We start from the raw sequence: 72,089 nt of genomic DNA, 5'->3' as shown, positions 1-72,089 counted from the left end.
CTCTTTCGTTGGACAGACCTAGTGATTTCCAAGGGCGTCACATTAGATTATTGAAAGTAAACATGGTATTCTTGTCCCTTGGCTGACTCACTTGTCATCCTGAACTGAAACTCATTTTCAGTGTCAACAAAGCACTACTTCACTGAGAACAGAAATACGTCCATTCCCTCTGGTTTTGAGTTGTCCTATCGTACCCAGGTTCTTCAGCAATTTTCTTGAAATATCCCAGGTAAGAATAATTATGGGTCAATGCCCTTTCCAAAATAATACGTAAATGTAAAAAAAAAGTAAATTCTACATACATCATTTATATTAGTCAATAACTGTTCTAGGAATGATTGACAAGCTCAGATTTAAATAATTTCTATTAAGCCCTGGCTGGTGTAGCTCAGTGGATTGAGCGCAGGCCTGTGAACCAGGCGATCGCAGTTCGATTCCCAGTCAGAGCACATGCCTGGGTTGCAGGCCAGTTCCCAGCAGGGGGCACACGAGAGGCAACCATACATTGATATTTCTCTCCTTCTCTTCCCCTCTAAAGATAAATAAATAAAATCTTTAAAATAAATAAATAATTTCTATTAAAACAAATAGTTATTAGATCCATATGGTAACTCGTCTTTGGTGGAAGCACAGAGATATAACAATCCACTCAGGAAAATGACTAATTCATTCTTTCACGTTGAGAAAATGACTGATGCAATCTGATGTGTCACTGAGGGAACTGGGTAAAGCTTTAAGTCAAAGGGAAAAGTCTGTCAAATGGTGGAGTCCCAAACTTCGACTCGGCAGTGTGGGCAGGGTCCTGGGATGCAGAGGAACTTCCTTCCCCTTTAGAAGCAAACTCTTGTGCGTCAGCTGGGCAGGGCAGTGGTGAGCACACTGTTGACTCTTCTTCAGTATGCACGGGAGGGGGATGGGAGGAGGGGAGGTGCATCTCACAGGTGAGAACACTTGCTCCCAGAATGCTGGAATTTGTCTCCTAGACCTACCCCTTCCCGACCCTGGACAAGGGACTTCTCTCTGAACCTGATTTTCCTCATCAATAAAATGGAAATAATAATAGTATCTCTTCATGGGTTACTGCAAGGATCAGTGAGACTATAGGTGGATTTAGTCCAGGGCCTAGCACAGCATGCCCACAATCTGTCAGTTGCTCTTGCTTTTTCTTTCTTGCCTGTCAGCATGTCTGAAATCGACGGAGCAGTAAGTTGGCACGCAGATGGACAATGTTTCAGCTTCTGATCATAGCTTTCTCCAGATAGAATGATGTATATCCTATTAAGAAGGAGAAGAGATTTACATAGAGAGGGAGAGATGGCAGGGACTCAGGATTTCAAATGTGTCTTTTCCCCCACTGTCCTCCTGGCCCCCTTTCCATCTGGACTTCTTAAGGGAAACAGAAACGAAAGCACAAAAGACAAGGCCAAGCAAATGCTTATTGTGAAACTTTGCTTCCCACCCCCCCACCCTGACTGTAGCAGCTAGACTGGCCTTTGTGGAGGATCCCTTCTACATGGCTAGAGGCAAGCCTGGGGCTTCGGAGCAAAGGAGCTCCTGCAGCCCTTTCCTTCCAAAGCCTACACTCAGGTTGCTCTAGATCTGACCATCATAACAGCACAAAAGAGGGAGACCAGAAAGAACTAGCAAGTCAGCAAAGAAGCAATGTATATAAGAAAACATGTGTTCTTCACCTAGTGTTCACGCCAGCCTTTCTCAGGAGGTGCATGTGAGCCCTGATATTGCTGGCCCATCAGAGAGAGAGAAAAAGGTAGAAGAGAGTCAAAAGCAACCACCATACCTGGCTCATAGCTGTAACTCATTCAATTCATTCAACATTTATTTTGTTTGGCCCCTATTATGTGCCCAGACCTTGTTCCAGATACTAAAACCCCACTCACATCAGCTTAGAAGTCAATTAGTCACAACCATAAAGAGGATTCAAGCCCTTGACCTGGGCGCCTCAAACCTGCCCTCTACTCTCTCAGAGCTTAATTCCTTCGCTTCATGTTCATGGCTTTGCCCTTTATTCTCACCCATTGTGAGGGCAGGGTGTCAGAAGGGAAGAGGGGAAGCAGATGAGTGATTTTCTCTTCCAGAGCTAGCAAATGACAGAGGGTGTCAAGACAGGAGATGGATTTGGCTGCTTTCCCTCATTTCTCTTACATCAGAACTGGAGTCAGAAAGCAGAGGTCCTGCTGACGCAGGTGGGGACTGTTCTCACAAAAAGCCTCTTTAGATTTTAACTCGAGGAACAAACGCCTCAGTCCTTCTGCCTCAGTTCTAAGTCATTATGAACCTCATATTTCGGTCACTGGTCTGTTACTGGCCCCACATAGAAAATTACCATTTTATCTGGATCGGGGGAAAAACCGGCTTGCAGAAGACTGAAGAGGTACAGGGAGATAAGCTGTATTTGTTTGCTTTGGGAAATGTTTTCCTGCCTTATATGAAAAATAGAAGATTTTAGCCTAGGGTTTGGCTGAGACCAATAACGATCCACTCAAGTGTCACGAGCTGAGGTGAGGCCAGCTGCTAGAGACAATAGATGCTCCATCAGATACTTCCTGTCCAGGCCAATGCAGACCCTCGGTTAGGCCAACACAGGTCCCAAAAGGAAACTGGAGGTACAGCGAAGAGAGAGCTCAGCATAGGCTCTTGTAAATCATGGTAGGGCTTGATTTTTTGAGCTGTTACTTTAAATTCCCACTAACCTACCCCCGTGATCTTTAAAAGTTAATTTATGTTAACCTGCTTATATTTTTTCTTTGGGGCTTTGAAATTGAATTAATTCAATCAACCAGGACCCTTTGTATTTAAAAACAAAGGATACAATTCAAAGAGAAAAAAAACGAAAACAAAAAAAAACCACTCCAGACTTCATGATACAAGTGTTTTCTTGCTTGTTCTATCAAAAACGTACTCTCCATGGAACTCTCCTCATTTTCCAGATGAGAATAAAAAGGTGAGATGCAAAGAAGGTAAGTCGCCCTCCTCAAGCCATATAGTTGCAGATGTCACAACAGATCCCAGGTTTGTTTGTTGTCAGTTGTTGAACACAGTGTAGCCTTCCCATTGTCCATGGATTGGTGTCTTGGGCTAGTCTAAGATGTTAGCATGTCAGAGCAGTGGCTTGGATTTCTCTGATTGGCTGAAAGGTTGTTATTAGTTTTCTGACTGGGCATTGGGCAGTTTCAGGTTTTGCGGCTTATAAAAAAACATCTCTTTGGTTGGTTTAGTTAGTAAATGAGAAATAACAGGGATGCGCCCTCCTTGCAGCATGCCTGTGCCCTTCTGTCAGGCACATAACTTGTTTTAGAACTCTGGGGACCCTGACGGGACTTGCAACCAGGGAAACAGAGGGCTGCAAAACCCTCTGCAAAACCAGAGGGCTGCAAGCCTGTCTCCAAAGCACCTTTTCTGTGACTTTTCAGCGAGCCAATAGCAGCCCTGCCCTGGCTCATTTCTTTCCTATAACATTTTTAGAGAGCCAAAGCAGCTCCATCCAGGCTCTCTCCTGTTTCTTCTTCTAACTTAAGCCCTTCCTTGTTTCAGTGTCCCTAGTTTAATAAATGTACTCTCAAAATCACCTGGGCTAGTGTTGTGAAATCTTCCTGCATGATGTCAAGAACCCACATACTACAGCTGGCCCTGGGCAGACCTGCTCTGGCCTGGTCCCAATCCAGTAAGTTTGGCAACCCAGATGGAGCCTGGGGTTATCTTCTCTTCTTGACTCTCTAATTCATCTGTCCTATTGTTTATATTGCCTGGTGTAGGGGAAACCTATCTGTCAGCAGTGGAGTAAATTCTTCATCAAAACATACCTCGTCAAAGCCAAGATGGAAGGTGTCATCTTAAAAAGCCATGGAAAGAAACATTTGAAAATGGGTGAATGGATTTGTCAGTCCTTCACCAACATTTGGGTGGCAACCCAATTCTTGAGGACATACATTTAATCTGGATGAAGATATAGAGAACTCTAAATAGTAGTTGAATTGACACTTCGTCCCAAGACACACATCCTGACTGGAGGTCCCATAATTGGTCACCAGCTGTATTGACCAGGTGAAAAAGATGAAATAGGTAGCACCAAAAGCATTCCCTGAGATCCCTTCAGGTGTCTCCTTAGCAATTAGGCCACCTTTAAGGGCGAGGAGCAAAATTAAAAATGCCTCATTCTTTTCTTTTGTAATGTTGCCTGGCCTCAGTACAAACTAGGGGACAAGGAAATCTGGTCTGTAAATAGATCTCTGAATTCTCTGAATTATAACACTATTTTCTGGTAAAAAAAAAAAGCAACAGGTTTTTTTTTTGGTGAGTTGCAGGGCAGGTTGTACTTCCTTGATGATGTGGTGATTGTTGTCATGATCTAAGAACCATCTCACAATGGTCATTTCTTCCTGTTTGCATCAGGTGTATTGCTTACACTGACTATTCCTCCCAGTTTTCTGAGATTGTGGTAATCATGCTGAAATGCTTCTTCCTCAATTGCCACCCTTTGCTCTTTGCTTAAGAATTAACTTGTGTGTCAGAGAAGTTCTGCTTTTGAAATCTCATCTAATCTTTGTTTCAAATGCCCTGAAAGTGGTATAAGAGCCAGCTCTGCCTGGAAGAAAAACTGGAGAAAACTCCAACATTCTAGTAAGAAGACTGGATTGGTGGATATGGCATACTATGGATTTGATTTCTTGATTCCTCGCTGTGTTTACAATGATAGCTATGAGGTACCCCAAAACAGCTCTTGAGTGGAAAAACATAAAACACGTGTTCCGAGTCCCCTACAGCACAAACTAGCTGAGGGAGCACGGACACAAAAATAGGCTGTAGGTTACATAAACTATAGAATTTAGAATTGCAATAACTTTAAGGACCTTAGGCCAACAGTGTTGTCTTATAGTTGCATAAACTGAGGTTCAGAGTAGTTCAATAATTATCCTCAGATTTAGAAGTAGCTACCAATAACAAAAATATATAGTTGGATTTCTGGTCAAGACAACTCAGTAAGCCCACATTTCACATATCACTTCTGTTCAAATAGAGATAAAATATAAAGATCAAAATAAAGAAAGGGCATGAAGGGCCTCAAAAAGAGGCTACACATTCCATGAAAGAGATATTTTCACGGGTGAATTCTACCAGATATTCACAGAAGATTTAATATGTATCCTACTCTTAAAAAAAACAACCAAAAAACAAACAAACAGGAAACTGAAGAGGAGGGAGGAATGCTTCCAATCTCATTCTGTGAGGCCATTACCCTGATACCAAAACTGGAAAAGGACATCACAGAAAAATTATAGGTCAATATCCCTGATAAACATAGATGCAAAAATCCATACTAACATATTAGCAAAGTGAATTCAACAACAAATTAAAAGGATTATACACCATGATCAAGTGGGACTTATTCCAGAGATGCAAGAATGATTCAACACTCACAAATCAATCAACATGATACACCATATGAACAAAATGAAAGATAAAAATTAGATGATTATCTCAATAGATGCAGAAAAGCATTTGACAAAATTCAACATCCATTTATGATAAAAACTCTCAACAAAGTGCATACAGAAGGAATGCACCTCGACACAATAAAGGCTGTCTATGACAAACCCACAGTTGTTTTCACACTCCGTGGTAAAAAGCTGTAAGTATTTCTTCTAAGGTCAGGAACAATACAAGGATGCCCACTTTCACCACTTCTGTCTACATAGTAGTTGAAGTCCTATCCATAGCAACCAAACAAGAAAAAGAAATAGAAGTCATTCAAGTCAGAAAGGAAGAAATAAAACTCTCACTATTTGCAGATGACTTAATAATACATGCAGAAAACCCTAAAGACCCTACCAAAGCACTGTTAGGACTAACAACATTTGTAAAGTTCCATGATACAAAATCAATATAAAGAAATCTGTTGTGTTTCTACACACTAATAACAAAGTATCAGAAAAATGTATCAAGAAAACAATCACATTTTCAATTGCATCAATAAAAATAAAACCTAGAATAAATTTAACCAATGGGATAAAAGACTTATAGATTGAAAACTATAAGACACTGATGGATGAAATTGAAAATGACAAAAATAAATGGGAAGATATTCTGTGTTCATGGACTGACACAATAATTATTATTAAAATGTCTGCATTACTTAAAACAATCTACAGATCAAATGATATCCCTATCAAAATTCCAATGGTATCTTTCTCAGAATTAGAATGAAGAGCTCTAAAATTTGTATGAAACCACAAAAGACCTCAAATAGCAAAAGCCGTCTTGAGAAAGAACAAAGTTGGAGTTATCATATTCTCAGATTCCAAAATACACTACAAAGTTATAGCAATCAAAGCAATATGGTGGTTCTGGTACAAAACAGATACATAGTAAACACACAGATATATGGTTAATTATTTTATAACAAAAGAGCCAAGGTGTCTCTTCAATAAATGTTGCTGGGAGGACAGAACAGCCATGTGCAAAGTATGAAACTAGACTTCTATCTTACACCACACACAAAAATTAACTCAAAATGGATTAAAGATCCAAATGTAAAACCTGAAACCATAAAACTCCTGGGAAAAAACATAGGTAGTAAGCTCCTCGACATTGGTCTTGGCTCTGAATTTTTCGATCTGACTCCAAAAGCGAAGGTAACTAAAGCAAAAACAAACATCTTGGACTACATCAAACTGAAGAGCTCTGCACAGCAAAGGAAACCATCAACCCCATGAAAAGGCAACCTACTGAATGGCAGAAAATATGTGCAAATCATATCTGATAAGGGGTTATTAGGCAAAATATATAAAAACTCAAACAACCTAATAGTAGTAAAACAATCTGATTTTATAATAGGCAGAGGACCTAAATAGTCATTTTTCCAAAGAAGACACGCAGATGGCCAAGACGCACACAAAAAGGTGTTTAATATCACTAATTGCCAGAGAAATGCAAATAAAAACCACAGTGACACATCATTGTACATCTGTTAAATGGCTATTATCAAAAGGACAAGAAGTAACAAATGCTGGCGAGGACATGGTGAAAAGGTAACTCTCACTGCTGGTGGGAATACAAATTGGTGCAGCCAGTATGGAAAACAATAAGGAGGTTCCTCAAAAAATTAAAAATAGAACCGCCAATGAACCAGCTATTCTGCTTCTGGGTATTTATCTGAAGAAAATGCAAACATTAATTGGACAAGATATGTGCACCCTTGTGTTCATTGCTGCATTCGTTACAACAGCCAAAATATATAACAACCTAAGTGTCCATCATGGGTGAATAGATAAATGAGATGTGGGACCCCCCAAAACAGGAATTTACTTATAAAAATAGTGTATTTATTCTTATATGTTTAAATTAGTCACCTTCAAAATACTCTCCATTTAATGTAATACACGCATCAAGACATTTTTTTTTCCACTGCTCAAAACAGTTTTCGAATTTGTTGATTTTGATGCTTTTTAGTGCTTCTGCCAATTTTTGTTTCACCTCTTCCACACCAGCAAAACATTTCCCTTTGTGGACTTTGTTTCCCTTGGGGACACACGCACACAAAAATTACTTGGGGTGAGATTGGGTTAATAGAAGGGTGGGGCATAGGGGTCATGCTATTTTTGGTCAAAAACTGCTGAACACAGCGTGACATGGGCAGGTGTGTTCGTAAATCACCCATCATGAAATGGGCAAATGGGTTGAAACAGTCTTAAAAAATTTTTGCTGAAGCCAAACTCAGCCTCTCATAACAATGCCAGTTGGCTCCTAGAACTCTCCTCCAGTACTACAAGAGGACTGTACACAAGGGGCCCACCCTCTAGAGGATAATTCCATTCTTGGGGGGGGTCCCCCTTTGTATATACAGTGAACTACTACTTAGCAGTAAAAAGAAGGAAATGTTGCCACTTGCAACAACATAAATGGACCTGAGGGTAATACACTAAATAAAATAACAGGCACAGGAAGTGTGGAATCTAAAAGGAAATTCTTAGATACAGAAATATATTGGTGGTTACCAGAGGGCAAGGGCATGGGGTGAGCAAATGGGTAAAGGGGGTCAATTATACAGTGACAGACAGTAATTCGATTTATTATGATAATTTTATAGTGTATACAAAGATTGAAATATGATGTTGTATACCTAAAACTAATATAATGTTACATACCAATTTTACTTCAAAACAAACCCCCCTAAAATGAAAAAGAGCCAAACTCTTGGGTGTTCATGTGGTGCTTGCTGTTACTCACACTCCTCTTGCAATGAGGGTCAAGGTGGCACACTCAATTTACACGATGGAACGGGCCAGCGGTCACCCATGTGGCTACCATAGGCAACACGCAGCAAATCTCTCCTTTTTCATCCCTTAGCATTCTGCATCATCGATACATGGTGAAGCAGCTGCCTGCTGTGTGCTCAGTGAACTTGGCTGTGTGGACTCAACGGGTGAGTTATGTGAGTGAGGGTATGAGGGCTGACATAAGTAGCTGCTTCACTGAATGAAGCAATGGAAGGGAAAATAATTATACAATATATTTCCCATTATTCTGAAACTTAAACAATCTGGAATCTCCAATAAGGTCTAAATTGTGCTTTGCTTTGGATTACAAATATGGATTCTAAGAGATGGCTTATAAAGCAACAGTCAATCGACCTGCGCCACCCTCCTGGTTAACTCCAAAAGCCTTCTGCAACAGGTGCATGGTGTAGTCAGCTGAGCCTGGGGAGACAGAAGAAACTGGTTTGTCTCGGAAAATGTCATATACGAGACCATGATTTACTTTGGTTTCCCTTATATTTCCTGCTGAGTGTGCAAGTTCTTGGCTTCAGCGATTACAGTCAATGGCTAAAGAGGACAAAGAGTGGCAGCAACATTAAAAAGCATTTTAATTGCAGTGGTGAGCAGAATCAAGAGATGTAAATAGTTTATAGTGTGCATTGCTCAATCTGCACACCAAAGTGCCCAAATGACCCAGGTCCCAATTCCACTTTTTATATCTGACCTAACAAATCTAAATAAAGCTGACAGTACAAAAAATGCATTTTCATTCTCAAATTCAGTTTTCTCATCAGCCAAATGGGTTTCCTATTATCAACTTCATAGTCTAATAATGAAGAAAAAGTAAGTGGAATAACAGGTAAAGCACCTTCTACAGTATTTGACAGGTTGAAGATATTTCCTTTACCCAGTGGCAACTATCATTTCATACACGAGTATATTACAGATAACCTAGTTAACACCAGGTACATTGCTGAGTATTGAGAACTGTAACGTACCTGTTACATTATGGCTCTGTAACATGAGATGATCTTTCTCTCAACAGTAGACCTCACACATCTGTGTTGAGTAAATGCTGGCAAATACATGTACCCACATCTACAATACTGCTTATAAAATACCTGGTAACCAGTTTTTAGACTTGTCAAAGAAAGCAGTTCTTCGCAGTGCCTAGGGGCCTATGGGTTGGAGGAAACTTCCAGTCAGGCTTCTGTTTTTTGAAGAACTAGGCTGGTAGCAGCTAGACTTGAAAAGCAAGTACAGTAGGCCCCCTTTTCTGGTTTCACTTTTTATGGTTTCAGTCACCTCCCGTTAACCGAAGTTTAAAACTATTAAATATTTCAGAAATAAAAAATTCATAAAGTGTTAAATTGGATACCATTCTGAGTATCCTGGTAAGATCTCATGTGACCCCCCTACTGTCCCACCTGGTGAATCAGGTGAATCATCCTTTTGCACAGTGCATCCATGTTGTACGTGCTCCCTGCCTGCTAACCACTCAATACCCACCTTAGCTATCAGATCAACTTATTGCCGTTATCCCAGGGCTTGTGTGCAAGTAACTTATTTTATTGAATAATGACCCCTAAGTACAATAGTAGCAATGCTGACCATTTAGATATGCCAAAGAGAAGGCATAATGTGCTTCCTGTAAATGAAAAGGTATGTACGTATGTTNGCTGGTAGCAGCTAGACTTGAAAAGCAAGTACAGTAGGCCCCCTTTTCTGGTTTCACTTTTTATGGTTTCGGTCACCTCCCATTAACCGAAGTTTAAAACTATTAAATATTTCAGAAATAAAAAATTCATAAAGTGTTAAATTGGATACCATTCTGAGTATCCTGGTAAGATCTCATGCGACCCCCCTTCTGTCCCACCTGGTGAATCAGGTGAATCATCCTTTTGTACAGTGCATCCATGTTGTACGTGCTCCCTGCCTGCTAACCACTCAATACCCACCTTAGCTATCAGATCAACTTATTGCCGTTATCCCAGGGCTTGTGTGCAAGTAACTTATTTTATTGAATAATGACCCCTAAGTACAATAGTAGCAATGCTGACCATTTAGATATGCCAAAGAGAAGGCATAATGTGCTTCCTGTAAATGAAAAGGTATGTACGTATGTTTGGGAGAAAACATAGTATATATATATATATATATATATATATATATATATATATATATATATATATATATATAGCAGCTTGCAACTAAAGTGCATGTAAAGCCCCAGCTATTTTTGATTCCGTCTACATCTGGGAGTTTCGTATTTTATCTCTCAGCAAGGAAAAGGTAGGGAATTGCTCCTATCTCATTTCTTCAGTCTTCTGCCCCCTAAATCTCAGTATCTATCCTCAGACTTTCAGTGATTTAGTACTAGAAAATAGCAAAAGCTGTGAAACTCAATTATATTTTTCCCAGCACAGATAGCACTCCATAAGGGGACTACGAAACTGTAGGAGTCAAATTGGAAAACCAGGCTCCCATCCTAATCTCCATATTGCCGAGCTGACAAAGTTTGAGGGAGCAACACTGAAAACAGAAGGGAAAAAAGGACCAGGACTACTATGTCTCGTGAAGACTAGTCTTCTCACTTTCTCAGGAAGGCAAAGAAAAAGAAAAAAAAAAAGTAAGACACTAATGGTTTCCCAAAGGAAGAGCAACTACAGCTGGAGCAAAATTACTGTTCTATCTCCTGGTAAGAATGTTTATTACATATAATTTCTCACCTATATGTATCCAAAGATATACCTTACCAGTATATTTTTATTTTTACATCAAAACTGGACTTTTTCCTCCAGAATGAGAATATTTGTTGAAAAGGTTTCCAAAAGCACCCAAACTGTTAATGTTTGGTCAAAAGGCAGTGAGAATAAAGAGCAGACAGGAATCTCTACATTGTCATCTCAACTTCACTTTTAATATTAGCTATTTCTGAAATAATGTAGAGTATTCTAACAAAACTTTTCTCATTATACTAGGAATACTATTCAATTTGGAAGGCTACCATTTCAATGAACAAATAGTTTTCCCAGTATAACAAAACTGTGAACATGAACTGCTTAAATCTAAACAGTGGTTTAAAATCTGGGAATAGTACAAGGGAGATACTAAATTATGCATCAGTTTTAGAAAAAAATAGAATCCTATCTTAAAATGTATTACTTCAGCAATGATAGTGAAACAAAGTTTTCAAGTTAACCTCCTCCTAGATTGCCAGGCCTGAAGCTCAAACTACACATCCTTGAACTGGAAGGATATGTCTGTTTTCTTGCTGTGAAATTTTCTCAAAAACACCCAAACACACCAATTAAAAATAGCTGAATAGAGTAATGTGAAGGTGCTTAAAAGTGAGCTGAGCTGCTTAAGGAAAATGCTTAAGAGAGAAGGATTAGGCGAGAATTAAGCGATCTGTGAAGTGTTTCAAGAGTTAGGCAGAGGCAAATTATATGGCAATGCAAATATTTATTTTCAGCTTATATTTGGCAGAACACAGTCAAAATTCCAAGGATAATGAATGAATCACATGAAACACCATCTTAGAGAAATACATTCCAAAAATTTATATTTAAATATTCTGGTATAGCTGTTTATAACTTCCAAAAATTTAAGGGCCTGCATCAGTTTTGTTTACAGAAGAAAAGCATTCAAGTAAAGATATCATAAAAGTTGAGTTCTGCTGTCAGTGTTAAAATTAACATCAAGATTACAAACAAAAACAGTAACAAGGGAATGATTATGTGCTGGAGAGCAGAAACTTCAAAATTATAACTATAAAACCAGCAAGTACAATACAATGCACACATCAAGGTGGAGATTAGACAGAAAAATAGCTAATGTCAATAGGCTATTTATTAATTGACTACAGTGTCAGATCAAACAGTACTTAAACTTTGGCTTAATTGGGTAATATGGTCACCTACTGTGAACGAACTATTTACCCAAAGATTATTTTTGATGTTCAACTTTTTACATATCCTATCCTAAATAAGACCTTTAATTTTCATCATGACATTCTTTTGTTTCAGGCATTTCCAAAATGAGAATAGCACCAGAATATATCACAACTTCTGTAACATTAGCAAAAATGAACCACATCTTCCATCCTGAATTATTTTATTTACCAATGACTATAAAGATGTGGTTCTATTTAACAATGTAATTAAAGAACTCCTATAAAACTTTCACATTCTATAAAAAGTATATGAATCAAAATTATTTAATGCATCAGACATCGAGCACATTTGTTCCAAGGTTTCTTTTTTTTAAGAAAACCCTCTTGAAAGAACTAGGTTCACTCAACGTTATAGGCACGAAGACTGAGTCTAGTGCTTGAAAAGTACTCAACAGGCATTGATGAATTGATAGCATTCATTCATGACAATCAGAATCAAGAGATCCTGAAAAACAAATACAGCATCTAAAATAAATCACTCATTCAAGAAGGATATGCAGGGTATGTCCTTTTACAGAGTATTTTAAAATTCCCACAATACTACTACAAGTTTTAAGTCAAGCTAGCAATGGAATGGTGATTACCGACTGTTGCGCTGTTGGTTACCTCTAGGTAGAGAGTGAGGGCAATAGCATCCGGCAAGCATACAAAAGTCCTCAAATGTTCTAATTGGGATCTAAACCAAATATTATGTTAATTTTGATAAAACAGGACAATGGGCATGGATGTTCATTATAGTATTTTCTTCTTATCTGCCTGTTTATAAATTTCTTTGAAAAAGCAACCATCAGGCTTTTTTTTGCAGAAACAATCAACAGTATATTCATGAATCAACAGGATTTACCAGTTAATCACCTACTTTATGGACATTATTTATTTGAAGATCAATGATCTATGCATCTTCCTTTATTTCAATATGCAGTTGTGATACTTTCTAGATTGGCTTTCTATTTTTTAAGAAGTTAAAACTTCAGAATATTTCCATTAGAAGAAAATTGCATTATATTGCCTGATTTAGTCAAAGCTGCTTAAAATTCCAACCCTTTATCATCAATTACTGATTGTTTACCAACACAAGGAATAGAAAAGACCAAGAATTCTGTTTACTATTATAGCAATCATTTCCATGGTATTTGACAGAACTCAGTACTATTTTTAAAAAGATGTTAATTATTTATTTTTGAGAAAGGGGTGGGGAGGGAGAAAGAGAGTAAGAGAAGCATCCATCCTCTGCCTCTTGCACACCCCAACCTAGGACCAGGCCAGCAACCCAAACATGTGCTTTGACTGGCAATCCAACAGGCGACCTTTCAGTTTGCAGGACCACGCCAGGTTGACTGAGCCACATCAGTCAAGGCAGAACTGTTTTTTTGAAATGAGTTCATATTTGTGAAACTAAGCCAGCCAGAATAAAATCTTTATTTAAAAAACAATAGAATTAAAAAGAAATTCAGCAACCAAAAATATTTCACACAATCACAAAATAGAAAAACAGAAGCAAAGTAACAGAATGTTAAAAACTGTTAAGAAAGGGGTTGAAGCAACTTTGATTCCATCTATCCGACATTGTTTATGGTCCTCTTTGTCCTTCCATCATTATATATGTAAAACAGGTATAATAATAATTAAAGAATGGCCTTGCAGAACTTAGTAGGTTAAAAGGAATTACTGAAAAGGTGTTGAAATACTTTATAAACACTATTAACAAACTATTTATTTTATTATACGTTATTTCTTCCTTCAGTGAAAACGTCCTTTTAAATCAGACTTTCTTAATATTGTTTCAAATTCTCAAGCAGTGAGATGTTAGCTTTCTTCCAAAATGGTACGCCCAGTGTATCACAATACTTCTGATTAAGAAAGAAAATACCAAAAATGTGCTACTTGAGGAAAAAAGAGAGAATTGCCAACACAACTGGTAAAGTTCCTAGACTCAGTTCAGTCAAGTTGTGGATCATCCAACTGATATATTTTTGTTATTCCAGCACTTTAAAGCATTATTTTGAAAACATATTCTCAGTGTGAGATTTCTTATATAAATAGGAAGTATTTAATTTCTGTAAACATTTGCAGTACCAGCTACTTCTTTGAATAGATTTTTCCCCTTAAGAAGAATGTTCCAGTGAAGAATTGTTTCTTATATTTCCGCATCCAGACTCAAAAAGAAACTCAATGTTTTTCTATGAAAACACAGAAATGTAATGTAAAAGCTTTCTGTATCCAGGCACTGCCCACTTATTCCAAGCATGTAATCACTCCCTATACAATCCTGATGAATTAAAAGTGTTCTCCAGTCTTCATAGCTCATCAGATGTGTTGTTCACCTTTGGTAATTCACATTCTTCACTGGTATGACAACTCTGAAGGATGTCCTTATAATGGTTCTTCAGATCATCATACAAAGAAACAGTTTCTTGAGAGTGAGCCAATGGTAACACCTTTTCATTCAATAACATCTGCACTTGGAATTCTTCTTTAGGAGTCTTGGCATTTTTACAATGGTAAAGCACAAATATCAGGTTTGAGGCATAGGGTACAATGTGACCACTTCGGAACTTCCGATGCATTTGTTCCTTGTAATTGTAAGCTGTTAGGGGTTCCTTGTCTTTGAAGTAGCCCATGAGAGAAAGCAGTGGAAGAAGGGTCTCTGCATGACCAAACTGAAGGATGACTGGAGAGGTAACTGGCTGAGACCTTAAATGAGAAATAAAGAAAAAAATGTATTTATGTCATAGAACATATTATCTATATGTAGAAGCAGTTTACAACTTTCTAAACAACAGGTGACTATAAGCCTCTCTTCTTAACTGGTATAAATTAATTAGGTGATCTAAAGTATCTAACACCTCTACTTACTTCCAAGGAGCATCTCCTTCAGTCTGACGTTACAAAGCAGTACCATTCAGACCATAGCTTTATTTGATTTGACCTGCATAAACATTTTTCAATTTTATATTATTTGTCAGTATTTAAATATTGGGAGACTTCAGATCCTTAAAAATCCAGATTTTGGCTTCTCTTGAGAAACTGAGACATCTGACAACATATATTCCCGTAAGGCAATAATCATCGCAACAGGAATAAAGGTTACCCTCCATAGAAGATATGTACCTCTTACACAGGACATATGTCACTCCACATTGTCCAACATAGGATGAGTCATTTATTACCTGCATGATCCATTTATGCACTGAATACATGCAAGTCAAAGCCAATACCACTGCAACAATGTAAATATAATAGAATTTAATAATGATACAAGTTGAAGAAAAACAAGTAGTAAAAAAAAATACTGGTTTGCAGTTCAAGTCCTCTGGCCATGAGACAGTAACATTAAAGCTAGGAACCACCCTAAAAATCAATGTTTTATACAATTAAGAAAAACTTCCCTCTTCTTAATTTTTGCATTTCACGAAAAAATTCAGAATTCACTGAATGTGTAGGTTGGGTTTTAAGTGTAAAAAGCAGAATTTAGCATTCTTTTAAATAAATTACAAGATCTAAAAGAATATTAAGTATTTTTTGCATTAACTCAAAAGTATTTCCATTAACTAACAGCTCTGACTATAAATCACTTGTCTCAAACAACTGTTTTTCTTCACTATTCTATTTTACAAGCTGAAATTCAACTTAGTAATCCTTAGTGGTTCAAGTGTTACAACTAGAATATAATAAAGCAATCTTCTTTAAGGCTCCTTAAGAAAGTAGGAGTGAAGCATCTAACTCATAATTATGACACAGAGGCAATGGCAATACAGGAGTGATAGAGCAAAGAGTGTTTACCAAATGATGCTGGACCACTAGACATGCCAAAAAAAGAATTTAGACATAGATCTTAGACTTTCCACAAAAATTAACTCAGAAAGGATCATAGTCCTAACTGTAAAACTCAATGCAATGAAACTCCTAGAAGGTAACAAAGAAGAAAACCTAGATAGCCTTAGGTATGTATAGCAATGACTTTTAGGACAACACCAAATGCATGATCAATAACATAAGTAATTGGTAAGCTAATCTTCATCAGTGTCAAGAGAAGACAAGTCACAAAATGTGAGAAAATATTTGCAAAAGACACAACTGTCAAAAGACTATTATTTAAAATATGTTAAAAAAAACCTCTTAAGACTCAACAATAAGAAACAACCCAATTAAACAATGAGTAAAAGACCTGGAAAGCTCACCAAGGAAGACATACAGATAGCAAATAAGTATATGAAAAGCTGCTCCACATCCGACATCATTAGAGAATTGCAAACATCACCACATATTAAACTCTGGACCGCTAACAACAGGATTTCACTGCTGGTGTGAATGCAAAATGATACAGCCACTCTGAAAGTCAGTATGATGGTTTCTTACAAAACTAGACATACTCTTACCACATGATCAGCAATTGCACTCCTTGATATTTATGCAAAGGAATTAAAAACTTATGTCTACACAAAAACCTGAATATGGATGTTTATAGAAGCTTCTTCCCGTAATTGTCAAAACCTAGATGCAACCAAGATGCCCTTTAGTAGGTGAATGGGTAAATAAATGGTGGTATATTCAGACAATAAAATATTATTCAGTGCTAAAAAGAAATGAGCTATCAAGCACAAAAAGATATGGAGGAAACTTCAATGCATGTTACTATGTAAAAAATGCCAACCTGAAAAGGCTACATAGTGTATGATTCCAACTATATGACATCCTGAAATGGCAAAACTATGAAGACAGTAGAAAGATCAGTGGTTGCCAGGGTTTAGGGGAGAGGGAAGGCTGAATAGACAGAGAATAGAGGATTTTTAGGGCAGTGAAACTATTCTGCACAATACTACAAAGGTGGATACATGCCATTATACATTTGTCCAAACCCAGAGAATGTACAACACCAAAAGTGAACCCTAATGCAACTATGGACTTTGGTGATAATGATGCTTTGGTGCAGGATTATCAATTACAACAAATGTACTACTGTGGTGTAGATGTCATCAGTAAGAGGGGGGTGAAAGGAAATTATGGGACCTCTTTGTACTTTCTGCTCAATTTTGCTAGAACCTAAAACTGATGTAAAGAAGAGTTTATTAAATAAACAAAAACCAAAAAAACTACTGCCATGGGAGTATATGTGACCAAAAAGAGCATATTTTTATTCCAAAGAGTTAATAATAATTCCTCTTAAACAGCTGCTGGTGCCTACACCTGTTTTCCCTTTTTACATGACTTACATTTCAATTTTCCTTTACAAAGTTAAGCAGCATGGAAGTTTAAATGGAAGAAAACCATTTCTATTCTAAATTATACCTGGACACCAAAACTGTGGACTTCGATACCTTCAATTAGTGGGGGCTAAAAGGTTGAGGATTTCTTGTTTGTTTTTGTTAACTCTAAAGATGTCGAAGCAAATATGTAAGAGTATTTATTGATAGTCCAATTTTCATCAAAGATCATTAAAGATATGTGCCAGGTTTCTGTAAAGTAAATCAGTAATTTCTGTTGAGTTGGTTCCATTTCACAACAGAGAGTGAATCTTTGAAGTTGTTATACACCTGCTAGGCACTGATTTCCAATAGTCAGTGTAAACCCAATTGCTATTTGAAAGAACCTAACCCCCTGATTGTCCTTGATTAACTATACCCAAGTCTCAAGGATGGCATGAGTACTTTTCTAGGTTTCATTCACAAGCTTCTTCAAAGCAAAGCTGTTCTATGATTAAGCCCAAAATACTGGTAATACCTAATGGGTAAGGATATGTGTAAGTCTGAATGAGGGAGCAGGAAGGGATTTGGGGTAAAAATGAAAGAAAACACAATGTATGGGAGGACAAGGGCAAAGAATGTAAAAAGTTACTTTATTTGATTCCAACATAAGGCCACTGCACATACTTTTGTCAGAAGATTGTTGAGAGGATACGATTGCTATATTCCCTCCTATCCATGGTCCCCTGTGGCTCTGTCATGACTATTTAATAAACAGAGTTGTGAGGTTCAAGATGCCGTACAGAAAGGACCAAGTGTTTTATTTTTAACAAAGGAACACAGTCTCTTGGCAGGAAGATGTAAATACATTTTAAAGGAGGAGCTGCCAAGACAATCAATAATGAGGCATATTCAATACCTACAGCAACTGTAGTTTTTAATGTTGGGGGACAGAAAGCCATTTGAAAATATGACTAAAGGAATGGGACTTCATCCAAGAGAAATATATACCCATAAACACTTGAATACAGTTTTGGGAATTCAGACTCTCTACATCCCAAGAATCCCTGTGCTCTGTATTACATTACAATCTGACATCCTAAGGTACAGTACACCCACAATTATGTCCCACGTTGGTTGACATCTCCTGCACCACATGTATTTCAGAGAATTCTAATAATTTTATCCTAATCAGTCCTATATATAAAATGTTTAAAAAGATTAATGAAATTTACATTTTATATTTATATAGTTAACATCAAATTAAGAATAAATCAGACGCTCTACAAATCTACTTTGAACTTCCCTATTTTCCTTCAATCTTCCTGTTTCTTCTGTATTCTGACTCCATATTTTGATCCATCAATAAATATGGACTTCTACTGGTCACATTTCTCAAATTAACTGATATCCCCCACTTGCAATGATCATTCTTTTTGTAAAACTCTTAGCAGAATAATCTCCCAAAGAACAAGAAATACAAAGGTGAGGAATGGGACACCTTTAACTCTGCTCTCTCCCTCTGCTAAAAATGCCTTATAAGCCCTGGCTGGTGCAGCTCAGTGGATTGAGCACGGGCCTGCAAACCACACAATCGCGGTTCGATTCCCAGTCGGGGCACAAGCCTGGGTTGCAGGCCAGTTCCCAGCAGGGGACTCATGAGAGGCAACCATACATTGATGTTTCTCTCCTTCTCTTCCCCTCTAAAGATAAATAAAATAAAATCTTTAAAAAATGCCTTATAAATAACTTGGTATGTCACATTGTCTGAGAAGTGACAAAGCCACTTTTAAAAAGGCATAATTTAGCTTTAAAAAACAAACAAAAAACAATGAACAATTACATGTCATAAGCATTTTGGGGTCATCTTGTACAAAACTCTAAGATTCTAGAAAATTTAAAGTATTAATATAAATATAAGAAAACAAATAATCTATATGAATATACATATAGAAATACACAGTTGGAATCAATGTGTTAGGGCTGTGATCTGGTCAAACCCTTTCATTTTATTTTTTTAAGATTCTATCTATCTATCTATCTATCTATCTATCTATATCAGAGAAAGGAGAATGGAGGGAAAAAGAGTGGGAGAAAAATATTGATGTGGAAAAGTAACATTGACTGGTTGCCTCTTGTAAACCCTTAATCCAGGCATGTGCCCTGACTGGGAATCAAACCAACGACCTTTTGCTTTGCGAAATGACACCCAACCATCTAAGCCACATGGATCAGGGTAAACCCTTTCATTTCATTTTTCTAAAAAAGTAAGACAAGTTAATTGCCTAACTGCATCCAGCAAGATAAGAATGCAGTTCTCCAAATTACAGCCCTCTTTTACTTATGTAAGTTGGTAAGGAAATTTTGTTAAATCTTTAATTAAAAATGAAATTTAATTTGAAGTCTAAAATTATGTTGTTATATAAGGGTTGATGACTACGTGTATATTCAAAATAGGTAAAACACCCCCAAAAAGTACTTCATAAAGCTCAACCAGAAAACAACCAATTATTGCATGTTTCTCCCTTTAATGTACTCACCTTTCTAAGCTCTTAATTCCTGTATTCACACTCAACTAATGTTACATAAAGTGTGTTTTTAAACAAGATCCATATAATCCCCATACTTATGTAAGTACACAAATAAGTAACACAAATTGCCAAAGATCTGAGATGCCCTGGGAAGAAAATTACCAGGAAAAAAAATTTAATCTTATATATCTGACTGAAATATCAGCTTCAATGAGGCATCTGGAAAAGCATGTTTGACAGCTTGACACAAATGTAGAACTCGAGTGATTCAAGCATAAAGTTTTTTTCTCAAGCAAACATACACAGAAATAACTTCTGCTTCCATTCAAGATGGAATAACTGGGACCAGATTTACCTTCCTGTCTTGAACTACTGTAACGCCAGACAAAATATATGAAACAGAAATTTTCACACATTTAACAATGGTCAGAGTAAGAGCCAGGGAAGGCAAATGAGGTGACCCCACAAGTGCCCCAGACTGCTGCCTAGAGTTTCCAGACCGCAGCACAGGGAAGGGAGCCCAAACAGAGCACGGCAATTTTCCATGAGCAGATGAGATAGGACCGAGGATTCATGTAGCTGGAATTCTCAGGATAGGGTACTAGAGAAGACAGATCTCCAGGGATTTCCCTCAAGTCTTCAGCTAGTAACCATCAGCACATGCATGGGAGAAAACTAGCCCTACCCAGGGAAAAAAAAACATTAAAAAGAAACAGCTGAAAAATTTCCCAAAGCTAACATGGGTCCAGGAATAGTTTGTGTTCCCACAAGACAAACTTAGGAAAACTTCAAAATAGGTTGTATACCAAATAGATGCTCAGGAAAAAATTGCCTCAATAGTGGGGCAAGATCATCCCATAAAAGACATTCCAAACACAAAAGAGCAAATCACCAAACTAGGTGAATATATTTGTAGAGCATAAATCTTACAAAGGACTTGTACCTACAAAACATATATGACTCTTACGACAAGAAAAATGATAAACAACCCGATTTTAAAAATGGCAAAAGATTTGAATGGGAACATCAAAGTAAACATACAGATGGTAAGTAAATACATGAAAAGATGCTTAATATCACTATCTTTAGGGAAATGCAAACTAAAACCAAACGAGGTAATACTAAACATCCCTTATAATGGCTAAAATTAAAAAAGACCTACTGTACCAAGGGTTGGCTAGGATGGAGAATAACTAGAACTCTCATACACTGATGGGAAGAGTTTGACAGTTTCTTAAAAAGTTAAACATATACCTACTTATGAGTCAGCGAATCCATCTCTCCAGGTATTATTTAAGAGAAATGATATGCATATGTCCATATAAAGGTGAAATATGTCCTGTTTAGATCAGTCATAAGTCAATAAAGCTATTTTTTAAAAAGTCAAAACAAGTACTAAGGGCTGATACTCTGAGGTTACTGAAAGAAGTTTTCACTTACCAATCTCGAAGAGTCCTCTCTCCCATGAAACCTTTACCAAATTCCACAGTTCAAATTAATTGTCCTTCAGCACTTTTTTGTTTTAGCGCTGTTTCACAAACATCCTCCACACTAGACATGTGTTTTCTGAGACAATACATTAAATGTATTCACCTTCTGTACACCCTTTATTGCCTGCATAAGTTGTCCTGGAGTGGAATGGGAGCAACATTGAAATCAGGAAAGCACTTAGGCAGGTGCTAATCTAGGAGAGAGAAGATACTAGCTAATGTGAATTGAGGTGGTAGCAGTGGTGGGTGAAGAAAAGTGGAAGAAATTGACATAAAACTGGAAACTGAACAAAAAACCACAATATGATAAGTAGATGTATACAATGAAGGAGACGATAAAAATGATGCAAAGGTTTGTGGCTTCGATGCCTGGAAGGATGATGGGGGTATTGACTAAAATAAGGACTACAAAAATAAAGATGGTGGATGTTCCTTCAGTATACATTGAGCACCCCCTGCACCCCATGCTTGTTCTTAGGTACTGAGAGGGAGAGCAGTGACATAAACAAACTTCCAGGTCTCAGAGACCTACAGTCTACTGAGAGGCAAAAAGTTCTTTCCAAAGGTAGCTGGACATTTGAATCTGAATTAGGAGTACAAACTCTAGTTATATGAACTTTTACTTCATTTTGCCAGTTACCTTTCAATAACTAGCACTAAAAGAGACTCCTGGTACGAGTTAAAACTCTGTGGAACACTGACTTCAGAAAATTAACAAAAAAATGAGCAAGAATAGGTTCTGAGGACTTAGAATCTGCATACGTTTCTAGGAACTTTAAGAGACAAAGCTCTCCCATTACGATGGGCTAATTAACCAAAATATTGCTATTGTATGGATTTATTTCAATGCTGCCACCTTATGTTAAAATATGGAACTACATAACCTTAAAAAGCCATACCCTTATTCAGTGGAATCTGGAAATACCATATTTGACAGCCAATGAAAAGGTAGAAAAAGATAATGAATTATTTCATGACAATAACACATATTTATGGCAATTAATTTTGGTGTCTGAGAGTATCCCCCCAAAACAGAAGATCTCATGAGATCTTCTGCAATTATATTCCAGAATATAAAACTTACTTTGAAAAAGCAGGATAAACATATATTAACAGAGATAATGAGGAAGAGAAAGTGGAGTAAAGTCCAGATATATCTTATTTCTCTATTAAATTCTGTTTTTCTAATCACAGCTGCTTAAGTAGCAATAGGTGGTTAAATACAAGTGTACTTGTTTTAAGCTTAATGCCATCACTGTAATGATGGTTTAAGAAGGAAAATAAAAGACTAGTAAGAGAGAAGGACCCCAAATCTGGAGGGCTAGTTATATTTAACCAAAATGTTGATACTTGTAAATTAACATTATTTGCAATCTTCACTTTTTCTGTGAAGTAAATCATGCCTTTAAAATTAAGTTGAAAAGTATTCAGAAATACTGAAGATAATCTCCGATTTAATGTTGATATAAAGAGATAACAGCCCTGGCTGGTGTGGCTCAGTGGACTGAGTGCTGGCCTGTGAACCAAAGGGTCACTGGTTCAATTCTCAGACAGGGCACATGCCTGGGTTGTGGGCCAGGTCTTCAGTAGGGGGTGCTCTAGAGGCACCCACACATTGATGTTTCTCTCCCATTCCCTTCCCCTCTCTAAAAATAAATAAAATCTTTAAAACAAAAACCAAAAAACAACCTGTGTATTTGTATAACCTCAACATAGAGTGGAGAGATGAAGAAGACAAAACGTGGCCTGGCAACTCTAGAATTAAGTAAAAAATATTTCCTTAAACAACATTAATGACAAAATATTGTTGATATACACACAGGTATAAACATACTTATAAACTCTAAATCCAAATTTAAAAAAAGATTTTAAGAGTGATGACAAAAAGTTAACATTTTGATGAATAGATCTGATAAAATACAAAGATAAAATACTCTATTAAAATATTATTCTATCACACTGGTGGGTGATATTAATGTGGGAGGGCTGTGCATGTGGAAGAGGGGGTGGTATCTGGGACTCTGTAACTTCCACCCAATTTTGTTCTGAACCTACCACTCTAGAAAACAAAGTCTTTTAATTTTTTTAAAACCCTAGTATTCTCTCCTTGCCAAGCATATGTTGGTTTTCTTCAGAAGTACTCTTAATTTTGGTACTGCTCATAAAACTGGCTTCAATCTGTTTTTTGGAGAGAAATCTGGTAGAAGTCTCTAAGTATACTTTCTTCCCTTTATCTATTTAATAAGATTTAATTTTGATTCAACTAAATACATTTTTTAAAAACCCTAATCAGCCTTTTAGTACAGAGATAAGCAGACCCGGAAAAGCACCTGCCAGTTTCTCCAAAATCACTGCTAACTCTCCTCCCTCAGGAAAGGAGGATGTGCCCCAAATGATTTCCTGTCTTACAAGGTCAAACTCTCTGTTCTTCAACGTTTTATATTGCTTCATAATCTTACATAAACAGTTAAACCATGACCCATAGCTTTTATACATATTTCTATTTTCTGTAGATTGTAGGAGTCACAAGTGCAACGGCTTTTTCTTACTTATCACTGTATCCAGCTCCTAAAAACATTGCCTGACATGTATAATAGTAGGTTTTTAAAATATTGTTGAAGGAATCTTATTTTTAATTCACAACAAATGAGTAGTCTTCAAAAGGAATAAAGATTTTCTCCATCTTGGGAATGAAAAGGCAATTAGTTTAATAAATGAGCCATAGACCATGAAAATTTGAAGAGAGGATGTCCTACAAATTACTTGTTTCTATTCACAGTACTTGTTTCTGTAAGTTGAATAATTATGGGGGGAGGTGTACAAATGTCTTGAGACATTAAGAAAATGTTTCAGCCAAAGAACTCATATATTGAGTTGACCAAAAAGTCCATATGTTTTTTCCATAAAAGACACATTTTTCATTTTTACCAATAACTTTATTAATCTGGATATTTTAGGTATGTCCATTATTTCCCTCTATTGGCTTCTAGTGGGTAGAGGCCAGGATGCTGCTAAACATCTTCCAATGCATAAGACAGCCCCACAGCAAAGAATTATTTGGCCAAAATGTCAATAGTATCAAGAAATTTCGCAAACCACTTTTGACACGTTTGATCAGTCACAGCACCTTCTCCATATACTGAAAAAATTATTTTTCATTTCAGCTGCATTTTCACCTTTCTTGAAATAATAAAGCATAATGCACTGCAAATGTTGCATATCTTTTTCCATCTTCAATATTAAAATGGCTGCACAAAAATTCACCAATTTTGGTAGTTTTTTAAAAAATGCATGCTGAAATAAATGACAGATGTCACAATATAATCTAACAAAATTGTTTTGTGTGGAGTTAAAAACAACTAAGCACAACTAGAGCCACTGTATGGAAAAAATAAATGAACTTTTTGGCCAACCCAATACAAGAACAATACCATATTTGTATATCACTTTATACTAAGTCGGCTTTAGCAGACTTAAACTCTCTTCATTATCACGACCTGTGAGGCAGATGAGACAGTCCCCTTTTTAGAAGTGAGGAATCTGCAGCATCAATAAAGAACTAGGACTGAACCCAAATCCAAGCATCTGCCAAGTACATTACATTGCATCTGATTCCATAAGCCATGCATGACATTTACTCTATTACTAACTTCTAAGTCTATAAAAAAAGAATCAGTTACTACCTAACACAATGAAGTACTCAATCAGTTGCATTTTCCCTTCTACTTCACTTGTAGGTAAGATAAGCAAATTATAAGAAAATAAGCTAAAAAATGAAATTTAATTTTAACATAGAAACAAGTAACCCCTCCCAGCAGGTAATCTACTACATTACTGTAAACAGGCTAACCTCAACTTGGTATGTTTCATCTTAAGATCACATCCAGGAACCAGCACACATCTGGGACTACCTGCCTGTTTAATACTCTTTAACAATTCCTCATAGTCAAAATTAATGACTCCCTAGAAATTCCATTCTTAAGCATATACCTAAGCAAACTGAAAACATGTCCACACAAAAATCTATAAACAGAGATTCGCAGTAGCATTACTCACAACAGACAAGAAGTGGATATAATCCTAATGTCCATCAAATAATGAATGGATAAACAAAATATGGAATATTTATATAATGGATCATTATTCAGCCATAAAAAATGAAATACTGATATATGCTACAAGATGGAGGAACCTCGAAAACCTTATGCTAAGGCAAAGAAGACAGTCACAAAGAACCATGCATTATATGAACGCATTTATATGAAATATCCACAAAAGGCAAATCCGTAGAGAAACAACACAGACTAGTCACTGCCTAGTGCTGAGAGAGCTTAGGATAAATGGAAAGGGACTAATGGGCAGGGGGTTTCTTTTTAAAGTAATGAAAATGTTCTAAAATTAAATAGTGATGATGTTTACACACTCTGCATATTTAGTATATTCACTTGTGAATATACTAAAAACCATTGAATTATACACTTTAAATGGGTGAACTATTTCTTAATAAAACTGCTTTTAAAAATTAATTCTGGTATGGGATTTTGATAGTGTGGAGGGATGTGGGGTAAGGGAGTATACTGATATCTCTTTACCTTCCACTCAATTTTGCTGTGAACCCAAAAGTGCTCTAAAAAAGTGCTCTATTTTTTTTTTTAAGTAATGGCTCTATGGGACTACAAGAGCCCTATTTTTTAAAGAAAACATTTTTAACAATTACATGTCATAAGCATTTTGGGGTCATCTTGTACAAAACTCTAAAATTCTATTTTTTTGAATTAGTAAATTTCTTAAAAATTATCTCTACTTTTATCATACCACTATTTCATTCTTTTCTTCCCCCCTTTTCCTTTTATTAAATACTCATACTGTTTTCAAAGTTTTTAATGACCATAAAATTCATCTGTTTTAATTGTTGTTAGGTTAATATTATTTAGAAAATCTAACAGCTGTGCATGGAATCTTTACAATCCAGTTTGGGATTCTGCTCTTACCACCCTAAAAAATGTCCTTGGACCCTTTTCAGTCAATTTCTACTCCTATGTCCAGATTCAGGCTCCACTTTCATATGTAAAGTCCTGCCTTTTCTAGATATTTCAAATAAACAGAATCATCCAATACATAATCTTATGTCAGTCAGTTAGAAGAATGTTTTTGAAGTCATTCATTTCGTTGCACCTAACAGTAGTTAATTCTTTTTTATTGCTGGGTAGTATTCCATTACACACACTATCATAATGTGTATACACATTTACCAGTTGATGGATATTTGAACTGTTTACAGTTTTTAGCTATCATGATTAATACTGCTGTAAACATTCCCAGAGAAGTCTGTATAGATATATAAGACTTCCAGTTTCCCCAAATCTCATCAACACTTAGGGCAATCCTTTTTAAAAATTTTAGCTAGTCTACATAAAAACACCTAGTCTTTTCCTCTTGCTTCTCCTTTCACATTACCATACAACATTTCTGAATTTTTTCCCCACACCAAGCAATTCTCTATGATGCCACCTACAACTTAACTCAGTTCTGATACTGGAGATAGAGTCAAATTCCACGGGTTAAAGGGCTCAGTCCCATGAGTCTCCCCCTACATCAAGTGCCAACTGCAAGAAGTAGGTCCCTAAGCTGCCCACAACTTCTGTCCAATTTGGCTACCAACTGAAGTTCCACAGCCCCATTCTCGGGATCAATTAATTTGCTAAAGCAGCTCACAGAAATCAAGAAAATACTTATTTACATTTTGCAATTTATTATGAAATATGATAAAGGGTACAGATGGACATCCAGATGTGAGATATACATAGGGTAAGGTATGTGGGAAGGGGCACAGAACTTCCAGCCCTCTCCAGGCATACCACTCTCCCAACAATTCAGCACCGGATACTTTTTGAATTTTTATCGTGGCTTCATTATCGAGTCATGATTGCTCATAAACTCCATTTTCAGCTCTTCTCCCTTCTCAAGAGAATGAGGGTGAGGGTGAGGCTAAAAATTCCAAATTTCTAATCATGACTTATTCCTTCCTGCAACCAGCCCTCACTCAACCTGGGGCCATCCATGAATTATTAACCGATAGTTGAGTTATTAGAATGAAAAACACTTTTATCACCCAGGAAACAAAGGCTTCTGGAGGCCTATGTCAGGAATCTGGGGCAGAGAGCAATATATATCTTTTCTATTATTTTACAGCCAGCTCAGAAGATATATTAGAGGTATTTCACTGTGGTTTTAATAGCTAATGGTGCTGAGCATATCTTTTCACATGCTCATTTCACATCCATATATCTTAAGTGAACTATCTGTTCAAATGTTTTGCCCTTTTTTTCAAATGCAATGTCTATTAGTGAGAAGTAACTTGTCTGTACGCTCTAGATTAAAATCCTTAATCATATATATGTATGCCTTACAAGTATTTTCTCCAAGTCTATTGCTTGTCTTCTCACTTTTCAGACAGTACCTTTTGAAGCACAAAGATTTTACATTTTGATGAAGTCTACTTTATCAATTTTTTTCATAGACAATGCTTTTGGTGTTGTACCTAAGAAATCTTGGCCTAATCCAAGATCAAAAAGATTTACTTATATTTTCTTTTAAGAGCTTCATAATTTTAGCTCATATTTAGGTCATTGGTCCTACATTTTCTTCTAGAAGTTCTCCAATTTTACACTTTACATTTAAATCTATGATTCATTTTTGTGTATTGTATGAAGTAAGGACCTATAGGTCATTTTCTAACATATGAATATCCAATTGTTTCAGCACCCTTTGTTGAAAAGACTATCCTTTTCTCCAATGCATTTACCTTGATATCTTTGTCAACAATTGACTTAAGAGTTTATTTCTTGACTTCATCCTAGTCCACTAATCAATTTGTCTCTAGCTACAGCTTTATAGTATGTTTTGAAGTCAGGTATTTGTAAGTTTTTTTTCAAAATTGCTTTAGCTCTTCTAGGTCCTTTGCATTTCTGTATCAATTTTAGAATAAGCTTCTAATTTCTATAGAGACCTACTGGACGGTGATAGAGATTGCACTCAGTCAATATATAATCAATCTGAGTTGTCCAATCCATAATGACTGTATATTTCTGCATTTATTTGGATCATCTTTAATTTCTCTCTGTGATGTCTTCTAGTTTTCAGTGTAGAGAAATATACTTATTTCAAAACACCAGTAACAAACCTCTTACTTAAGCTTTAAGTCTGGTATCAAATTGTAATGGCAGACCTTGCAAAAGTTAATTGAGAGCCTTTCTGGCACAATTCTAAGTTTGCCACATCTCATTCAAAAAATGGGATGAACAGAACAGATAGTAAAGATCTGTTATCTCATAAAGCCTAAGAGTTTAAAACCATTCATAAACTAAGAAGCAAAGAAGTCAATGCCTACCTCAGAAACAAAAGTTACCTTGACTATTTTCTCCCACAAAGGTCATAACAGAAAACTAAGTAATTGAGTTTTCTTTCCAACCTCCCATTGAACCTAAGAAAATTCTATAAACTAGTCATAATGACACAAGAAAATCTCCTCTTTCTATATACATACACACATGTATATACATATATGTATAGGAAATTAATACTGCAAACACAACAAATATACCATCTTCAGTCTTTCTGATTCAATATAGCATGACTTTTGTCTCCAACTGTAAATGTATAAGCTTTCATGGAAGCATATTTGTCAAATGGGATTTAGATTCTATCAAAGATTCAATTTATTGAAAGTTTTAAAAAATCTTGAAAGGTATAAATGTTAAAAAAAGCTTTTCAGTGAGAAACTCTTTTTTAAAATAAAAATATTTTGCAATTCATACTAGGAGCCATGTACGATAACATAATTTATAACAGCAAAGGCAGAAACTACCCAAATCCACACTGACAAAAGAAGATGTTATAAACTGTGGTATTTATTTACTGAATATTGCACATTATTGAATACTATACTACAGAAAAAAATGAATAAACTATAGTATATGCAGAAACATGATGAATATTATAAATGTAATATTGAGGGGGGGGGGAAATGAGTCCCAGAGGACTTATCGTTTGGGCACACATACATTCATATGAAAAACTACTTTTTAAAGAGGCAAAGAGATGATAAACACACTAAATCAGAAAAATAGTTACAGGGGATAGTAATAAATAAAAATGCAAATTATGAATATTGTTCTAGTTCTTGGGTTAAATGGAAGGTTTATATGCTTTATTACTTATATGTCATCTAAATTTTTCTAAGTACAGTTATATTATCAAAATATTTTTAAATATACAAGCAAAATCTATTTTTAAAAATCACCTATTATAAAACATTTTCCAGGAGCTCAACTAGACAGAATATACATTCAAAAATTTTTTCTTTAAGTTTTTACCTTTTTTTCTGTTCAACTGCTTTGTCCAAATGCTGAAAAATATCCTGAAACAGGGTACAGCTGGATCGACTATTAATAGTATATCCATATCCTCTTTTCCAATATTGTTTCAGATCATTCAAATATTCTAATACCTAAAATTAAAAATTTCAAAAATCATTACTATTACACCTTTATTCATATTACACATTTCCTAATTTACATTTGCCATTTAAAGTATTTACTAATTGGACCCAAGATCCATGACACATAGACATATATGTTGATACACAAATTTCAATTGTGGGAATGTAGAGGATGGCATGCAAAAAGCATGTTAGTACTCTCAGCCAAAAATCCAGCATCCACCCTGGCTGGTGTGGCTCGGCTGGAGTGTTTTCCCGTAAACCCAAAGACTTCAATTCCCAGTCAAAGCACATACCTAGGTTGTAGGTTCAGTCCCCATGTGGGGGGCATACAAGAGGCAACCAACTGATTGATGAATGTTTCTCTCCTTCTCTCTCTCCCTCCCCTCCCCTCTCTCTAAAATTAATAAGCATGCCCTTGAGTAAGGATTAAAAATTAAACAAACACACACCAAAAACCCAGCATCCATGACAGTTCAGAACAATGGGTTATTAAAGACATGAGCTCACCTCCCCTTTCTTCTAAAATTGTATTAGGAAGGTAGAGATCAGATAGAAAATGAGTTGCTTTGACTTATATATCAGTTCGGCAAAAATATAAAAAATAAAAGTACACCAAAGACATGGAAAATTGATGCTGCTGAAAAAAATGTATATTGGTGTAGATATTCTAAAGGGCAAATTGGCAAAACCCATAAAAACACATACCTCTAAGGCCCATTTAATTCCATTTCTAATAAAGTAAAATTTTCACAGAGGAACACAAGAGAATGTACAAGAATGTCTTATAGCAGCACTGCTTACAGGAGTAAAAGAAAAATATTACTGAAAATACCTAAATATCATTAATAGGTATGTGGTTAAATAAACTACAGTATATACATACTATGGAATACCATTCAGTTATTAAAAATTATATTGTAGATCTATAAGTATTCACACATAGACTGAAAGCAGTGATGAATCTCTGTAGAGTGGTCTTGAAATGGAGTTGGTGATTATGGCAGCCTTTACCTAAATGTTAAACTTTTTACCCAAGTATCACTTGATCAGATAAACACCAAAACTAGATAACTAAAACCTACAACCCAATAGAGGTAATGAGAAGCCTATGCAGTAGTTATGAGCCATTCTTCCCAAAAGAGCCCCTAGAAATACTAAATGTAAGCCAAAGTTTAAGAACACTTAGAGAGGCAACTAAATCAAGAAGTTGGCACAAAGTCCAAAGTAAACATTTTTTAAAAGTTAAAAAAAAAAAAGAAATTAGCCCTGGCTGGTATAACTCAGTGGATTGAGCATGGGCCTGCAGACCAAAGTCTTTAAAAAGACTTCTTTTAAAAAAAGAAATTAAAATAAAAACAATTAAAGTTCTATCAAATCTATTTAAGAAATAAAAATGGTATCAGAAATGAAAAAGTAACTATAACTGGAGATTTAAAAAAAAACACATCTGCACACTGTTAAAACTTTACGTATCAAAAAGACTTGAAAATGTATATAAGTGAAATGGGTGGTTTTCTAGAAAAATGCAAGTTATCCAAACTGACTATACAAAATAGAGTCAAAGGTCTACCTGAAAGATACTAAGCATAGTTGGTTTTAACCATGAGTTCTACCAAACCTTCAAAGAAGTTAGTTCCTAAGACTAAATTATTCCAGAACACAGAAAAAGATGGAGAACTTAATTCATTTTAGGAGGCTAATAGAAGCCCATTACCAAAACTGGAAAAAGAAAGCACAACGAAAAAGGGATGAGAAGAGAAAATTCAGATCACTGCATTGCAAGACAGCTGGCATCCCATACTCTCAACCACAAAATGCCAACAGTGATTCCTAGTCATTGTTACAAACAAAAACTCCCCCTTACATTTCTAACCCCCACAGAGAGAGAAAAATAGATCCAGGTCAGTAGTATCAGTCACAAATGATAGCCACTGCCATAAACCAACCACCACATTATAAATATGATTTAATGAATTTGAAATCAAGCATAACCAAATAAAATTTAGCAGTATATTAAAAGGATGTATTATCACCTGCCATAATGAAGTAATTGATACTAGTCATGCCCTCCTCACATAAATAACCAGAAAATGGAACAAAATAGCCCTAAACCGAAAACCTACATGTCTACAAACAAGATAATGGGTTTAAAAACAGGTAATTCAAACAACAGAATACTACACAGTAGTGAAAGTGAATTATAGTTCTGCACTGCGTAACATTTAACGACAGACTACGTATGCATCAGCGACCCTCTAAGGTTATAATGAAAAATTTCTATTACCTAGTGACATCGCACTCATTGTAACATCACAGTGCAATGCATTACTCATGTGTTCAAGGTGATGCTAGTGTAAACAAACTTACTGTGCTGCTAGTTACATAATGTATAGTGCATTCAATTATGTATAGCACATAATACCTGACAATAATAATAAATGACTATTCTACTGGTCTGTATATCTATTATATGTTTTATTATTTTAAAGTGTACTTATAAAAAAGTTTGCCATAAAACAGTATGCTGTGTCATGCTGGCAGTAACCTCATACATCTCGTGTTTAAAGGTCTTTGCATCATTTTCTCTTGTGTTTGATTTAATCTGGTGTTGTTTGAAAGTGCAAGAATAGGCTATATAGACTTACAGCCTACAAGCAGCAGTTTACACCAAACAGCCTAGGGGTGTCGTTGGTTATAGCACCTAGGTTTGTGTAAGTGCACTCGATGATGTTTACACAACACCATAATCACCTAATGACACATTTCTCAGAAATACATTCCCATTACTAAGCAGATGACTGTGAATTTACACGCAGCAGCATCCTAGATAAATCTCAAAAACATATGCTGAACAAAAACTAGATACAGAAAAATACATATTGGGTATTTTGTAAATATAAATTATATATTACATAAACTTTAAAATTAAATTAAGTTTTTTCAAAAAACTAATTAGTAGAGTAATGTAATAAACTAAACTAATGAAGAAACTGTGAAAGCATAAATACACAAGTAAGTAATAATGGAGAAATAATCTCAGAAACAGGAAAAAGACTTTTTTAAACATGAGATAAATTTACCAAACTCTATAATACTTCTGAAAACCTACATGACATGAATGACTTTTATTAGAGAATATTAAATACTAAAACTGACCCCAGAAAGATATGAAATCTAGGTATACTCATTACAGTAAAAGATATATACAAAGTTGCAAAAAACCTATCTTATAGAAAAATAACTAGTTCATGAATCATTTCTTTTGTATTTACCTATCATTAAATCAACTGCCTCCTTTGTATATTACTATTCCACATACATTTCTGTTATAGCCATCCCATTGTCTTGCAATGGTTCATTTGAGTCTTTCATTCCTTGTGGCATTCTTTGAGGATAATGCCTAGCTTATGGTAGTATCTTCAGTTAAACCAAGTACCCAGCACAGAGCAAGCACTAAAGCAGTATTTGCTGAATGAAGACACACACAATCCAGCATTTCATAAGGTCTTGGATAGCTAATAATCTCCATAATTCTCAGAATTTCATGTCTATTCACTTTTACTTTAAAAATTTTTGATAAAGAATTTCAAACATATAAAAATTAGAGGGTAGTATAATGAACCCCTGGTGTGCTCACCATCCAATTTCAACAATAATTGTCATTTGGCCAATCCTGTTTCAGTTATACAACTACCACCATCACTGGATTATTCTGAAAGCAAATCCCAGATATCATTTTATTTCATCTGTAAATACTTCAGAAATATATAAATCAAAGAGAACCTTATATTTTTGAATGAAGAATCTAACTTATTTGCTGTTTATATAGAAGAAAAAAGAAACTCATATTCAATTAATTTAATACACGTGCATTTCAAAATTTCAAGTCATGATCAATTAAATGAGTTCCTTATTTACAGAGGAAAAAAGGTACCTCCACAATGAGGAAATTTAGCAGTCATCACTTTAATCAAATAACCAAACATTATCACGAATGAAGTGACAAACTGACATCATTCCTTTTGATGTGATGCACTGAAGTGCGATGCACTGAGGAAGATACATCACTTATACAGTATTCTTTATTTCTTTTTAATTTCCTGATTTGAGATAGAGGAAGGGGGAGAGGAAGAGAGGGAGAAAGGAAGGGGGGAGAGAGACAGAGAGAGACAGGGAGAGAGAAGCATTGATTTGTTGTTCCACTTATGTATGCATTCATCGGTTGATATTCGTATGTTCCCTGAGAATTGAACCCTCAACCCTGGTATAGTGAGACAATGCTCTAACTAACTGAGCTACCTGGCCAGGGCTATAGTAATCTTGTCAAAAATGTTTAAACCCCAGTTTCTGGTCAAGATGGAGAAGTAAGTAAATGGGGTACTTGTATCTTTCCATGACCCCATCAAAATGACAATGAAGCTGCAGAACAACTCTCACTGAGAATAACGGCCTGAAGTGTAGACGAACAGAAGTCCTACAACTAAAGATACGCAGAAGCCCCAAATGAGACTGGTAAGAGGGGTGGAGACTTGGAACCAGCCTGTTGCCCATACACACACTGTACCCACATGTTACAGCTGAAAATCATAAAGGTATTCTGGCTATGGAGGTTCCCCTGAGGAACAAGGAGTCCCAGGCCCACATCAGGCTCCCCAGTCTAGTGTTCCAGTGCCAGGAAGAGAGGTCACCATAAGCCCTGGCTACGAAAACCAGCAGGGATTGTGCCTGAGAGAGACAGAGGGTACTCAAATTCCACGTGTTCCTCTTAAAGACTGGCCCACAGACTTACTCAGACTAATTCTAAGTTCCAGCAATAAAACAGCAGGTACAAAGGTACAGGGACATACAGGAGGACATGAATTGTCTGGCTTCAGGGTGAGGGCTGGAGGGACTACTCTCTCCCAGATAGAAGTACTGGCAGAAGCCATATTTCTTTGCTGAGACCTCCCCCTGCTGGGCTAGCTGATAAAAGGGATTAAGAAGCACAAATGTGCAGCTACAAAGCAGTCATGAGGATGTAAAGTATAGCATACAGAATATAGTCAATAATATTGTAGTAACTATGTATGGTTCCAGGTGGGGACTCATCAAGGTGATCACTTTGTAAATTATAGAAGTATCTAATCACTAGGTTTGTACAACTGAAACTAATGTAATATTGTATGTCAACTGTAATTGAAAAATTACAAAAATATTTTAAAAAATTTAAACCCCAATCTAATTGTGATTAAAAAATCAGACACAGAATTTGTCAAGTCTTCAGAAGTAAGGTACCACATGGATAGAGCCACTTAACTTTCAAAGTTAAATTTTGAAGTTTATTTATTTATTATGGCATACTGAAGGTTTCATATACATATGGAAGGTATGACTAAGGTTTCAAAAGTCCATACTCCTGAATGATCCATCCATACAAAACATGTGCTACTTTCATCCACCAGAATTCTACCCAATGCTGCAATCCTCAATACTTAAAAATTAGCCCTCTCCTAGCTTACCTTTCTAGCTTTGAACATCCCAGAACTCACCAGAATTTGCCTCTCTCAGTTACCAGAGGCCTGTCTGCCCTTCTCTAGAGTCTAAAAGTCTACAAAGAAGGCATATGAATGAAGGAAAAAATATGAAATACGCAAAGTGTAGATGAATCACCGGCACCATCAGGGTGGAACTCAATTTTATCATGAAAACTGTTATGAAAGAAATAGGTATTTGAAAAAACATTCATACTCTCTGAGCCTTCACGTCCTATAAAAAGGAAAATTTAAATTGTATTAGCTGTATAATACTTTCCAGTAGTAAAGTCTGATGTTGGATTTAATAGCTTTTTAACTGGGTAGACCTAGAAAGCAAATCACAATGAAAGAAATTTTTCCAAAATTTTACGAACCCAAACTAATTTGGGTGAGCCCTACATGAAAAAGCAGTCTCTCTTTAGGTGAAAAAAAATATGAGTTAGTCAAAGACAATTAATGTTCCTTGTTCTGCTTATTTTTTGAGAAGCTAGTTCAAGCAACAGCATTAAAAAATCATGCAAAATAGGCAAAGAAACTGAAAAATTAATACTTACCCTTGCATCATCTGTGTCAAAAACATCACACCAAGGAGATTTAACACCTTTAATTGCCAGGTCAAATGAACAAGTGAAAAAAGCTACCTGAATTAAATCTGGGAGGGGGGGAAAGAGAAAATTTGTGCATTATTATTTCTGCATTTTTCCGAAGGCTAAATAGCTGTAAAATGCCATGTACAGTACAGCTGAAGAAAGTGGATAAATTAGTCTGGAAAGGAGACTATTATTCAGTTTCTTCCTGGCTATCAAAGAATGAGGACTTACTCTGTATAATCCAAAGGGGAGGAACTAGTACCTTCTGGAGAAACCTCGATGAGATATAAATTTCAGCTCAACAATACTAAAAAATTTTCTCTGTGAAACAGCAATTTTTTTCTTCTGTTTCACAGAAACAATTTTTTAAATACAGAGGTTATAAAAGTGTAGAAGGGTGTAGAAGTTAGAAAGTAAAGAAGGGTCAGAGTAAGTGAGGGGTCAGAGGAAGGTGAAACAAAGGATCAGGGAGAGAAACAAACAAACAATGGCACACTGAAGGAGGAGAGAGGTGGATAACAACATCTGCTTTTCAACCTTGGCTGCCCAATCAGTCAGTGGGTTTCAGACTAAGTTACCTGGGACTTTTACATTGATGAACAGCTGAATACATTACTTATAGATATACATGGGTTTTGAAGAGAAGTGGTAAGAGAATGAATATTTAGGCTACAAAAGATAACCTCTGTTAGCACCAAATACACGTACTGCTCTTCAGTCAAGGGCAAGTGGGTGATATTTAATGCTACACAGAAGCGGAAAGAAGCAAGGGTTTGACACCAGTGCTTTACTTTTTCTTTAATTTCACTACCTTTCCTTTCTAAGAAAAACGAGGCAAAAAAGTTGATCTTGCATGTTTTTTGCACTAGTTTTGAGTTTACAGAAATTCCCTGATGCAGTATGTAGTACAAAAAGAATATTTAATTGGGAATATACATAAAAGCCATTTAAAAGGTTGCTTATAGAAATGAAAGGGTTTATAACCCTAATATTCAATATAATGCAGGGGCTTTTAAGTACCATGTACATTTGATGATCGAAGGTCATGGCTTCTCACACTCAAAATTCTAGTTATGAAACTATGAAAGTTAGTGCACATGGTATATTGTTTAATTGGAGGGGAGCTGACTAGAAAAAAATTCACCCCAAACTCTTGACGACTGAGGCTATGAGACCTGAATCTGCCATTAATTACCTCAGACAAGTCATTCTAGGTTTTCTGGGTCTCAATATTCCCACCTGCAAAGAGGGAGTTTAGACAAATAATGTCTTATGACGGGTTATGGGTCTGATGCATCTATTACGACTATTGTGATACCTGGTCAGTTTTTAAACCTCAAAAATATTTCAGATGAATTAGAGATTTAAACATTAAAACATAAAATAAGTACAGGGAGCCAAGGGAAAACGCAATAATCTTGGGGTAAGAGATAATTCCCAGGCAAAATACAACACTTAGAAGCCATAATGAAAAGACAAACATGGCTATGTAAAAGATACAAAGTTCCGTACAATCAAATGCACCACAAACAGACATAAAAGATAAGCCACTGCTTTTTTACACCGCCCTTGAGCGGGGCTTGTGCTTCTCCAACTGGGACTCTGGGCTCTTGGGCTATCCCTTGCACTGGTGCAGCTCTACTAAGGTTAGAGCTGCATCTGCTACCAGCTGTGGTGGAGCCAGGCAGGTGCTCAGCACCCAACACTACAGCTCCCAGCGGCCTGAGTGCGCATCTCAGGCTAGTCAACCTTGCCCACCCCAGCCATCACTCCCCCATCTGCTGCCTAGAGAGAAGATGAGTGAGTCAAACTACAAGTCAAGCCAACCCTTGGCCTCCAAGCAGGAAAAGGACGGCACTGAGAAGAGATGCCAGAGCAGGCCTCCCAAGCAGCCTCTGAAGGAGCCTAGCAAAGTGTAAAAACCTAAGAGACTGTGGGGCTGACCAAAGGGGAGCAAAAACAAGGGCACTGCCAAGACTTGGAAAACCAAGACTCCAGGGAGGAAATAAAAGGGCAGACCCCCCAAACTGGAGAAGGAATAAGAGGGCATCCTGCAGGAGTCCTCAGAAAACAGCAGTGACTATACAGAGGAGCAGTTTCCTTCTTCGGATAGGACATTTTTGCTCCCACTGCCCCTGCCCACCAGGCCCACAGTCACCATCACCATCCCTACCCAACCCCCTGACCCGTACCTGCTGGCACCACCACACTACATAGCACACCAGCCATTGCAGGGCCCCAGTGGCCCTAACATGGAACAATTTTCCTTTGGTATGGGTTCCCAGTAACCCATTTCACCCACCCATGTGCATTCACTTGCCCTTCTTGGTCAAAGGTTACTTTCCACTTAACTGTACCCTGTACCTGCTGCTGCATTCCCTCTCTCGGTGGTGGGGACATTGCTGACTATGCTCCTGGTTTGCTCGTGGGAACTTTCTTTCCCACTTTTACCTCTGGCTTCCTTTGGGGGGTGGGGCTGAGAGGGCTTCTCCTGAACTTTAAGGGATCCAAGCTCTGACTCAAGATGCCCTGATCAACCCGTGTCTCGCTCATACCCACTTTACTTTCTTCCCCACCTTGCCTAGTTCCTGCACTAGGTTGGATAGCCCTCCTTGGGGCTGAGGAAGAAAAGCAGAGGGGTATATGAGCCTGCTTCTGTTCCAGGCCTCAAAATTCCCCTTCCCTCACACAAGGTACTACTAAGAAAAAGCTAGCCTTGCTTCCCCCACCCCCCACCTTCCAACTCTCTACCCCACAAGGTTCTGGTTCCATTTCTCCAATGTTCACAAACTACTTTTGGACAGTTGTGTTGTTTTTGTTCAACATTTCATTCTTAGACATCTGTCCCTGATGCTGCTACCAGGGCCAAATGTTCATCCTAACTGCCTCCTGGGCTACCCACACTCCCCTCCAAGATGCTCTTGGGAAGGCGCTAGGGCAAAGAAGGCTGGGAGCCAAGGACCCGAGCCGCAGGGAAATTGGGGTCTTGCCCCTACGATGCAGCAGCAAAATGATCAGGGGGGCTGTGTTGACCACTGAGAGTATAGGACCACATTTCCCCCCTGTTCTGTAGGGGAGGAGGTAGCCATTACTTGTCGCAACTTTGGGCCCCCCTCTCATTTCCCATCTGTGGTGACTTGAATTTAAAAATAAAGATAAGCAACAAATTTGTCACAGCTTTGGGCCCCTTTCTCATTTCCCATCTGTGGTAATGAATTTAAAAAAAAGATAAGCAACAAATTAGGAGAAAATGTTAGCAAAATACAATAGGCAAAGGATTTATCCTTCATCAAGCAAAATTAAAAGATATACACTGTAATTAATATATCCATAACTCATAAAGGATGCCTATGATCAATAAGAAAACCATAAAAATAACCCAATAGAAAACGGACAAGTGTAAAGAGAAATTTTTCAAAAGGAATGAAAATTGCTAATAAACATGAAAAGATGTTCATTTTCACAAGTAATCAAAGAAATGCAAATTAAAGCTGGACAGCATTTTTTATTAATCAAATTAGTAAAAGTCAGAATGACTAATAATATCTACTATTGAATGAAATAAGGGAAAACGAACATTCTCATTTATTACTGATACAAATTTTTCTATACTTTCAAGGAACTTGGAAGTTTATGTCAAGATGTAAAATATTTACGTTGCTTAACCCAATAATTCCACCTACAGTTATTTAACTTATAAACTCTTAGATGGAAAGAGCAGACTATTAAGAATGTTCACTGTAGTATCATCTGAAAGAGTCAGAAACTAAAAAAACCTCAGTAGAGAAATGACTTCCTACAAAAGGAATCTGGACTCGTCCCTCCCACCATTAAAATTTATAATGGGTTATGTATTTAAGTTTTTAATTAGCATTCACCTTGAAATTAAATCATATACCTATGAAATAACATAGAATTTAAAAGAATGAGACATACATTGATAAGTTTACAGAAAATACAGCATTACTTCTCTATGTTAAAAAAAGGTATTTAAATAGCTAAAATATGTTTGAGCAGTTATTCTGTGCCAAGTACTACGGTAATGCCTTGCAAAAATTAATCTCAACTTCCAGTTAAGATGGCGTGGTAGGTAGATATGGCTCACTTCCTTGTACAACCACAGAAAAAATCACAACTAGGCTACAAAACAAGTAGCACCCAGAATTATCAGAAAATTGAGCTGTATGAAAGTCTGACAACCAAGGAACTAAAGAAGCCACATTTAGGGTAGGAGGGGTAGAGATGTGGAGATATAGAATGAGCGGTCCCACACCCAACAGTGGTGGATGAACATCAGAGGGATACTTTGGGAGCGAGGGATCCCAGCCCCATGCCAGACCACCCAGCCCAGGGTCCCAGTCCCAGGATGATAAGTCGCCATAACTTCTGGCTATAAAAACCACTGAGGGCTGGGGTGGTGGAAGAAACTATGGGATTTTCAGTAATCTCTTAAAGGGCCTGCAACAGACTTGGGACTTACCCAGATTCATTCCCTCTGGGCTCCAGCACTGGGGCAGTAGCTGAAAGGGCACCAGTGGCACCAGTTTCAGGGAGAAACTGAAGTTATTGAAGAAACTGAAGTTATCAGGACAAGTGCCAGGAGACAGCTTCCTCTCAGATAAAACTCCAGAGGCATCACTGTCCCCTCTCTGAGGCCTCTGCCACAAAGAGCCACACAGAGCCACAGAGCAGTGACATAGGTTGCCCTACCCTGGCAATTACCTAAAGTTCCACCCCACCCAACTTATAGGCATACTTTTCTACAATAGGCCATGCTACTGAGACAGAAAGTCAAAGCAGCTCTACCTAATACACAGAAACAAACACAGGGAGCCTACCAAAATTAGAAGACAAAGAATCATGGCCCAAATGAAAGAACAGAACAAAACTCCAGAAACAGAACTAAAGGAAATGGAGATAAGCAACCTATCAGATGCACAGTTCAAAACACTGGTTATTAGGATGCTCAAGGAACTCATTGGGTACTTCAACAGCATAAAAAAACCCACGCAGAAATGAAGGCTGCATTAAGTGAAATAAAGAAAAATTTACAGGGAACCAACAGTAGGGTGAATGAAGCCGAGAATCAAATCAATGATTTGGTATATAAGGGAGAAAAAAAACATTCAATCAGAACAGCAAGAAGAAAAAGGAATTTTGAAAAAATGAGGTTAGGCTAAGGAGACTCTGAGACATCTTTAACTGTATCAATATCTGAATCATAGGAATGCCAGAAAGAAAAGAGAAAGAGCAAGAAATTGAATACTTATTTGAAAAATAATGAAAGAAAACTTCCCTAACTTGGTGAAACATATAGATGTACAAGTCTAGAAAGCAGAGTCCCAAACAAGATGGACACAAAGATGGACCATACTAAGACACATCATAATTAAAATGTCAAAGGTTAAAGATAAGAGAGAATCTGAAAAGTAGCAAGAGAAAAGTTACCTACNAAAGAAAAGAGAAAGAGCAAGAAATTGAAGACTTTTTTGAAAAATAATGAAAGAAAACTTCCCTAACTTGGTGAAACATATAGATGTACAAGTCTAGAAAGCAGAGTCCCAAACAAGATGGACACAAAGATGGACCATACTAAGACACATCATAATTAAAATGTCAAAGGTTAAAGATAAGAGAGAATCTGAAAAGTAGCAAGAGAAAAGTTACCTACAAAGCAGTTCCCATAAGACTGTCAGCTGATTCTTAAAAGAAAATTTGCAGGCAAGAACATACTGGCAAGACGTGTCCAAAGTGATGAAAAGCAAGAACAATCTTGATTACTCTATCCAGCAAAGCTCTCATTTAGAATTCAAGGGCAGATAAAGTGTTTCCCAGACAAGGTAAAGCTAATGGAGTTCATCATCACCAAGCCATTATTATATGCAATATTAAAGGAACTCACTTTAGAAAAAGGAGATCAAAACTATGAACATTAAAATGGCTATAAATTTACAACTATCACAACAAATGAATCTAAAAAACAAACTAAGCAAACAAGCATAACAGACAGAGAATCATAGACACAGAGGTCACTTGGAGGATTATCAGAGGGACAGGGAAGGGGGAGAAAGGAGAAAAGGGTACAGGGAATAAGAAGCATAAATGGTAGGTACAAAATAGACAGGGAGAAGTTAAGAACAGTCTAGGAAATGGAGTAGCCAAAGAACTTATATGCATTACCCATGGATATAAACTAAAGGGGTGGTATTGCTGGAGGGAATAGGGGGTGTTGGGTGGAGGCGGGGGGAAAGAGGAAAACGGGACAACTATAATAGCATAATCAATAAAATATATTTAAAAATCAATCTTATATAACCCTTGCAATAATGCTTCAGGCATTCATAATTCTTATCTCGATTTTACAGAGAAAGAAACTTTGGCAAAGAGATACTAAGGAACTAGCCAAAGATAACAGAGTCAATAGTATTACACAGTCAAAAATTAAATACAAACAGTCCAATTTCAGAACCCATCATTTTAACCACTAGAGTTATATTACCTCCAAAAAGAAGTTGCTCTCAATTACCTCATCCTTAAAACACTGAAAATCCTTATTCATTTACAGACTGAAAATAGTTTTTTTAAAAAAACTTCAGTCTAAATGCCCACTAAAAGAATAATGACTAGATATTGGTATAGTTATCAAATTCTGTCTATAAATTTATACTATAGTACTAGAATTATACACATTATATCAAAAACACAAAGTTGAATTCAAACCAAATGTTAGACTGGTACCACTGATACCATTCTTAATATTTAAAAATCTGCAAAACAACATCCCATTTATGTACAGAAACAAAAGCATAAATATAAAAATTGGCATAGAATGATTTAAATGCGCAATTCATGACAATGGCTACCTGTGGGGAGAAAAGGAGATGAATGAGATCCTGCCAAGGGACCAAAAGACCTCCATATATTCAAAACAACTAACTGAAGCATAATGTTAAAATCTGATACAACTAAATTGTGGACATACCAATGTTCATTATATTAGCTTTTATTATTATTTATAGACTTGAGTTGTTTCCTAATAAAATAAATAATTTTTAAAGCTTGCCAGGTGACCCCAGTTTACAACCAGTTTGGGGAAAGAAAAAATTCAATTTTAAATGCTGGTCTAATCTAGGTATATTCACCTTTTTGATCCTTTAATGCATTCAGGCTCTATGAATGACAGATTCCTTCTACGTTTCCACCTCTTCCCCCACATCATCTTCCACTTCTAATCTTTTGGAAATTTATTCACAATATAATGAAGTCCATAATCTTTGTATGCATATTCATCAATACTTGCTGAATGCATTATAAAGTTCTAGAAAATGATTTTATTATTTTTTAACTTCCCATTTCTAGGTGACCATATGTCCTGCTTTCTCACCATAATTATTAATAATGTCCTTTTCACCCTCAAAAGTATCCTAGGTTGCATGATAAATTGGAACCAGTCCATCTCCACTGCAATACCTTATGACAGACACAACCGCTCATTTTCTTAGCATCTCTAGGTTTAAAGCTTCAAAAAAGAAAACAATAAACCCCACACTACTTTGCCTTTCACATTCTAAAACTTATCTGTTTCAAAACATTCACATGTACTTCTGAACTGCTTCAAAAGCTAAATTTATCTGACTTTCCATGTGTGTCACTTTGAGGAGGTAACACAGAAAAGAGAATTTTTGTTTTATAAATAATGCTGAGAGTTGAAGTTTTACATACCTCTGTCCTCAAAATAATTCCATAACATAGAATCTTGTACATTAATTTAAATAAAAATCAAAGAATTTGAATCTAAAAAACAGTAAGCATGAGGTGTACAATTTTCTTGACCTAGACCATATTATTTTCTTAGCGTAAAATCAACTGTGGGCCTTTAAAAGGAATAACTTTATGCTTTCATATGTCTTCATTTTCAGAATTCAAAAATCATGTAAGCTATTTCAGAATTCAAATGAAAGATAACAGGCACATTACCTGCATTTAAATTGCTGACTGGCACTTGCAAAGTAGCTGCAACTTTTTTTAAAATGTTCTGCATTTCTGGTCCAGTTTTGAAGGCTTCTACATGATAAAGAGCTGTGTCATTCCTTTCTACTTCAGTTAAAAACTTCTCACAATGATCAAAGAATCTCATTAGTTTATCATTAATTCTTGGAGGTCCACATTCCATGTCTGATAAGGGAAAAAATATACATATATATGACATAAGTAACAACTTCAAATTATTGAAAATTTTGTTTCAAGTATTAAAAGGAACACTAAAAAGCTATTATTCAAGTACATATTATTCAAGGAAGACATAGGGCAAAACTATTCCTCATCTGTAATAGTAATTCATGAGAGTATTTACTAGAAAAAAACCAATGAAACAAAGTATCCAAGATAAAAATGTGTTACAGCAATACCAAGCAATAAAATAAAGGTAACTGAAATGAATGTTTTCTTAAGGAAAGCAAAAATAATTAGACATAAAAGTTATAAAAAGTACAAACTGTGTTATGTAAGTACTGTTTCTGTTAGGCACAGAAATCTTGAAAACCAAACTAAAAATTAGGAAATTTCCAAATACAAGACAAGAGATAACTCAACCTTCTCTTATAAGGTAAAGTCTAAATAGAGTATTTTATTTCCTCAATTAACTTTCTCAACCCTGTTTACTTTACAAAACATCCTGCCTGGTACAAAATCTACTGACAACAGCACAAAATACAAAAATGCTTTTGTTTTTCATTGTGCTATGTGCTTCTGATTTGCTTTGTTTTCTAACTGAAGCTCACAAAGAATTTAGTAAGTTATATTATTTTCCCCACTCTGGCAATAAATATTTATTGAAAGAGCATTCACATTCGAGCTTGAACTACTCAGGTGACTTTTTTTTTTACAATCATATTAAAAACATAGATTTCAATCATTTCTCCAATAACCTACGAAAAGACCACCAACTACACTATTTCTGTATATAAATGAGAAAATTTAATCTAGTTACATTGTTTTGCTTTAGATGTGTGTGTAAGGAAATATGTCTGTAAGGAAATATGTCTGTAAGGAAATATGTCTGTCTGTCTCTATCCGTTTCACCACTTTAATTGCAGACTGGACTACAGTTGTTAAGGAAGTATCTTAACTAGGAAAGTAAGTGCTCTGTCATGTTTCTGTGGCCTCAAAATACAATTTCCCAAGTGGATATGGGTATTTCGTCCTTGCTATGATCTAATTATTGCTGCTCTTCAAACAGAAACAAAAGCATTGTTCTGCTTCTGTAAGAATACAAAATCTAATTTTGTGTCCTCCCTCAAACTCCCAGATATACGCAACAGTGAAAACAACTATCTTTTGATAATAAATAATGAAGTAGCTAAACAAAGGAGTTTAATCTGAGAGTGAAAATGGTGAGGAGTGGGTTATTCTGAACTATTCTGATCCCTGGCTTCATAGTTTGAGGCCAATGCCAATACTCACAATGCCACCTACAAGGTCCAATGGCCCCTTTTTGGTATACACTACACAGGGTTGGACAAAAAAGGTTTATAGTTGTGAGTATGCAAAACAGAGTTTATTCTTATATTTTTTATTTATGTATTACTTTTCATACAAACAACTGTAAACCATTTTTGCCTCACCCTGTATATACTGTGCTATACTATATTCTACTTTTAACATTTACTTAACAGATTTGTGGAGAATTTTCACTCATATTAACAGAAAAAGCCTAGCTGTAACTAAAAAGCACAAGCCAGCCAACTGAATTACCCACTCAGTAATAACATGACACACAATCCATGGAAGAACACTTGGAGATGGCTGACCTGCTTAAGAAAGGATGTTATTGGAGAAATGATAAACCAGTCTACTTTATTTTTCATTTGGGCTTTGAAACTAAATGGTGTCTCATTTCAACTCTGATCTTTAAACTGATCAAGAAAGTATTAATGCTTGATCATCTCTATGGCACAAAAATGTTTTTTTAAATTCTTATCCTTAAGCTACAGACAAACAGAAACTATATAATGTAATGGTTAAGACTAATCAGATTTCCTAGGTCCATATACCTAGCTATATAAATTTAGATTATTTAGTGTTTGTTTCCCTCCTCATCTGTTACATAGTGGGGAAATACAATCAGAGAGCTGCTGTAAAGATTTAGTGAAATAAATGTAAAGCATGCCTGGCACAGAGCAGGTATTAAGTGTTTGTTATTAGTCTTAAGTGTCTATTGAACATTTCCTAAGGGGGGGGGGGGGGGAAAGACATCGTTCCCCGGAAACAGAAGACCTGAGACTCTGGACCTCACTCTAGTTAACCAGGCACATTCGTGGGTTCAGCGGCCCCACCTTTCAATTAAAGGGCCCTACTAGGCGATGTCTCAAATTCTGCAAAAGAATAAGTAATGGAGGAAATTAGTAAAGTGCTGCGTGTTAGCATGGACCACAACTATAATGAGGGTCACTCATACAGTATACCCATACACAACAACAAAACAGAAAAAAGCAGAGAAGTAAAGAAAATTTGTGTATCTTCCTAGAACAGGAGGTAGGTCTAGAAGATCCATCAGAAAATTGAGAAGCAAAAAAACAAAACAAAACAAAAACAAAAATAAAAATCCAAATAGCATCAGACGTAAAGTTTGAGGAAGAAAGTCCCAGACTATTTAAAGTGTGCCCCACTGTAGAACTGGCAGCCAGGGAGGGAGGAAAGCAAGGGTTTGTTGCTTCGAGGGGGCAAGTCAATTTGGGCATGGATGACCCAAAACGGCCCTTGGGTGTCTCTTTTCCTATTGAATACCCCAACGTCTACTACAACGTCATGCACATTTAAGGTGCTAAATTCATACCTGAGGAATACGCAAACAAGCGTACATATGAGGAGAAAGGAGATAGTCAAGTCCAGACCACACCAGGGGATGGGGGTTAGAAAGACCGGGTCTGGGGACAGAGGGTGGTGAGAGAAGTCCAGGAAGGAGGAGGTGGATTTAGGTGGGGTGGGAGGCTGAGGCTGGGTCTGGGCTTGGTGGTCACCTGCGACGTCGGGTGGTGGCATCCCGGGGTGATGGTGCTGCCACAGCCCCTTCAGGAAGGCGGCGGCACTCTCCACGCAGCGGTGCTTAGAGCTGGTGACCAGCTGCAGGCGGCCGCAGTTCTCGCGACTGAAAAGGGCAGGGAAGAGGGAGACCAGGCGCAGCGCCAGCTGTCGCATGTCCTCCCGCCCCTTCTCCACCAGCTGCCCGTCCATCCAGTCCGCGTACCACAGAGGCCAGCTGGCCAGCGCGGCGCCGAGATTTCTACCGCCGGCGGCGTCGGCCCGCTCCTCCCCGGGCCCGCGGGCCTGCAGCAGCCCGTGCAGCTGCCGGAGCTTGCGGATCTGTTTGGCCGTCGGGTAGCGGGTGCCGTGGCGGATGAGGGCGATCACCTGCACCGGAGTGCAGGTCTCCTCCAGCGGCTCCGGGGCCCGCCGCGACGCCTCCGGGCCGAGTAGCAGCCCAGGGTTGACATCCTCGTAGCGAGTTTTGGTGCCAAAGTAGGGGCTGAGCGCCGAGACCACTGGCTCCTTCGGCTCCAAGAGGGAGCTTCGCGAGAGCGACGAGAGCAGAGCCACAGCCAGGACCGCGGCAGGTGCGGAGGAAACCCTGAGGAAGTTGCAGGCGCCGCAGGGCATGGTGTCGCGCGGCCCTCGCAGGCGTCGTTCGGGCTGGACTCGCCAATTTCCGGCTCCGGAAGGCAGGGGGCGGGCGCGGAGGTCGCTTCCGGCCCCTGCCGCGGGATTCGCAGGGAATAGGCGCCGCGGTTGGCGGACCGCCGTGGGTGCTGAGTGGAAGCCCCGAGGAGACGCGAAAACCGGAGTTTCGGATGGAGCGGGCAGAAAACCCGGAGAAGCCTTACAGACCTGTGGTTTAGGTAGAGCCAGCGCGGCCTGGCCCGGAGCGTGGGCGAGTTTCCTCCTGGTAGGCGCTTCAGGGACTTGGCGACGACTCCTCCGCTTTTTAAATTTTGTAAGGTGTGAATAAGCCCGGACTAAGCCTTACCTTCCAACGCCACCAGTTTTGTCCTAAAACGGGACACCTTTTAACGGTTAACTCTTGTATCACCACCCTTACCCGTTTTACTTTGTTTTCCAAAATACAGTCTCTGGACCATCTGGATCAAGTCCACCTGAGGTGTCTGAAAATGCAGATCCCTGGTCCCTGCCCCAGCACGCTTTTTGAAGTCCAAGATGTTTCGCCCATTTGTGTTTGAAAATAAACAGTACGCAAGGCAGAGAAGAACCTGGGAAGAGGCTCACGTCTCCAGGAAATTTAATTCCTGAGCCTTTGGTAGTCTCTCGACCCAGACTAGCAAAGCTGGCTTCAGTGAGACTGCACCTCACAAGTATTGTGTTAGTTGTCACTGAAAGGCTTAGAGAGTAAGACATAGCAATCCTGACAGCTTGGACGCATTGACTCATGGCCCAACACATTTACTTAGTTATTAAATATGAGTTCATCTGCTATGTGAATCAAACATGCTATTTACCACCACTCCAAGCCCAAACTCTATGCCCGTGTAATAACATACTCAAATGAGGAGCTAGGTTTTTCATAAGTTACTACTCAATCTTTGACACTCCCCCCAAATCATAATTCTGAACAGTATCTTGGTTTCTCCACTTGAACCCAAGTTAAAGGCCATTTGGAAAAACAATGTAAGTATTAAAGAAGTCATAGAGTGACATTTAAGGAAATTTGGATCATGTTTTTGTAAATGTGCCTTTCCTAAAGACACTATTAAATTGCTCTTGGTAAGTTATCTCCATCTTTACTGGTCTTCTCTGTAAGTGCTTCTCTCATCTGGAGAGTTGTACCTCTAAATGTTAACCAATGAAAAAGCTACCAAGTCTTGGAGTTACCAGGTCATCCTAAAGACATCATTCCTCCTTAGCAAAGCAATCTTTACAGACCCTAACTACTTACAAATCATATGACATGCATTCTTATACACTAAATTTGCTCCTAGCTTGACTTTATTCTTCCTTTAATCACTCAGCTGTTAATTTTACATTGTATGCTAATGTAAACCAAATCCAATCATTTCGAAGTCAAGCCAAGATGGCTTCAAAATAATTGAATGAAATGATAAAATAAAACTAAGCAATGCATTGATGTTTTTTGCTAGGAAAAAGCCAGATATAGTATAAAGAGGACAAAGTACATAAGCTTTCGATTCAGACTTCAGGCTCAGCCACACATTAACTGAGTGACCTTAGAAAGTTACCGAGTCCTTCTAGTTTTAGTTTCTTTATCTGAAAATTAGGAATATTGGAGTCCACATCACATGTTAGTATTTTATATTTACATATTGATGTATTTAAAACCCATATAATAGGCTGCTGTGAGTGATATTTTGATATTTTTGTTAATAATGTTCAACACTTCAATAATTAACATGCTTAGCTCTCTAAAAGCTATACGGTATAAACTTTCACATTAAAGCCAATGATGTTCACAGGTAAGACATGCATAAAAGACCATTTCAAACTTTTTAAATAAAAATTCTCATCTCACTTAAAGGCGGGTCTCGTTCTTAAAACAGTGAGCACTTTTGAAAAGTTTTAAGAAGGTGACCAGCCCTGCTCATCTTTTCATGCCATGGACATGTCTTAATTTTTTGTTCAGCCTTTAAATTGGCTGCCCTTTGCAACAGTTGCTATCAGTTAACACACAGGAATTTACATGGTATAAAACACAGCTGCTCCTTTCCAAAGTCTATGGGTGGATTGCCTTACTTCATAAGAACTTGTGAGCATTGTAGCAATGTATTTGGCAAAACTACAACTGCACAAAAGATATGCTGGAGAATTAGTAGTTCAAATTCCTTGAAGAGTTTGGAGACGGTGGAACCAAGAGCACTGAGAGAATTTTATTTGAACCAGAAGGGTAGGAAACCTTATCTTCTGAGAAGAGACTGGAAAGGGATCCCTATGTGGCTAAATTTGTTAGTCTATCAGGGGAGAATTCATGGATTTCATGCCTTGTAGCCTATTTCCACAGTGACACAGTATGCAAAAAGTATCTGAAGAGATGGGGGAATGAAGGGAATGAGAGCTAAATCTTACAGAATTTGGGAATGGCTTAGATTTTCAATGGGGAAAAATGGTAAGTAATGGGAAAGGATTTGAGAGGAATAGGAAACAAGTTAAAAGTTGGATGGTCAACTCTAAGGATCTGAGATTGGAGTACTTGATTCTGTTGTGTCTATCAGGGTGGAAAAGAAAAAAGTTGAACTTGATTCTACATTATTTTAATTTGTCTTAAGTGGAATTTCTTTTTTATTCAAGTTACTACATTAAAAAATAGGGTAGATTATTTTTGCCAACTTATTCATAGCACTTCTAAAGTAGGCCTTCTGTTTTAAGATTGCATGATGTCATATATAGTATTTTAAGTTACAACAATCTACTATATTTTTTAAGAGGTTATCTAAAAAGATGGTTTTCTGATGAAGAAACAACAAAGGAAAAAGCTAAATTCTGTGGGGAAATGTGTAAACACAGAAAATATTAAGCATTTGGTTTCTGAAGTTAGACTTTATAGTATCTGAATTCCATGCCCATCATTTACTGTCTGTGAGATCTTCAGCAAGTTAAACTCTCTCGCCTCAATTCATTTTCTTCTGTAGGGTGGGGATAATACCAATGTCATGGGACTATTGAGAGGATTAAATTAGACATTTTATATAAACACTGTATGATTCCTGACCCCAAATAAATATCAGTTACTTTTAAGCAGCATTAGAGTGTTTCTTATTATCACTTCTTGTTTAATCAAGAAAACTGACAAACAGCCAGTTTTTCATAGATATCTATTATCTCACAACTACATTAAGCAACTAAGTTTGTGCCAAGACGGTTTTAACTCTAGTATCCTACTGCCCTAATGTTTCATCTTTCCTTTGCTGGTTATTGATTTAGTACTTTTTATCATCGCAGTGGAAGAAACCAACAGAAGAGTTGCCTGTGTGCATGGACAGGACTGGAGTGATCCATATTTCAACAGCAGTCCCTTCAGCCTTGCTTAAATGTGGAGGCTGCGTGGATCACAGGCTCCATGGACTACACGAGATAGCATTGCTCCAAAGGAACCGCACCGTCACTGACGGCTCGCCACCACATTGTTTCCCAGCATATCCAAGCTAAGCTGAGTTTAAGTTGTTTTAGTTTGTGAATAGAACTTCACTGAACAGACAACAGCGGTGGGGTGACCTGCTGTTTTACCTTCTCCATTATACCCTGCTATGGGAGTTATTTTGTAGTAACAAAACTTCTAGTGGTCTGACACATCCTAGTGTTTTGATGTTGGGAGCTCTTCCTATCAAATGTTGGCTCCAAATCGACAGAACTGCTTGAGAGACCAGATACAAAATTATGGTAAGTTTAAAATACCAATATTTTTCTATGCTTTGCTATTCCCATTTAATAGGGATAAACTGTAAGTATTCACCTTCTAACCCTGTTCTATAAAGATTTTCCTACACAAACCAGCATTGTTGCTTAGAAATAATTTCCTCCAGAAGTTCCCGTTATTCAAAATATGTTGTTGTTCTATCACAAAGGTAAATAATGTGTTTCAAATCCTGGTAAAACTTCTTCTCTCCTGTATTTTTTCAGAAGAAGCATAGAAAAAAAGCAATTGTGCTTAAACACCTTTTTTCCAGAAATGTGAGTATTCCAAAATTGAAAAATCTCTTTGAGCTTTTGGATCTTTACCACAATTGGTCAGCTGAGTTTAAAGTCATTACTGTTTCCTATCATTCGAAAGAATGAAGAACTTTCAGAACAAAAGCTCTTTCTATATTAGTTCTTCATTAGAAAAGCTGTTTTTTCTCTTAGTCCATTAATGTCAGTTTCACATTGTTTCACTAGTCTGTGCATGAACCAATTTTCTTTCAGTTTTGTTCACTATTTAAAAAAAATATTGTATTTATTTATTTTTAGAGTGAGGGAAAGGCAGGGAGAAAGAGAGGGAGGGAAACATCAATGTGAGAGAGAAACAGCAATTTGTTGTCTCTCGTAAGTGCCCTTACTGGGGATCAAACCTGCAACCCAGGCATGTGCTGTGACCAGGAACCGAACTGGCAACCTCTCCCTGCAGGACAATGTCCAGCCAACTGGGTGACACTGGTCAGGGCTGTTGACTATAATATTATAGCATAAACCAATATTGTTGGTTTGTCTATTTAACATTTACTATTACATATCAGTAAATATTAAAACCCAACAATGCCTAACCTAGAAAAGCAATGTACACACCTGTAGACAAAAACACTTGGCTGCAGGCACTTTTGCAAATAGGACAGTTCATGTTCCAATTGAAGGAAGCATTATGGTTCCACAAACAACACCCCTCATTACCCTCCTTTATCCTTTTTTATTAAATATATTTTATTGATTATGCTATTATAGTTGCTCCAATTTTTCCCCTTTGCCCCCCTTACAGCTGGTACCCCCATTCCCTCTAGCAGTCCTCTCCCTTAGTTCATATCCATAGGTCATGCATATATAAGTTCTTTGGCTACTCCATTTCCTCTACTGTTCTTTTAACATTCCCTATCTATTCTGTACCTACCAATGTGTGCTACTTAATCCCTGCACCTTTCCTCTCATTCTTCCCCTTCATCCTCCCAAATGCTAACACTTCAAATGATCTCCATATCTATGATTCTGTTCCTGTTCTACTTGTTTGCTTAGTTTATTTGGAATCAATTACTGATATTTATGAATTTATTGCTATTTTAATGTTTATAGTTCTGATATTTTTTCTTGTATAATTCCATTTAACATTTCACATAATACTGGCTTGGTGACAATGAACTCCTAAACTCCTAGTTTAGTTTTATCTTGTCCGGGAAACACTTTATCTGCCCTTCCATTCTAAACTATAGCTTTTCTGTATAGAGTAATTTAGGTTGTAGGTCCTTGCTTTTCATCACTTTGAATATGTCTTGTCAGTCCCTTCTAGCCTGCAAAGTTTCTTTTGAGAATCAGCTGATAGTCTTAAGGAAACTGTTTTGTAGGTAACTCTGCTTTTCTCTTGCTGCTTTTAAGATTCACTTTATTTTTAACCTTTGGCATTTTATTTATGATGTGTCTTGGTGTAGTCCTCTTTGTGTCCATCTTGTTTGGGACTCTGTGCTTCCTAGACTTGTATGTCTGTTTCCTTCACCAAATTAGGTAAGTTTTCTTTCATTATTTTTTCAAATTAGATTTCAGTTTCTTACTCTTTCTCTTCTCCTCTGGCACTCCTATGATTTGGATGTTGGTACATTTAAAGATGTCCCAGAGGTTCCTAAGCCTATCCTCATTAAAAAAATTTTTTTCTTCTTGCTGTTCTGATTGAATGCGTTTTCCTTTTTTGGGTTCCAAATTATTTATTTAATCCTCAGCTTCCTCCTCTCCACTGATGGTTTCCGGTAGATTATTTTTAATTTCACTTAATGCAACCTTTATTTCTGCCTGTGTCTTTTTTATGCTGTTGAAGTACCCAATGAGTTCCTTGAGCATCCTAATAACCAGTGTTTTGAACTGTGCATCTGATAGGTTGCTTATCTCCATTTCGTTTAGTTCTTTCTCTGGAGTTTTGTTCTGTTCTTTCATTTGGGCCGTGATTCTTTGTCTTCTAATTTTGATAGGCTCCCTGTGTTTGTTTTGGTGTATTAGGTAGAGCTGCTTTGACTTCCTGTCTCAGTAGCATGGCCTATTGTAGAAAAGTACACCTGTAAGTTGGATGGGGCAGAGCCTTAGGTAATTGCCAGAGTGGGACAACCCGTGTCATTGCTGTTCCTTTGTGTAGGGGTGGCTGGGAGAAGGGACAATGCCACTGCCTGGCCTCTGGAGGTTTTCCCAGTAAGTAACCGTGTCCTAACACTCACACTTCAGTTTCTCCCTTTATGCCACTGGTGCCCTTCTACCTATTACCCTGGTGCTGAATCCCAGAGCGGGTGGGTCTGTGTGAGACCCAAGTCTGTTGTGGGCCCTTTAAGAGGAGTCTCTTGAGAATCCTGCAGTTTCTTTTGTTGCTCCAAAACAAAGAAAGTTTCAGACCCTATTGGTTTTTACAGCCAGAATTTATGGGGACTCATCTTCCTGGCTCTGGAACCCTGGGCTGGGTAGTCTGATGTGGGGCTGGGATCCCTCACAGCTGAGGTATCCTGTCAATCTTTATGTACCAGACGTGGGTGTGGGACTGCCTGTTCCCATCTCTGTGCCTCTCTGCAGCTCTCCACCTTTCCACGCCTCTTTGACTCTCCTACCTGTGTGGATGAATGTGGCTTCTTTAAATCCTTGCTTGTTGAACTTCCACACGGCTCAATATTCTGACAGTTCTGGGTTATATTTGTTTTGTAGTCTAGTTGTGTTTTTGCTAGAGTTGTGCACAGAGGCAAGGTATGTTCACCTACACCTCCATCTTGACAAGAAGAAGTCCCCGCTTTATCTTTCTCATATTTCATCTTTCATTGCCTCATCTCATTCTGTACTCCAAGAGATAAACTAGTTACTGCAAAGTCATTCATTGATTAATACTTTAGATGCAGGGACATGATGAAAACTTTTTTGTTTCCAAAATGTTCATCCAATATCTTACATTATTAGGTAGACCATGAGCAAATACTTGTTGAAAACTGGTATGAATGAGTGAATACATGAAAATAAAACAAACAGGCAGTGTGGATAGCTATAATATGGAAATGCAATTACTTTGCATTTATGTTAAATGCAAAAAAGTGTGTTAACTATCCTTTCATCTATCCCACAACAGGACAATATTTACATCACGTGGATGTGGAAATTGAGACAGAGGTTAGATACCATACTTAAAGTCATCCAAAAAGAATTTAGTAGAACCAGTTCTAGAATGTGATTGACAGAAACATAGCTATATTTGTGTTTCTTCTCCTGATACCTACCCTATTCTTGACAAATGAACAGTGAGTTCAAAAACTCTCTCATAGCTGGGATTAAAAGGATAAATTTTATGCACAATACTGTAACAGTTACTATTGGTTAACCACCCAACATTTATTCTTCCTTTTCTTTGGAATCTAGGTGCATGCATTCACATCTCAGGAAGATATCTCTATCCCTATCTCAGGAAACAATCTTGATTGTTTTAAACTAATCAGGGTAACGATATTTTTCTCACCAGTTATGATTTAAAAAGAGCACATGACTCAGTTTTGGCCATTGAGATGTGAGGGTCAGTTTACTGGGCAGTTGGGAAATTTTTTATTCTAAGAAAGAAACAAATGATGGGGTGATGAAGAGCCAACACCTTGTAGGGTCAGTGTGTTGGATATCTTACTGAGTCAAAGGAATATTGCAGTTGCACAGTAAAATATACTAGAAGGGAAGGAGATGATGTACAGTGAATGAAATCCTTGAAATGGATATTGTGAAGGGTGTGCAGTAGTGATTAATTAAATGAGGTTATGAGATTTAGTATCAGCAAAGGAAATTTATAGAATACAAATCTCTTAGAAGTAAGGAGGTAAGAAGAAGAGGCCAAGAAGTCCTGGCTCAAAACTTTTAGCTCCAAACTTGTGTTTCTACTGGACTTAAGCCCACTAGCTTCTCACCTTCTATTAGTCTATGCACCCCTCTCCCCATCCAAATCCTAAAAATTCCTTCTTCAATCAGCAACTATTCCATGAATTTTATGAAAATAAATTATTTTGCACAGACATTTTGTTTTTAATAGATACTATTGATCATTTGGAAAGATGAAAGAGATTGACAGCACAGAGATGCCAATAATTTTAAATATTATCTTAAAAAGTTTTATTCTTAAAATCTGATAGGAAGATACACAGAAGGAAGAGGAAACTGCTTTGGACATTAGCATGCCCAAATGTAATGGCAATACCTGCTGCAACCATCTTGCAACCAGGGAGGAGACTGCTTAAAAACAAAGCCAACACAAGAAAATGGCAAAGTGGAAAATGTGACTCCTTGATGATACTACTGAGCTGATCAATTAAACCTGGAGTATACCTACTGTGGCTTCCTTTCATCAGAGGTAATACATGTCTTTATTGTTTAAGCCAGTCTTTTCTTCTTTTCTGCAGAAAGCCTCCCAACTTAGGTGAGTGCTCATTAACCTCACTTAACTTGTAGGATGTTTTCGCATGCTTTTCTGATTTTTGCTGAAGTTATCTGTTGAGAATGACAGGAAATTCCATCTCCTTAGACATGATCTTGGGTCTCTAACTCGGAATAACCATGATTTATGAAGCATAGGAAGCACTAGGTAGGTGGGTAGAATGAGATATTTGGTGATAGAAATTTTCTGCATCAGGTAAGGTGAAGTGTGAAAACTAAGCAAGAGCTGCAAATGAAAATCAGAAAGAAGGCAACTCTTCTGAGCAGACCTTTACAAAGTCAGTCTTATTAACATATGAGCCACAACTTTGGGGAGACTTGTGGAACCCACTTTATAATAATGATGTCATTTAGATCCATGTTCTTTTCTCAAGGGGGAAAATCAACATTCATTCATGGGATAACAGATGGTTCTTGTCACGCTTGTTTTTGTTTTATTCAGAAACAGACCAGATTCTCATGATGACATAAGATCTAGAAATGAGCGGCTTGATTTCACCTTTAACAAGAACATAAATAATCATTTCCTGAGTTGACAGTGCAATGTACAATTTAATCTGTGTTGCTAAAATAACAATGGTGAAAATTGAATACTTACATGTTAAATATAATTAAAATAGATTCTGATAATCAATAATCAAAATTCTATGAACAACTCTCCTCATCTCATTCCTGTCAACAAATTACAAAACAAGATTTTAACAACTCCACAAAAGTTCACTGACAAAAGTTTATTCTATTAGAACAAATACTTCCTTGATCAAAATTCATACATTTCAAAAATTATCAGTGTTAGATAAACCTACAAATTCTATATTATCTCTCTCTCTTTTTTAAAATTGTTGTTCAAGTACAGTTGTCTCCATTTTCCCCCCACCACTCCCACCTACCCCAGCCATCCCAAGCTCCCACCCTCCATTCTACCCCACTTTGGCTTTGTCCATGTGTCCTTTATATATGTTCCTTGATGGCCCTTCCCCCATTATCCCCTCCCACCTCCCTTCTAATTACTGTCAGATTGATCTTTATTTCAGTGTCTCTAGTTATAGTTTACTTGCTTGTTTGTTTTGTTGATTAGGTTTCACTTATAGGTATGAGATCATATGGCATTTATCTATCACCTCCTGACTTATTTCACTTAGCATAATACTCTCCAGATCCATCCATGCTGCCACAAAGGGTAGGAGCTCCTTCTTTCTACTGTGTAGTATTCCATTGTGTAAATACACCATAGTTTTTTGATCCACTCATTTATTGATGGGCACTTAGGTTGCTTCTAACACTTGGCTATTGTAAATTGTGCTGCTATGAACATTGGTGTACATAGCTGCTTTTGAATTAGTGTTTCAGATTTCTTAGGGTATACTCCCAGCAGTGGAATTGCCAGGTCAAGAGGCAGTTACATTTTTAGTTTTCTGAGGAAATTCTATACTGTTTTCCACAGTGCCCACATCCATCTGCATTCTCACCAACAATGTACTAGGGTTCCCTTTTCTCCACAACTTCACCAGCACTTGTTTGTTGCTTTGTTTGTGATGGCCATTCTGACTAGTGTGAAGTGCTATCTCATTGTGGATTGTACTTTGCATCTCCCTGATGGCTAATGATGCTGAGCATCTTTTCATATGTCTCTGGACCCTCTGTATGTCCTCTTTGGAGAAGTGTCTGTTCAGGTTCTTTGCCCATTTTTAATTAGGTTGTTTGTCTTTCTGGAGCAGAGTAATGTGAGTTCTGTATATATTTTGGAGATCAAACCCTTGTCTGAGTTATCGCTTGCAAATATATTTTCCCATATGGTTGGTTCCCTTTTCATTTTACTGATTTTTCTCTTTAGCCATACAGAAGTCTTTTATTTTGATGAAGTCCCATTTGTTTGTTCTTACAAATTCTTAATATTAAGCAGAAATGTTCTGCTCTGCACCCCTAGTGTAAGATTCCTGTGCCCCATTTCCCTATCTTTTAACAGCTGAATTTGGTGGAGAAAGAGGTGTGGCAGGGAAAGGGAGAGAAAGAGACTTTGTTTTTAAAAGAAAAACAATAAAGTAGCTAATCAATATATCTAACTTTCATTCTTGACTCCAGAACTCTCAAAGAGAAGATTAAAGACAAAGATCTGTTTTTCTTCAACTTACTCAAATTCTCTTAGATGTAAAAGCTGTCACTCATTTTTAAAACTTTATTTAATGCCTTAAAAATTTGAGACACATTCCTAAGTATGTGAATTTTTGGGATCTCCTAATTAAAAATGACGGATAATTTAATGCTATAAAAACATCTAACAAAAGGCAAAAGAGAATGTGTTTACTAAGAAAAGTAAGGGTCTGGATGGAGGCCTAGGTAAACATGGCTCACCTCCTTGCACAACCAGAGCAAAAATTACAATTGGACTACAAAACAACTATCACCCAGAATCTTCAGAAAATTGGGCTATACGGAAGCCCAACAACCAAAGAATTAAAGAAGTCACTTCATCCAGATGGGTAGGGGGAGAGGAGAGGCAGAAATGTGTGGAGAGAAAGAGAAGCACAGACATGTGGAATGGGCAGTCCCACACCAATGTATGGTGGATAAAAATTGATAAGATATCTTGGGAGTGAGGGATCCCAGGCCCACACCAGACCACATAGCCAAGGGTTCCAGTCCCAGGAAGATAAGTCTCTGTAGCTTCTGGCTGTAAAACTAATGGGGGTTTAGGCAGCAGAAGAAATCACAGAATTCTCAGGACTCTCCTCTTAAACGGTCTGCAACAGACTTAGAACTTACAAAGACTCTCTCTGGGCTCCAGCACTGGAGCAGCAGTTGGAAGGGCACCAGTGGCATATGGGAAAAAATGGAAGCATCTGGCATTAGGGTGAGTGCCAGGGACAGCTTCCTCCTGGATAAAACTCCAGAGGCCACACTGGCTTTGGCTTCTTTCAGAGCCTTCCCTACTCAGAGCCACAAAGTGTTGATACCGTATCAGAGACTCCATTAACCTGGTTCACACAGATTGCCCTGCCCTGGTGATTACCTAAGGCTCCACAGCATCCAGCCTACCAGTGTGCTTTTGTACAGTAGACCATGCTACTAAGACAGGGAGTCAAAGCAGCTCTGCTTAATACATAGAAACAAACATAAGGAGATTGCCAAAATGAAGAGATTAGAAATATGGCTCAAATCAAAGAATATAACAAAACTCCAGAAAAAGAACACAAAATTGAGATAAGCAATCTATCAGATGCACAGTTCAAAATACTGCTTATTAGGATGCTCAAGGAACTCGTTGTGTACTTCAACAGCATAAAACAGACCCAGGCAGAAATGAAGGCTGCATTAAGTGACATAAAGAAAAATTTGCAGAGAATCAACAGTGGAGGTGGATGAAGCTGAGAATCAAATCAATGATTTGGAATATAAGGAAGATAAAAACAATATGAACACCAAGAAGAAAAACAGAATCCAAAAAAACAAGAATAGCCTCAACAGCCTCTGAGACAACTTCAAACATACCAACATTCTAACCACAGGAGTGACAGAAGAAAAAGTGAAAGAGCAGGAAATTGAAAACTTATTTGAAAAAATAGTGAAAGAAAACTTCCCTAATTTGGTGAAGGAAATAGACATGCAAATCTAGGAAGCACAGAGAGTTCCAAAGAAGATGGACACAAAGGGAACCACACCCAGACACATCATAATTAAAATGCCAAAGGTTAAAGATAAAGAGAGAATCTTAAAAGCAGCAAGAGAAAGGAAGTTAGTTACCTATAGGAGAGTTCCCATAAGACACTCAGCTGATTTCTCGAAAGAAAATTTTCAGGCAGGAAGGGACTGGCAAGATGTATTCAAAGTGATGAAAAGCAGGGAGCTACAACCAAGATTACTTTAGCCAAGAAAGCTATCATTTAGAATGGAAGGGCAGATAAAATGATTCCCAAACAAGGTAAAGCTAAAGGGGTTCATTATCAGCAAGCCATTATTATATGAAAGAAGAAGATCAAAACTATAAACATTAAAATGGCAATAAGTCCACAACTATCAGCAATTGAATCTAAAAAACAAAGCAGGCAGACTTCTGCCAAGATGGAGGCAGAGGTGGAAACACTGTGCCTTCTCCCACAACCAAGTGTGAATACAACAAAGGTTTGGAGAACAAAGACACAGCCAAAGAACAGAAAATTGAATTATACGGAAGTCCAACAACAACTAACCATTGAACCGGGATGGGAAGAGAGGTGGAGCCAGCAGCAGAGCTGGGTCGGGCAGGACAGATCCCCCAACCTAGGTGCGCAGACAGCCCGGAACCAGTTGGGGTGTGGGGCAGACTGACCAAGGTCGCCGCACATTGGAGCACAGTGAGATGGACCACACAGGCCCCAGGGGGCGAACCCAGTGGTGGAGGGCTAACGGCCGTGGTGCACTCGCATGCAGTGGGTTGAAACCCACAGGCCCCGGTGATGGTGGCAGCTGCAGCACCTGTGGGGGCCGCGGCTGGAGGCGGCAGATGGGAAGCCACTGCTTCTCTTTGACCCCGCCCCCACATACAGCGTCACAACCCAGCGACTTACTTGCCCTGCTCTGGTGAACACCTAGGGCTCGGATCCTGCTATGTAATAGGCATGAACAGCCCAAACGATGGCGCAAGAAGAACTCAAAGTCCCAGAGCCAATAACTCTAAGCGACCAAGAAATTGCCAGCCTCTCAGAAGCACAGTTCAAGACACCGTTTCTCAGGATGCTCACAGAACTGGTTGATTATAGTCACAAATTAGAGGAACATATGAAGGTTAAACTAATTGAAATGAAGGGAGATGTCCGGGAAACCAATAGTGATGGAAAGGAAACTGGGACTCAAATCAATGGAATGGACCAGAAGGAAGAACGAGACATCCCACCAGAAAGGAATGAAGAAATGAGAATTCAGAAAAATGCGGAGAGGCTTAGGAACCCCCAAGACATCTTTAAACGTTCCAACATCCGGATTATAGGGGTACCAGAAGGGGGAAAGAAACAGCCACGAGTGGAAAACTTATTTGAACAAATAATAAAGGACAACTTCCCCAGTCTGGCAAAGGAAATAGACTTGCAGGAAATCCAGGAAGCTCAGAGAGTCCCAAAGAAGTTGGACCCAAGAAGGAACACACCAAGGCACATCATAATTACATTGCCCAAGATTCAAATGAAGGAGAGAATCCTAGAAGCAGCAAGAGATAAGGGGACAGTCACCTACAAAGGAGTACCCATCAGACTGTCAGCGGATTTCTCAAAAGAGACCTTACAGGCAAGAAGGGGCTGGAAAGAAGTATTCCAAGTCATGAAATCCAAAGACCTACAGCCAAGATTGCTTTATCCAGCAAAACTTTCATTTAGAATGGAAGGACAGATAAAGTGCTTCTCAGATAAGGTCAAGTTCAAGGAGTTCATCATCACCAAGCCCTTATTATATGAAATGCTAAAGGGACTTATCTAAGAAAAAGAAGATGAAAAATATGAACAGTGAAAGGACAGCAAACTCACAGTTATTAACAACCACACCTAAAACAAAAGCAAACCAAGAGGACAGCTAGATCAGGAGTGGAACCATAGACATGAAGAACACATGGAGGGTTAGAAACAGGGGGGTGGGAGGGGGAGAAGGGGGGAGAAGGCACAGAAAATAGCATAGATGGTAGGTAGAAAATAGATGGGGGGAGGGCGAGTATAGTGGGGGAAATATAGAATTTAAAGAACTTGAGACAGGTGGTTATAAACTAAGGGGGGAAGAATGGTGGGGGAGGGAGTGTGCGGGTAGAGGGGAATGAAGGGAGGGGAATAGAACAACTGTAATGGTATAATTAATAAAATATATTTTAAAAAGAAAAGAAGAAAAGAAGTAAAAAATAGAATAAAATTTATGTCTTAATAGTCAAAAATAAATAAATAAATAAACAAACAACACACAGTGATAGGTTAGTTAGAGGTACATATAGATTTTTAACTAATAAAATCTATGGTCAAAATAGTGTTATTTCTGAGAAGAGGACTCAAGAAAATACTTCATACAATGTTGAAGGACTAACTATTATAAATCACAGTGGAAAACTGTATCTGTATCTGTACTATAGTCATAATAAGGGTTAATACTATAAAATTGCAAATGTTTTCACTTAGATAGCTGCTATGCAGCATCAAGACTTTCTCATTGGAAGTTTTGTGATGCTGTTTAAGACCCCACTTTCTAGAGTCATACTTTCTATATTTAAAGCAGGGTCCTGTAAAAATTACTGTTTCCTGATCTATAAAATGAGTAAAAGATAGAGCCTGGTTTACACAGTGTTCTGCAGAATAAGTTATAATATAAAGTGCTTAGCTCAGGGATTCATTTATAATAAGTTTTCAAATAATATTATTATTAATTTTTTTAATTAGAGTTCTGTATAATGGGTATCTGAATATTTATTATGCTTAAACTAGGAAGTTTTTAAAGTTAAAAATTGTGACCTATCACTTAAGTAGCTTTTGAGCTCTTTATCTTTTTTGACAGCAGAGTTTTCAAGTCACATTACTAACCTGGCTATAAGTATCATTAGGGAAAGTTGAATAACTAAATGGAAATTTTGTTTAACAGTATTATCTTTATTCTAACTTGAAAATGTTCATGCTATCTTTCTCTATTCTAGCCCTTAATTATATACTCAGTAGGAAGCAGAATACACAGCATGGAAATAACAAAGATAGACACTGAAGGCAAAATTAAAGGTAAGATTTTGAACAAAATTTTCATAGTAGGAGTGAAACATGCTCAAATATATAATTATATTTGTTGAAGACACCTGTCAACAATCCAAAACTTAATAGAGTGTTACATCCTGCTACACAGAAGCACCATGAAGGCAAGGATCTGAATATGCCTGTTCTCTAATATTATCCGCACCCCGCCCCCCCCCCCACACACACGGTTAGAACTGTGCCTAGAGCATAATAAGTACTTAGTAGCTATTTGAACGATTAATGAATTTGTTACTTAATTCAACATACAGTATTGGCCAAAATTATTAAATTCATTTTAATAGCTCCTAGTGTACATTTCTTTGCACAAAATAGACTTAAGTATTTGTTGAATCAATTTATTTAAGTGACATTATTTGCATCCTTATTTTAGCTATGGAAGATTAAAGGATGTTTTTTGCCTACAAACTCCTAATGAAGATGAACTTAATTTTAAAGAGGGATAATCCATTTGATAAGTAAGGTATTTCTGTTTTTCCCTGAATCATGTAATTTATTCATACAAAGATTTCTCAATACTCTAACATTTTCCCTAGAATGAAAGCTCTATAAGAACTAAGACTTTGTCTTGTTTGTTTCTGTGCCCTAAGAACCTGGCATGTAATGGGTGCTCAGAAAGTTCTTTTTGTTTTCTTTTTTGAGAAAACGTTTATTGTCTATCTTTGTTATGATTGATACATTGGGAATTACTTTTATCATCATGCAGTGTTTTTTCTCTAACCTTAATGCCCTTTCAGGTTTCTGGCCTCACTTCTTCTACCTCATTCCTTTTCTCCTGATTAATGTTTCTTGTATTGTTTGTAATAATACAACAAAGAGAAAATAAACAGTTTTCAATGTCCCTCAACATGTAAATGGTTATGAAACTTCATACTGTAGAACATGGTGCTACAAATTAAAAGAATGAGGTAATTTGGTAACTTGAAATGAATTAAGGCAAAAGAAGAAGAAAACTCAGTAGTGTTGGGATATGGGTAGAATCCTATAATTACTATTTGCAATAGAGCAAAATTATTAATATTTTGTTTCTGGTATAATCCTATGAAATAGTTTTTCAAATTTCTTCCCACTGTTTTAAATTAATGATCAGATGAATCAATGTATGTCATTTTTAATATGCACATTGTTTCAACTAATTTCTCACAGGGGATGGCACTTGGAAGGAATTGAAGAAGATCCTGTTAATTTTTAAAACAAATAATAATGTGATTAATTTTTAGTATATAATGTGTTGAGAAAAATGTTACTTAAGACACAGTTTGGAAATTTGTATTTTCTCTGCATGTTCCTCTCCCATTTTCTTTCCTTTTCCCTTGTTCTCTTGAAACTTTTCATCCTTGTGAATTAAATTCCAAAATCCATTTGATTTATTTAAAATGCATTAAGCCCAGTTTATAAATACTGCTAGAAGCAATATCTGAGGAATATTTTCTGTTAGGACGACCTCATGATTTGTTTAGGTCATGATTTGTAAAAACTATGAAATACAATAGTTTCCTAGTTTGTAATATTTTTCCTTATTTAAAGGTAATAACTACTGTCTTAATTATTCTTCACTGTGCATTTTAGGAGACTAGAAAAGCTGGGTGTTGGGAGACAGTCTTTGCCTTCTTATAGAATTTAATATATTTACATCACTCCCACAGTAAATAATGTGAGGCTGAGTCATTCATCAGTGATCTTTTACTTTTCCATAACTTGATCCCTTTCATCCCCCATGGAGAAATAGATCTAATTTAGTTTTTAAAATATGGAGAGAGAAACAGAGTTAGAGAGCAGACACACAGAGCAAGACAGTCTACCATATGTGATTAAAGCCAATGCAGAAATCTTTAACCTTTTCAGTCGTTTGTTTAATTAGGTAAATTACTAGAGGTAACTCTGTGGAAGCTTACACTGTCTGAGGAACTTCCTTTGATAAATTTCTTTCACTACTGATTCAGCATTCAGTGTGATTTATGTTTCTATACATTCCTTTTGTTTTTTAATATATTTTATTATGCTATTACAGTTGTCCCATTTTCCCCCCTTTGCCCCCTTCTGCCTGGTACCTTCCATGCCCCCAGCAATACACGCCCCTTTGTTCATGTCCATGGGTCATGCATAGAAGTGCTTTGGCTTCTCCATCTCCTATACCTTTCTTAATATCCTCCTGTCCATTTTTTACCTACCAATTTGTACTTCTTATTCCCTGTACCTTTTCCCCCATTCTCCCTTTTCCCCATCCAAACTGATAACCCTCCAAATGATCTCCATATCTATGATTCTGTTTCTCTTCTGCTTGTTTGCCTGCTTTGTTTTTTATTTTATTTTTTTAAATATATTTTATTGATTATACCATTACAGTTGTTCTATTCCCCTCCCTTCATTCCCCTCCACCAGCACACTCCCTCCCCCACCATTCTCCCCCCGCTTAGTTTATAACCACCTGTCTCAAGTTCTTTAAATTCTATATTTCCCCCACTATTCTCGCCCTCCCCCCTATCTATTTTCTACCTACCATCTATGCTATTTTCTGTGCCTTCTCCCCCCTTCTCCCCCTCCCACCCCCCTGTTTCTAACCCTCCATTTGTTCTTCATTTCTATGGTTCCACTCCTGATCTAGCTGTCCTCTTGGTTTGCTTTTGTTTTAGGTGTGGTTGTTAATAACTGTGAGTTTGCTGTCCTTTCACTGTTCATATTTTTCATCTTCTTTTTCTTAGATAAGTCCCTTTAGCATTTCATATAATAAGGGCTTGGTGATGATGAACTCCTTGAACTTGACCTTATCTGAGAAGCACTTTATCTGTCCTTCCATTCTAAATGAAAGTTTTGCTGGATAAAGCAATCTTGGCTGTAGGTCTTTGGATTTCATGACTTGGAATACTTCTTTCCAGCCCCTTCTTGCCTGTAAGGTCTCTTTTGAGAAATCCGCTGACAGTCTGATGGGTACTCCTTTGTAGGTGACTGTCCCCTTATCTCTTGCTGCTTCTAGGATTCTCTCCTTCATTTTAGTCTTGGCTAATGTAATTATGATGTGCCTTGGTGTGTTCCTTCTTGGGTCCAACTTCTTTGGGACTCTCTGAGCTTCCTGGATTTCCTGGAAGTCTATTTCCTTTGCCAGACTGGGGAAGTTGTCTTTTATTATTTGTTCAAATAAGTTTTCCACTCGTGGCTGTTTCTTTCCCCCTTCTGGTACCCCTATAATCCGGATGTTGGAACGTTTAAAGATGTCTTGGGGGTTCCTAAGCCTCTCCGCATTTTTCTGAATTCTCATTTCTTCATTCCTTTCTGGTGGGATGTCTCGTTCTTCCTTCTGGTCCATTCCATTGATTTGAGTCCCAGTTTCCTTTCCATCACTATTGGTTTCCCGGACATCTCCCTTCATTTCAATTAGTTTAACCTTCATATGTTCCTCTAATTTGTGACTATAATCAACCAGTTCTGTGAGCATCCTGAGAAACGGTGTCTTGAACTGTGCTTCTGAGAGGCTGGCAATTTCTTGGTCGCTTAGAGTTATTGGCTCTGGGACTTTGAGTTCTTCTTGCGCCATCGTTTGGGCTGTTCATGCCTGTTACATAGCAGGATCCGAGCCCTAGGTGTTCACCAGAGCAGGGCAAGTAAGTCGCTGGGTTGTGACGCTGTATGTGGGGGCGGGGTCAAAGAGAAGCAGTGGCTTCCCATCTGCCGCCTCCAGCCGCGGCCCCCACAGGTGCTGCAGCTGCCACCATCACCGGGGCCTGTGGGTTTCAACCCACTGCATGCGAGTGCACCACGGCCGTTAGCCCTCCACCACTGGGTTCGCCCCCTGGGGCCTGCGTGGTCCGTCTCACTGTGTGCAAATGTGCAACCGCAGTCAGTCTGCCCCACACCCCGACTGGTTCCGGGCTGTCTGCGCACCTAGGTTGGGGGATCTGTCCTGCCCGACCCAGCTCTGCTGCTGGCTCCACCTCTCTTACCATCCCCGTTGAATGGTTTGTAGTTGTCGGACGTCCGTATAATTCCGTTTTGTGGTCTTTGGGTGTGTCCTAGTTCTCCAAACCTTTGTTGTGTTCAAACTTGGTTGTGGGAGAAGGCACAGTGTTTCCACCTATGCCTCAATCTTGGCGGAAGTCTATTTTTTAAGATACTCATTTTAATTTTTCCCAGTTCCAACCACTGCATCTTCCAATCTGGTGTCACATGCAAACATAGCAAATGTTCTTCTTACTTTGCCAATTCCCACATCAGTGATCAAAGCCAGGCTCACAAGGCCATCATGTGGGGTGACTCTGAGACAGCTCTAATGACAGCTCCGGAGTAGTGGGCATTATGAATGGCAACTGAAAGATTACCAGCGTAGGTGCTGATGCACAGGCATGGACATTTGCCTAATGAGCCCAACTGTGTCCTTAAGATGGATGAGTGTGTCACTGTGTCAATTCTATCTCAAATGTGAAAAAATTGGTGGCATGGAAATGACAAGCTGCAAGAGAAGACGAGCTGTGTGACATCAATATCAGGCAATTTGTATTTCCTCCTCAGGAAACAGAGGAGGCCCGTGGGGGAAATATAACTAGAGAAGGGCCTGTCGTCAGGCCCAAGGTAAGTCTCCTCTTCCCAACTGCCCCCACACAGAATGTTGCAATCAGGGGTTGCCTATCAACAGGTCATTGTGATTCAATTCTTAGCTTGTCAGAGAGGCACAGTTGCCTCTGGGACTATTGGCAGAGGTGTTCAATGGCACTGGATGCTTTTGACAGAGTAGACCAAGTCAGTTGTAAAACCCTCAGTGATGGCCTCGTGGTTTGGTGGCCTTAGCTCTAGCTTAGGCTGTGACCTGGGGGCAATGAGCCACAGTGTGGTGTCCTTCACTAGACACATCTCTAGGTGCACTAAAGATGTGTGGATGATGGAATACAAAATAGAGGAGTCAAATGAATTAAGAAGGAAGGAGGTGGAGACTACTAAACAATCTATAAGACAAAAGGTTGAAAGATTTCTGACTTGTTATAGTGATGTAGATCTTCAAAATATGCAGGAAACTGCAGCTTGTAGCAATTTATTAATAAAAGGGGACTTAGACATCAAACTGTTCATAGGAAAAAAGATACTTGAAAAGCAAAAATTACAACACCTGCAGGAAGATACTCAATCAGTAAATGCAGCAGCAGGCTACATTCCAGCAACGTCTTTAACACAGTGGGTTAAAATATTGACCCCAAGGTTTTAAAATATAAAACTTGAAAAGAAAAACCTTGAGATGATGATTCTGAGAGAAAGACATGAAGCAATGAACCGTAAGTTTCGCAAGCTACAGAAAGCTACAATGTCTATAAAGCTGATAACTAGCCTCATATCACCTATGCCCGCTTCAATCTCTCTGGGTGATAATGTCAACCACAATGCTTCTGAATATGAACATCAACTTGAACAGCAAAACCTTGAAATGAAGATTCTGAGAGGCAAAAATGTAGCAATGAAGCACAAGTTATTCAAGCTACAGAAAACCACTGAATGTCTAAATATGGCAGCTGGCCTCCTACCAGCTACATTGTCAACATCACTGGGTGAAAACATTGACCCCAGTGTTTCTGAATATAAACATGAACTTGAACAGAAAAATCTCGAAGTGAAGATTCTGAGAGGTAGAAATGTACCAATGAAGTATAAGTTGCTCAACCTACAGAAAGCCACTCAATGTCTAAATGCAGCAGCTGGCCTTGTACTGGCAACATCATCAGCATCACTGGGTGAAAACATGGACCCCGGTGCTTCTCAATGTAAACATGAAGTTGAACAGAAAAATCTCAAAGTGAAGATTCTGAGAGGAGGACACAGAGCAATGAACCTTCAGTTGCTCAAGCTAGAGAATGCCACTGAATCTGTAAACATGGCAGCTGGACTCTTATCAGGTATGTCACCTTCATCTTCCCTGGGTGATAATATCAACTACAATGCTTCTGAATATGAACATGAACTCGAACAGCAAAACCTCAAAATGAAAATTCTGAGAGGAAGAAATATAGCACTGAAGCGTAAGTTGCTCAAGCTACAGAAAGCCACTGAATGTGTAAATGAGGCAGCTGGCCTCCTACCAGCAATGACATCAGCATCACTGGGTGAAAACACCAACCCCAATGCTTCTGAATATAAACATGAACTTGAACTTGAGCAGCAAAATCTCGAAGTGAAGATTCTGAGAGGTAGAAATGTAGTAATGAAGCATAAGTTGCTCAACCTACAGAAAACCACTCAATGTCTAAATGCGGAATGTGGCCTCGTACCAATTATGCCTCTTTTGACTTCCCTGGGTTATAGTATTGACCACAATGTTTCCAAATATGAAAACCAACTCTATCAAGAAAATCTTGAAATGAAGATTCTGAGAGGAAGAAATGTAGCAATGAAGCACAGGTTGCTCAACCTATAGAAAGCCATTCAATGTCTCAATGTGGCAGCAGGTCTTCTACCAGCAATGTCATCAGCATCACTGGGTGAAAACATTGACCCCAATGCTTCTGAACATAAACATGAACTCGAAAGGAAAAACCTTGAAATGAAGATTCTGAGAGAAGGACACCGAGCAATGAAGCGTAAGTTGTTCAAGCTACAGAAAGCTACTGAATCTATAAATGCGGCAGTATGGCTCTTACTAGCATTGTCATCAATATCACTGGGTGAAAACATTGACCCCAATGCCTTTGACTGTAAACATCATCTTGAACAGAACAATCTCAAGATGAAGATTCTGAGGGAAAGACATGGGGCAATGAAGCATGAGATTCTCAAGGTGGAGAATGCCACTGAATCTATAAACCTGGCAGCTGGTCTCATTCCATCTACATCTCCTTCGACTCCTGGGTGACAGTATCGACCCCAATGCTACTGAATATGAACATGAACTCAAACAGAAAAACCTTGAAGTGAAGATTCTGAGAGAAAGACATGGAGCAATGAAGCGTAAGCTGCTCAAGCTACAGAAGGCCACTGAATCTATAAACATGTCAACTAGCCTCATACCAGCTACACCTGCTTCCATTTCCCTGGTTGATAATATCGTCCACAGCACTTCTGAATATGAACATCAATTCGAACAGCAAAGCCTCAAAATGAATATTCTGAGGGGAAGAAATGTAGCGATTAAGTGTAAGTTGCTCAAGCTACAGAAAGCCACTGAATGTGTAAATGAGGCAGCTGGCCTCCTACCAGCAATGACATCAGCATCACTGGGTGAAAACATCAACCCCAGTGCTTCTGAATATAAACATGAACTTGAACAGCAAACCGCTCAATGTCTTAATGCGGAGGCCAGCCTCGTACCAACTACACCTGCTTCAACTTCCCTGGCTGAAAATATCAACCACAGAGCTTCTGAATATAAAACTCAACTTGAACAGCAAAACCTCGAAATGAAGATTCTGAGAGGCAGAAATGTAGCAATGACGCACAAGTTGCTGAAGCTACTGAAAGCCACTCAATGTCTAAATGTGGCAGCTGGCCTAGTACCAGCAATGTTACCAATATCACTGGGTGAAAATGTTGACCCCAATGTTTCTGAAAATAAATATCAACTTACAGAGAAAAATCTGAAAATGAAAGTTCTGAGAGAGAGAGACATGCAGCAATGAAGCATAAGTGGCTCAAGCCTCAGAAAGGCACTGAATCTGTAAATGCAGCAGTTGTTTTCATACCACCTATGCTTGCTTTGACTTCCCTGGGTGATAATGTTGACTCCAGTGCTTTTGATCACCATCAGCTTGAACTGAAAAACATCAATCACCATCCTTCTTCCATTTATTAGCATCTACCTCAACCTAATTTCCTGGTGGATTTAGTCAAAAGTATTTTCAGCATATTCTGAGATCAGTGTAGTATGTCATGCATAAGAGTTTTTTTTCAGAACTCTTTAAATTTTTAGGAACGGAATGCTACCCTAGAATATTTCAGCTAGAAATATTCTACTTTGATATAAAGCATCTAGATTCATGAGGAAAGTCTAAACTACCTAAAAATGACCCACCAAATCTTCAAGGTTTCCAGGGATCCACACCCTCAAAATTAGATATGAATCCCAGTTCCACAGCTCTGTCTTTTTTCACCCACCCAGACCTGCAGCTGGTGGCTCTGGGCATCTTCCCTAAATGCTGGTATGAATGGTTTATCCACATCCACTCTTCTGCTACTGTCACCTGACAGCTGTGCTGAAGTTGTTCTCTGTGACTTTGAAGAGTGAAATAAATGATTCTTTAGTCATTATGACAGCACCTTGAAGCAGTGTCCTTTAGGAAAAACACATTTGTTTTTGCAGTTTAACTTTGTTTAATAAAGATATTCTTAATACTTTTTAAAAGAAAGATTGTTAGTGTTGTTATTAAGCAATAAGTTATTGAATATGATTATACGCTTCAGAGTTGGAAAGGGGACCCAGATCATCTAATCTCCCTCCTAATGCAGACTGCTTCATCAACACTCCTAGTTGTTAATTGTATGGCTATATAGCACTACTCCAAAAGCTACAAGAACTCTAATTTTTAATTTTAAAACCAATAATCCATTAGTCTCCATAATCTTAAGGCCAGACTATCAGAGTTAGGGGACAACAGGGTACAAAGTATAAGTTTCCTTTCCTGAACCCAAATCATAAACGCATAATATGTGGTAAGCTAGGAAAGAAAAAAAAGTTGAAACTAAGCACTTCAGGAGAAAATCTTTTTTCAAAGAATCACCTTTTATTTTTATTGATTTTTTGCATTTTTTGTTTTCAATGTCATTGATTTCTTCTCTAATTTTTATTGTTTTATTTTTTACATAAACAAATATGTGTATATATGTATTCATATTCTTGTTTTTTTCTATTAACAATATAATCTGCAATTCCCTCCAGTCTATAACGTAGGGAGACATTCCTAATTCCTTTTTACAGTAGCTATTACTCCACTATGTAGTCATGCCACAGTTAATGTTACAGTTTAACATCTACTATTTGACAGGGGTTTGGGTTTTTTCCAGACTTTGCTTTTTTTTTCCTTGAATATATTTTATTGATTATACCATTACTGTTGTTGTTCTATTCCTCCCCTTCATTCCCCTCCACACCCCCTCCCCCACCATTCTCCCCCTTTGGTTTATGTCCACATGTCTCAAGTTCTTTAGATTCTATATTTCCCCTATTATTCTTGCCCTCCCCCCTATCTATTTTCTACCTACTGTCTATGCTGTT

At 37.7% G+C, this 72,089-nt stretch overlaps 1 protein-coding gene and 1 pseudogene across 3 annotated transcripts; one reads left to right on the top strand and one right to left on the bottom strand.

The window, feature by feature from the left end:
* Positions 1-11,721: 11,721 nt before the first annotated feature.
* Positions 11,722-47,882, bottom strand: MINPP1 (multiple inositol-polyphosphate phosphatase 1). 3 transcript variants are annotated; one of them, XM_037047276.1, is made up of 5 exons: positions 47,057-47,742; positions 44,016-44,213; positions 36,003-36,100; positions 29,808-29,941; positions 11,722-14,922 (listed from the first exon to the last, which is right to left on the bottom strand). In XM_037047276.1, the coding sequence occupies exons 1-5, from the start codon at positions 47,691-47,693 to the stop codon at positions 14,526-14,528; spliced, it is 1,464 nt and encodes a 487-aa protein (XP_036903171.1). In that variant the 5' UTR covers positions 47,694-47,742; the 3' UTR covers positions 11,722-14,525. The 3 variants fall into 3 exon arrangements, with proteins under 3 accessions (XP_036903171.1, XP_036903172.1, XP_036903173.1); XM_037047277.1 differs by having other exon boundaries at positions 47,284-47,366; XM_037047278.1 differs by lacking the exons at positions 29,808-29,941; positions 36,003-36,100 and having other exon boundaries at positions 14,819-14,922; positions 47,057-47,882.
* Positions 37,752-38,326, top strand: LOC118988006 (high mobility group protein HMG-I/HMG-Y-like; annotated as a pseudogene).
* Positions 47,883-72,089: the final 24,207 nt, after the last annotated feature.

This window comes from Sturnira hondurensis, unplaced genomic scaffold, assembly GCF_014824575.4.
Source record: "Sturnira hondurensis isolate 20B ecotype Veracruz unplaced genomic scaffold, ASM1482457v3 Scaffold0005563, whole genome shotgun sequence".
Taxonomy (NCBI): Eukaryota; Metazoa; Chordata; class Mammalia; order Chiroptera; family Phyllostomidae; genus Sturnira; species Sturnira hondurensis.
The sequence above is the reverse complement of the archived record's forward strand: the minus strand, read 5'-3'. Positions and strand labels throughout refer to the sequence as shown.

Bases quoted from the DNA above. Each gene is read 5' to 3' on its own strand.
- MINPP1 (XM_037047276.1), bottom strand. From the start codon at position 47,693: ATGCCCTGCGGCGCCTGCAACTTCCTCAGGGTTTCCTCCGCACCTGCC. The intron at 44,214-47,056 runs GTGACCACCAAG...TTCCCTTATCAG, and splicing joins GCCACCACCCGACGTCGCAG to ACATGGAATGTGGACCTCCA. The intron at 29,942-36,002 runs GTAAGTATTAAT...TTTTAATTTTAG, and splicing joins TTGACACAGATGATGCAAGG to GTATTAGAATATTTGAATGA.